This window comes from Lytechinus variegatus, chromosome 15 (genome assembly GCF_018143015.1).
Source record: "Lytechinus variegatus isolate NC3 chromosome 15, Lvar_3.0, whole genome shotgun sequence".
NCBI classification, from domain to species: domain Eukaryota; kingdom Metazoa; phylum Echinodermata; class Echinoidea; order Temnopleuroida; family Toxopneustidae; genus Lytechinus; species Lytechinus variegatus.
In genome coordinates this window covers 12,576,349-12,648,437 of record NC_054754.1, presented here as the reverse complement: position 1 = coordinate 12,648,437, position 72,089 = coordinate 12,576,349, and the positions used below count along the sequence as shown (strand labels likewise).

The 72,089-nt window shown below is 36.0% G+C and overlaps 2 protein-coding genes across 2 annotated transcripts; one reads left to right on the top strand and one right to left on the bottom strand.

The window, feature by feature from the left end:
* Positions 1-23,371: 23,371 nt before the first annotated feature.
* Positions 23,372-26,414, top strand: LOC121429192. The gene has a single exon (XM_041626137.1). It carries the CDS (start codon positions 24,163-24,165, stop codon positions 25,609-25,611), a length of 1,449 nt encoding a protein of 482 aa, XP_041482071.1. The 5' UTR covers positions 23,372-24,162; the 3' UTR covers positions 25,612-26,414.
* A 12,490-nt stretch (positions 26,415-38,904) lies between these two features.
* LOC121429339 (kinesin-associated protein 3) lies at positions 38,905-71,789 on the bottom strand. Its single transcript, XM_041626346.1, has 19 exons — positions 71,618-71,789; positions 66,474-66,605; positions 65,467-65,618; positions 64,425-64,489; positions 63,827-63,968; positions 62,859-63,083; positions 62,328-62,417; positions 61,143-61,321; positions 60,298-60,351; positions 59,734-59,842; positions 59,137-59,237; positions 56,950-57,171; positions 55,697-55,862; positions 55,043-55,168; positions 53,933-54,031; positions 49,984-50,069; positions 42,054-42,246; positions 41,601-41,718; positions 38,905-40,719 (listed from the first exon to the last, which is right to left on the bottom strand). Exons 1-19 carry the CDS (start codon positions 71,647-71,649, stop codon positions 40,527-40,529), a joined length of 2,484 nt encoding a protein of 827 aa, XP_041482280.1. The 5' UTR covers positions 71,650-71,789; the 3' UTR covers positions 38,905-40,526.
* Between the last annotated feature and the right edge of the window lie 300 nt (positions 71,790-72,089).

Genomic DNA, 72,089 nt, shown 5'->3' with positions numbered 1-72,089 from the left:
CATAATGGTAATGAAGTATTACTGAACATCCTGGGCAAGTTTCAGGTCACATGACAAAGGTCATTTAGGTCAATGAACTTTGGGCATGTTGGGGATATTTGTTGAATTACCATCGTAACTTTAAAAGTGTATGGATCTAGAATATAAAACTTTGTGACATATATAAGAGTGACAAGTATCACTGAACATCCTGTGTGAGTTTCAGGTCACATGACCAAGGTCGAAGGTCATGTAAGATCAATGATTTTGGGCCATGCTGTGGGTAATTGTTGAACTGGGGGAGCGTTTCATCAATATTTTCGTCCGACAAGTTGTCAGATCTGACATCTTTCCATGATTTTGATTGGCTGAGAGGCACTATGGTAACTGTCGGATAAAATGGGACTTGTCGGATAAAACGTCCGACAAGTCCTTTCATGAAACGCCCCCCCCCCCCACCTCATATCATAATTTTGAACGTTTATGGATATAATTAATGAAATAATTCGTAGGTCACTTGATCAAGGGTCGATGAACGTAGTATATATGGTGATTTTTTAAATATTTATTATAGTCATTTTCAAAGTTAGCACTGCTGCTACGTAATGCAGGCGAAACTGCCAGAGGCGTTCCACTTGTTTAATATTTACAACGGCCATTCTGCCTCTGTAATCCTTGTATTTTTGTATCTCAATAATCGAAGAGCTTGTCATGCTTTTATTGATTTTTGTGTCGATCTGTCATTGCATGACTAATATATATAATATGCCCCCCCCAAAAAAAAAAAAAAAACTCCGATGAAGACCAAAGTCGCACCTGAAAATATGACGAAAAATATACTTTTTCTTTTCATTTTTGTATGTTGTTCAAGACACCTTTTTTAAGATACTGGCCCGTATTCTGAACTCCGGATTCACTTAAACTCTGGTTTAAAGTTATCAAAGCCAATTGGAGCACAAATCCCCAACAGTACACATTAAATTTACTAACTCATATATAACACCCAAATTGTTCATAGTTGTCTGGGAATGATAAATAAATTATTTTTCTTCATTATGAAAGCAAAAAAAAAAGAAGAAAGAAATATTCAACACAAACATACAATTTTGATTTTTTGGCTCCATATTATTTTAGCGCTATATAAATGCCAATCATAGTATCATTAGCACAGAGATAGACCATGGTCAAAGTTAAACCTGACTTCAGAATACGGGCCACTCAGTATATGTCTCAACACAAGATCCAATTATCACGGTAGGCGTATATCAAAGCTAATTCAAAGTCACACAAAATGATATATGCGTGCATGGAGGTTCTTTCTACCATGTCCATGAATCAATTTTACTTTCTTCCCTTGTTTTTATTTTATTATATCTGTATTTTTCAAGGGACTGTTCTCTGGGGTACAATCTGAGATCATCATCTTCCTAATTACTCCACTACTGCGAGCATTCTTTTTAGGTTCATGTATATTCTATCGAATTGCGCTTCCTTATGTTATGCCTGTCTCCCTTCTAATATAGAACAACACAGCTTCGCAAAGTTTAATCAATGGTCGAACAAAAAGAATATGCCATTATAGGCTTCAAACGAAGATATATATTGGACCAAATATTATCCACCTCTGCCCATAGTAGAATATCAAGCTTCGAAGCCGTTTTACCAGACGGCGGTTATCAAGCTTGGATAACCAACCCTATACTGTATTTGTTTTGCCGTTCAAAGTCAGTTATGGTTATAGTGCATGTATTTTAGGGTCGGTCACACCCGTGAAACCGATCCCAGACCGATCAAATATAATACGTTATTTCCAATGACAATGATCATCGGTCGGCTTGGAGTTGGAGTATGTTTGTGTGTGTGAGGGTGTGTGTGTGTACCTGTCGCAGAACACCACCACCACCACCACCCCTTCAGCCATGTATCTGTACGATACAGACTTGCCCTTTGTTATCGCCTGCAAACAACACGTATATCATATCAGTTTAATATTGTTTACATAGAGCCGATATGGATACATTCGTCATGGTTATATCATATTCATGATCATAAAGTGATTTGTGTTTCATACGGCACTTATACGATGTAAATGGTAATTTGTTTCTGGTTATGAGGAATGGTAGGTCTAGTCTTAATTGGGTCACAATATTTGAATTTTAATTCATGTATGAGAGTAGCTCCTTTCATGGCCTCCCAGACTATCTCCAAATGTAACACATAAGTATGTATACCAGCTTTATTTCCCACCCATTTGTTTTCTCTCTCGTTAGCATTGTCTGTTGCGAAGACTTACAAACGCGGAAGTGATGCTTATAACAACCTTAACGAAAAGATATCCTTGTATACATGTATATATATTTTCTTTCTTTAAAATATATATATGTTTTTCCTTACTTTATATTCTGTATGATTACTGTTTAACTGTCATTAGAACTAAGGAACGATGTGGCAGACAAATATTGCTCAATAACTACAGTATTGTGTGCAGACGAACTGTACATACACGTGTACTGCAGCGAACAGCTGATCGCAAAACTGCCACGCCCATCTCTGTCGACGCGATCTAACTTTGCGTCAAGACCGTGCATTTAAAACGCGATCTTCACTGGTCATCCTGGGATAGAGTTTGTGGAATGGTGGACAAATGGTAGACTACTAAAACTTTGATTTTGCACGGTCTAAATTCATTCACTTGTTCATTTATTCAAAATTTCCTGTATGGGGAAGATTCAGCCTTTGCCTACGATCCCCCTTTGTTTTCACTTTCATACACACACACCCCCACACACTCATGCAATCCTGCCATGCATAAATATACACAGAGTAATTTGTTAATAATTTTCGACGAAATGAAGGCGTTATAGATATGCATCAATAACAACTTGTGGTGACATATCACAAGTTGAAATCGCTACTCATTCGAATTGGTGTAGCTTTAAACTTATGTGTTCTATTCAGCGAATTGTCTCAGTAAAAATGTATGCTGATGAGTATCATTTTGACACTCAAGTTATCATCATAAACCCAACGCAACAAAATCGATAATCCGAAAGCCTGAAAATAAACTACATTTCATCTCGTGACGGGGTTAAAGAATGAACTATATATCGAACTATTACATTATGTTCGAATTCGTCGATCAGCACTCTAAAAAATTATTGGGTAAAAATGCTCCACGAGGGTAATTGTTTATCCAACCAACATTGGTCATTTCTTTTGGGCATTTTTATTTATTCAGTGTGATAAAATTTTGCCCATTCTAAAGTAATTACTGCTTATCTTTTAACCTTACTGGAGAATATGCTTCCCAAACTAGGTAAAATACTGCCCCAAATTTGTTGGAAACATAATTACCCTCGTGGTGGTAAAAAGTTTACCCAATATTATTTTTTACAGTGGGTTCATTTCTTTCAACAAGGAGGCTAGCATTGGTTTAATCCTTGCGATGCTTCAATCTATCATAGGCATTTTTGTAAAGTTCAGCTCAGTTTGCCATTACAATGAAATATAAAGAACAGTCTGCAAATACGGTCTTTAAAAATATTCCCAGGCCCTACGTTTTGCTTGAATAGTGGATTCATTGACCCGAGTCTTTTCCCATATTAAGTTTGGCAAATTTCCCTGCTCATCTGTTGTTCATTTTTTGTTCAATTTTTTTTCAATTATTTGTACGCCGCTTCTTCAATTGTCCAACAACAACCCGCATTGTATTGTATTGGTTCAGTCAGAAGTTGTTGACGAGTAACAAATCACTGACTCGGAATTGATCAGGAAGTTTTGCTTTCATAATCCATGTTTGGTAAAATATTGGGAATTTTATACCATTTTTTAAACGTGTTCCCTCTTCTATACACCAAAATATACAATTTACCATTATGTTCAATTAAGTTATTTCATACAGAACAACTTCTGTCGCTTTTTTGTTCTTTTTTTATAGTAATTTTAACCATTTAAACCAATCTCTTTAATAACTCTGTACACATCATAACTTTATCAATGATGACCTTCAATTAGCATGATTAGTACGATTAGAAGGATTCCTTTGTAATCCTGATTATTGTGTTGAAAATAACCATTGGCGGCGGAAGCCAAAACATTCAGGGGGTGTCCACCTGAAATTTTGGGATGGACACAGGTAAATAATTGGACAAGCGGCCCCCAAAAAGGTTATCAACCTAAATTTTAGGAGTTGCTAACCAAAAAATTTTGACAAGCAAAAAAAAAGGTCATCAACCTATGAGACAACACACGTTATAAACACGTCAGGGGGAGGTCCACGTGAATTTAGGGGGGACGCAGGAAAAAAAAATGAGAAGCAAAAAAAAAAAAGGGTTATACAAAAAATTAATTAGGGGGGACCACCCCCCACCTAAATTTATTTTGAGGAAACGTCCCCCCGCTTCCTTCCGCCGCCTATGAAAATAACTAGTAATCAGATATAGGTTCGGTGCGGTTTCAGCATGGTATTCAATATTTTATGGAGCCTTGTGGCCCAGTGGATTCGTCTTTTGACTTTGAAACAGAGGGTCTTGGCTTCGAATCTCAGCCATGGCGTAATTTCCTTCAGCAAGAAGAAATGTATCCACATCGTGCTTCGCTCAACCCAGGTGAGGTGAATGGGTACCCGGCAGGATTAATTCCTTGAATCCATGAGCGCCGAAAGGCAGCTCGAGCTAAAGCGGGGTAATTTCATTTATTGATTTCTACTACTGTTTCATGAACAAAATTTTTAAAATACATTAAACAGAGTAATTAACAAAGAGAATATTTGAAAAAGGCGTCTCTAATTACAAGCAATACAATGTACTAAATTGTATTTTGACCGGATCTCAATGGAAGAATGAAAGAAAGGGGAATGTATCTTCATTTTTTTGGGGGGGGGGTGCATATTCCAGCTCATCGGGTGACATCGGCCATCGGGTACACCATGAAATGGACATCCATCGCTTCAGAAACTTAAGTTTTAAAAAGGTTCTTTCTTTTTTTTTTACACCTTGACCTGGGTATATATATCTGCCCGGGGAAACAGAAAGTGATTATTATAAATAACTTGTCTTTTCTTTGAGAAAATGATTGGTTACATTAGTTTAATCACTTACTCTACGTGGAAGTTTATGGATTATATCGTTCTGTATATCAAAGTATAAGTTTCAAACTCTTTAGTCGAAATCATAGACCTATATCATGTACAGTATATAACAATAATCCATTAAGATTCATACATAAGTAGCCATACGAGACATCATAACAAGTTATGTTTTCATAGTCTTCTATTTTTCTCATGCAACGTGTGTTCATAACTAAACGAAAAAAAAATATTTTGAAAAGGCTCCGTCAGACCTCGGGAGATTATCGTCCTGTGACAAACAAATAAGTAGATCACTTACACTCAGAGATAGGGAAAAAAAGAACCAGGCCAACGGAATTATTCAAACACTTCCTAATTTGCATCAAACCCCTTATAAGGTAACATTGGCTTGCCTTATGTCTGTGTTTGTATTTTTTTTATCACTCTACTATTTGACCAGAGTTCCGCCCTATATTTGTGACCCTCTTGCGATAGTCTCATTCCAGACGGCATATTCATTTCGAAATCAAAGCATATGAATCGAGTTAATTCATAACATTTGTCTTCTTTTTCTTTCAGAAACCAGTTTGTGATGATAAGTAATTGTTCATCGTCATCACCATCATTGTCAACATCACGTGTGCGCGTGAGAGGGTGGGCGTAGGCCTTTGTGTGTGGGTTTGGGCGGGTGTGTGTGGTATGTGTTTATTCTCAGCTACATTTCAGAACAGTTCGTTCAAATATAAGAAATAATTGGGCCTGTAAAGAAGCTACGTTGCAGTAGGACTAATACTTCCTCGTGTAAACTTTTTCAACCAGCTGATTATGATAATGAAGTTTCAGGTATCGAGGGCAAGAAGGAAGTCCCTATCACATGTTACATCGAGACGGAAAGTTTGAACCCTGAATATCAAGAAAAACAACTCTGTCTATCGATCATTAGTCTAGAATATCAGACCTATCATGAACTGTGTTGGTTGGTTGGTTTATTTCTTTCCTTTAATCATTCGTGAAAGTGGTGGGGGCGCCCACTATATTATGTCGATTACTATGTCGATTATGTCGATTATGGTCCGTTACTTAGCTATGTAAGGGTATGTTTCTTTAAATGATAACACATAGAAGTAAGAATTTGTGGCAACAACACTGGGTAATACGGGGGGGATCAGATATGAATGGGATAGGAGCAGCAGACTACAGACACAAACATTTATTAACCTACACAATATTGAATTGTGTTTTCAATTATGAAATCATTCATGAAATATCTTTGAATTTATGACCGCAACGACTTGTCTGCAAGCCAAGTTTGCCAACTGTAAATTATTGTGGTTTCTTTTTTTAATTGTTGCTTTTTTTGTCATTTACGGCTCGCTCACTTCGCTCTTTTACAATATCTTACGCTCCTGGTTTCAAAAACAAACAGCACTTAAAAAAAACGGACCAATAACTACTCAACTGTCACCTGATTTGTCAGACTTGTTGAACTCATTTTAATGGTAGATTCCTAGCAACCAATTTGTTTACTCGATTTCAATTTCAGAAAGACACTATTTCAAAGATCACCGAAGCTTTTTTAATGCCCCCTTAACCTTTGGGGGTGCTGCGCATGATACACACCACAGACAGCAACCCCTATATATCTTTTTTGCTTGTTATTTTTTTACCAAAATTACCTTCACTTTGGAGCGAAAAACTTGTTTTCCCCTTTCTCCCCAAACCAGCCCCCCCCCCCCCCCCCCTCTTTACCTACTCCCTGTCACGCCCGAATCCCTTTCTTCTTTTTTCCAGATTCTAGACACTTAAAATGCGAGAACGAAAAGTCGTCTACTTAATGCTATGATTTCTTCCTATGCATTTTTCCTTATATGTCTGTTATCGCAAAATTATTTTGTGTACCTTCTGGAATTATTGCATCGCAAACATGAGAAAAGACATGAAGGTAAAGGAAGAAACACTTTATAAGGAGAATAATGTGCTTAGTTGGAATATACAATGTGATTCATCCATTAATTAGGTTTAATGTAATTAGTATGATGAATCCAGGCTGTGTGCAAGACAACCACCGTACTACATGAATGTATAGATCGGAGGAATGGAAATTAATTGTTAGCGTCTGACAGTCATACCCTAAGGCATTCATACACGAAGTAGATCTTAATGAGTAATGCATCGAATGCATGGCGTCGCTTTAGGGGACATGAGATGGAAGGAGAGACAGAGTGAGAAGGGGATTTCAGGAAATTAAAGAGAAAGAGGGGGTTGAAAAAGATTAAGGAGGGTGGCAAGGAAGGGGAAGGGAAAACATCTTTTTCTCAGCCGTTGCCGTCCGCCAATATATACATCAGTCCCCCCTACAAAAAAAAACAAAGACAATAATAATAATAATATTAAATGAATAAATATATTATTAAATAAATGAATATTTTTTAGATAAATAAATTAAATAAAGTGGGCGAAGAATTTGAACACGAATGAAAACGTAATGAAAATGAGACACGAAAATACAATTGAAAAAAAAAACACATAGAACCCCATTTTCCTGGTCATCTTCCATTCAGTCATATCAGTGAAATCTTGAGAATAAATAATGGAACAATATTGATGAAGTTGTAAATATGTTAAAACCAAACGAGTCAAACATGTCAAACCTCTACACTTCGATTTATCCAATATGATATTGGTTCACTTGTTAGATTAATATGAATAAGAAAACATATTGAATTAAAAAAAACACTTTTTTAAATACTGAGTCCTATCATCTGCCTATCTTTTTTAAAATTTACCGACACTTTCATGACTATCGTCAGCTTGATTATGTTAATCATGTTCAGGATCATATTTCCTTATGAAAAAAAATAATAAAATTAGCATATATGGCTTTGTTTTATTTTTCTTTTATTTTCTCATGTTCTTTCTATGAGAAACGGTGTTAACGTGATATGAAAACCAAAAGCTATGCAAGCCGTCAATGTGAAAAACGACATATTGATCAATAACTACCCCAGTTGATATAAGAAAGTCAGAAAGGGGGATCAGTATTTGTTGGAGTCCGTTATGATAATTATACCACTAGTTTATATAAAATTAAATTCTTGTAGAAACTTGGATTTAGAGAAAAATTGTCAAAAGTTCGGAAACGAATGAAAGTCAACAAAGAAATGTTACAAAAGACATGGGCATATTAAACAGCTGAACTGGTAGGTTTAGTTGTGACATGGACCAACTAGGGGGTACGTGCCTAAATATTGAATGAGGTTCTGTAAGGGGAGGGCGTTGCCATGGATCGTTTCATAACCAAAATGATAAAATAGAAGTAGTATTTTCCTTAATCCATCTTGTGGCTTTTGTTTTTATTTGTTTGTTTGTTTGTTTATTTCTTTCTTTCTTTGGTTTTTTTTTTTGGAGGGGGTGTCTGTATTCATAAAGCGGCAATGCCGAATAGCATACCAAAACGAGAAGAATATGATGCCACGTAGGGGATGGGCGTGGCATATGGGGTGACGATTTTGAGTTGTGTCTTCCAACATGTATAATCACTGATATTAACCCTCGTATTAACCCTGCAGTTGCCTTCTCATTGACACCCCCCCCCCCTCATAAGGCATACTCATCACGTGACAGAACAGGAATTGGCGCGCAAAATGAAGACAGCATGAAAACTTGGTGCTGTGTGTGGGAAGGTGTGGCTGAAAGACATTTTTTTTTCAATCTCGTTTTAGCTGCTGTCCATTTCCGTTAACTCTGTGGCAGTCTTCCTTTCCATCCCTCCACCCTGTGCAGCTGCACTATAGTGTTGGCATTAGAACTTGATACCACCGAAAGGGCGTGGTCCTGGGAGTCGTTCGGAGATGTAGTGCCGTTTCCTTTAACTCTGCTGCCGTCTCTTCAGCACACCGAATGTAATTGATGCCACCTCCGGAGTGTGTGACGAGAAGTCGTTAATGTCCTTACTGCGTGTTTCCGCCAACCTCGCCGGTATCTTTCTGTAGAAAACCATGAATGTATATGGTAGATAAGAAGATATGTCTCATCCTTGCCATCTTCGCAAGCCAAGGTCGTATAATTTTAACTTGACGAGCCAAGATCACACGATGTAAGATAAATTCTCCAGCGGATGCTTGGTCAGTTGCCGAAGTTAAAACATGACTTCCTTCGCATGCTGAGTAAATGTTAAAACTGTTATTTTTACAGTTATGATTTAAGCAATATATACCTTTAAAATAATTGGGCAAAAGTATATATCCAGCCTGTGACAAACGCGATAAACAACCCACACAGATAACAGTTTGAAAATTAGCCTAGGTGTACATTATTTGCTCAGTTCAAGTTGGTTTGCAACAACCCAGTTCTTAAATCGTTAACCAATACGATCTTCCCAAAATCTAATTTTACAAAATTTTAAAGGTGAAATGTCATCCACTCACACGGTAAGACTTCGGCTATAGATCTATGTACTTTTGGATAGTCTTCGTGTATATATATATATATATATATATATATATTATATATATATATATATATATATATATATATATATTATAATAAGAAATATATTGTTACTTCTGATGAGAAAATTACGATGACCATTTGTAATTTATTTGAAAACATGAATAGCTGTCTCTTATCATTAATTTAATCCAAACTATTATGTTATGAATGTTGTAGAGAGTGGTGGAAGTTTGTGTTCCTCCTATAAAATGCACGGAGGTCTATATTAAAAGACTATATGACCAAGATCGTGAATTGTAAGTTAGAAACAGGGATCTAGATGATTTAAGTAGTTTAGTATACTGGAGCAGATGCTTGCCAAAGTGGTAGTGGTTGTATAAGAGTGTTGATTATTGCTGGGGAGACGCTGCGGTGACGATATTCCAACTTCAAAAACTCGGCCAAAGTTATAGAGAACACACTGTTGTCATTAAAAAAAATATATAATCTATTGCCAATTTTAAAACATGAGAAGGTTGAACAGTCTAGTCTATCAGATTGCAGGCCTATGGCAAATTTATTCGAGCATGTTCATGATTTAGAGACCGTCTGCCCCCGCCCCTTCTTTGGGTGCTACGCCACTGCTGATACAACATGTACAATTAAGAGAGAGAGATGAGGTCCGCAAGTTTTCATGTTTTAAATCGTGCTATATCGAGATATACCAATCACTTACTTGAGTAATGATAATAATTAATTTATTGTGTTTCGTTTTCATTTATAATACTCATTTACAACCGTAGTATCAGCATGCATCGTTTCGCCAATCCGCCCATTGATTTGTATTTTTTATTTGTTTGATGGAAATTTAAAATGAACTACATAAACTAATGAATCAAATCACATTGTGAATTGTGTGCTCTCTTTTGTCCTTCTTCACCAAATTTGATAAGGTCACGGATTTCCATTTCTTTAGTTTGTATCAAATTCTAGTAAAATGTCTTTCTTGTTTGGTCGTCTTGGAAATACTATTCCTTACACGGTTCCTCTGTGCTGCGCTATACTATACTCACAATCACTATTAATAGAAGTCATATTCATATTCTTCCAGTAGCTATTCCAATGCAGATGGTATTATATGTCACTTTTTCTCTTATTTCATTATCAATAAAGAAATTAGTAAAGAGGAACAAGGAAAGAAAAATCGAACGATTATGAGTTATGACCCTGTACACATATCTTACGACTGAATACTTGTTTCTCTTTCACGTTACAATCTTTTAATATTTAGAAACTTGTGGTTTAATTAAGTTTATGTTTTCCCTTTCGGGTTGTATAAATGATAACAAATGGAATGCTTCAATCAATGTCATGGATAAAGCATGGAGTTGCTCTGTTCTGTAATTCCATGGATGTATATGTTTGATAATTGCATATAATAATTCATGTTTTTTATGACAACATGTAATACTCTATGACAATTGCCTTTGTTCTTCTTACTTATTTTTTTTATTGTAGGTATCATTCTATAGAACTGAAAATTATTTGACAACCACAATATAAGAGGAATGATCACCGGACAATATATACTGAGGATACCTAACTACTACACGGTTTATGATTTCATACTCATGAAGGAAAAAATACTTTGTTATATCTTATTCTCATTTGATATTGTTTGGATGGTAATCATCATACAATCCATCGTATTTCTTTTTTTCTTTTGGAAATTTTATAAACCTGTACCCTAATTTGGATATAAAGCCCATGGACCATGATTTTAAAAGAAAACTGAATAGACGTCAATGGAGAGGTTTGACCAAGTTTGAAACGAAAGTGACAAAAATTTATCAATTTCTCCGTCCATATTTTTTTGTACACACAATGTAAATAGCCATCATTGACCAGTCCTAATCGTCATATCAGGCCAAATTTAAGCCAAGCCCGTAAAAACTAATTTCAAAATATTATGATGAACACAACCTCTACTTTACTTTTTATAATGACGTCCATGCCATCATTTTATCGTATAATTCCCAGTCATGATCGACAAATTTTAATGCATTGATATCTTACAAAAATGAACGAGAAAGGACTAAAGATATATCATAATCCTTCTTCAGATAAATAAATTCAATGGTTGGGTATACCCGTATATTCTGGTCTTGTCCTTGAATTAAAAGGACACATTGGCATGTGACGGACACACACGTGCTACATGATATCATAATACTACCAGTCGAAATAAATTCATTTTTTTTAAATATAATTTCATATCGCTTCGAAAGATTCCATTCGATACACAAACCTTTCACATGTTTCAGATTACAGATATATTTCTTCGTGGGTTAATTTTCTTGCTAGTTTCGACCTTCGAGTGGGCTAGATATCTATTCCTGACATATATTCAAGATATAATTTTTTGATCTGATCTATTCCAAGAATTGATTTACCTTTTTATCGAACTAACGAAAGATCAATTACACGGAAATGAAAAAGTCACAGCAGATGACTTTGATCTCAAAATACAATTTTTTTCTTTTAAATAAGAAGGTAAAGATGTAATAAAATCATGAATAAATTCGCTCTTAATGTACTAAAAGGGGAAAGCCTAGAAATGTATAAGGTCATACTTTATCCCGCTTCTCTATACCGTAAATCACATGATTAGAAAAAAAACAACCTTGGATGGCATATTTGTTGACTGAACTAAATATTACAAATAACACCAAAAAGGAATAGCTTCTTACAAAAAATATCCATTTCGAAAAAGACTTTTACACGTAGCCACTTCCCGAAACTTGCTGCCAACCAATGAACAAGATACGGTTGCATAGCTTACCATTTGCATTACTCTATAAATGATAGTTCAATTAAAAGAGGGATTGGCTCGTTAAATCAAAGTTCACTATGATGTTCACCATTTAACTTTTGTGCAAACACAATTGACGTTAATCATTATCGTAATTGATTTTTGACCATCCCAGCATCAAAAGAGACAGAAGCCGTGTAGCTGTTTCAAACTGTAGAATGCGAGGACAGTGTGCAATTCAAAGGGTCGGCCAAATCAGATTTTTGTTGCAAAATGATTTGTGACATTGAGAAAATAGAAAAAATATCAGGATAGGGTTTTATCAACATTTGTCGCCTGACAAGTCAGATCTGGGCCCCGTTTCATAAAACTGGTTTTAATAAAAAAATCTACAACAGTCAAACGATACTGATATCCTTCAATCCGATTGGCCGATAGTAAATTTGTTATAGAAATTGTGCATTTGTTATAACAAGTCTTTGTGAAAAGGGGACCCTAACGTCATAGATTATATATGATTGGGTGAGAAGCATTGTCTTTCACGAAACACCCCCGGAAAAGTGAGGAATTTGAAAGAATTCGGACAAGAAACAAGAAAAGAATAACAAAATTCAAGATGATATCACTCCTTTCTGAATGCAACGAGACAGTAGGCCTAGCAATTATGTTGCATTATGGAGATGAAGAACGATCAGGTAGCTTGTGCATGAAGTAGAGGCCTTGTTTTGTAGGCCGATTCTGACTTCACTATGCGGAAATGGTTTGCGTTTCAGAACTTCCGGGATTCGATTCGCGGCGCACCCACCCAATCCGCTATTCTGTCTTATGAAGATGGCCTTTTGTGGTCTATATGATTTTACCGTGCTTCCTGCTTCGCATTACAAGCGAGTATGGTGTAAAACTCATATTACAAGGAAGTTACTGGGAGAAGGAAAGGAAAAGAGAGAAATAAGGAAGAAGGAAGACCGAGAACTGCAGATAGTCACAATCCGTATATAGTATGAATTATATTTGATAGGCCTTCACTGTACTTTGAGGTCTTATCACTATGCTTTATTGAAATTTAACATGTTCACAATACAAATACAATACAAGGGTCATCCGTGGGCAACATATATGACTGCTAACTGGATGAATATATGGTAAGGAAATGAATACATACCTAAAAAAAAGTAATGATAGAGTTATTTAATCAGAATTAAATTATACAAAATTACATATACAATTTATCAAAAACGATAAAAATTAAAATTTGATTCAATTTTGAATTGAAATGAAAATGAGACTAAAGAATGATAAATTGTACATACATTTAAGGCTGTAAGTAAATATAACATTCGTGAAATCTATACAATATGGTTTTGTACTCATTAGGCCTAACATAATAATATCAGCACTGAATTAATTGCTTTCATATGTGAAGTCGAAATAAAAATATTCAAAGCAGGACTGGTTCGAGGTCGATAATCATGTTATTCATTTTTTTAAACGGAATTTCCTCGGAAAGACTTCATTTTGTACAAACAATGCCATATTCAATACAGGGAAGTTTTCATCTGCAACTTAACAGGGAAGTATAATTGCGCAATATTTTCATTTGAAAAAAAGAAAATAGATCCATTTTCAAGGTCTCAACTCTCAACTAGCAGCCATTTCAAAGTAATGGAGATATCTTTTATAAAAGCTATCATGATGGTTAACTCTATTTATTTGAAGAAACAACATCCTCGCAATTATGCCCGCATAATTATTTCATCATATTTCATTGCAAACAATCATCAATATGCACAGCAGTGAAAATAAATTTTGCTTCATGAGTCGTTTGTATCCAGGTTCGTATTCACTTCAAATACTCCTTATAAATCAATTACATTTTTTCTAACTACCTGCAGCACTCTAAAAATTCGAATGTTAAATCAACATTTGAAAGGTTGACTTTGTGTAAAGCTGAATCCAACATTTTGAGTGTTGGGTAGAACCATTTAAAGTGGTAAATGCAATATTTAGAAAATGTTGTCACTCCTCCAACCTTTCAAATATTTAGTAAACATTTCTTTTTTAGAGTGTGCAGGTCTATGAATTTATGGGTTTTTTAATTTCTCAAAAAAATAGGCATTTAGTCACTTAATTGGGCTGCCATGGATAATCCAGTGTATAATGCCATGTACAACAATGCTGACTCTTTTGTAATAAACTCCCACACTCTTCCCAATGCAAACATTACACAGACTTTAGCTAACATCTGAACCATTGCAGTATGTTATTATTCATATTTGAATGAAATGTATTATTGTTTTATGGAACTCGTCATTCTTGCTAAAACACAAACGTGTCCATTGAAAACAACCATTCATGCATTCCATCCGAATGACCGAGTGAATTATGCTAGTCTGATAAATCAGACAATGTTTGAAAATATGGGCATAATATCCTCGTGTCCTATCCCAATTAGATTTGATAATGACAGGAAATTGGGTTGTCATAATCTTAACAACACCTTGGAGAGACAATTCAATGCTTCCGTCGAAGGTACGTCCAGTAATGAATATAAATTGGCAAGGTAATTCAGTTAATCCGAAAAAAAGAAAAAAAAAATCAAAATAGATCCAATGTAGCCATGAGGTAGTCAAGCATCCGGCCTCGAAATTAACCAAAGAAACACAACAACAAAATACAGAAACCAATTATAATTTGTCAGTTACGCCTATCTTGTATTTTGTTTTTCTCTGCTCTGAAAATATATACATTAAATATTTCACCCCTCCCCCCCCCCCCCATTTCCTCTGACATAATGGGCACTTTCATATTATTGTTATCACCATCTGACGATTTTCGGTCTGTGGTAGTACCAGAACAGTAGGAAGTTACTTGGGTCATGGACCTAATATCCTGAGTAGTAGGTCCATGCTTGGACTTAGTGATGAAAAATATCTTGAGATTTGATATAAGTATACAATTTACCTCTTCTGATAACAAAGTTTGGGTGATTGAACAAAATATGAATATGGATGATAATGCTTAAATCTACAGAAAAAAAAGATCAAGACTTCTTATTCGAGAGTTCTTCTTCATCAAACAAGAAGAGCTAAGGAAGAAAGAAGAAGCAAGAAAAGGTGTGTAAGAGAAGACGAAGAAAAAGAGGAAAGTAAGGAGACGGCAAAGAAGAGAAAGAAGAGCATAAAAAAGAAAAAGAAAGAAAGGAAGGAAGGAAAGAAAGAAAGAAAGAAAGGAAGGAAGGAAGAAAGAACAACAATTTTGCTCTTTCCCTCATCATGAAAACCTCCAGGGACTGGAATGACAAGACTATTGGTGACTGTCCATTCTACGTCATCGACGCAAGGACAGCGCAAGCTCTGTATTCATAAAAGATAAATACATGTAATGAGAAAAAGTGAGTCATCGTCTGAGGAATGTTAGGAATAGCCCTCGCTCGCCCAGACGACGGTGGTTATTCATCGTTAATCATCATATTCTATCATCCCAATTTCATATATTTTCTTCATACGGCCTTTGGAAACGTGTTCAATTTTTTACAAGCAACTAAGAATGACTGATGGATTCTATTTTTGTATCATTTTTATGTTTCTTTTTTTTCATTGTTTTCTTTTCCTGTACTATTTTCATCAGCTCCCAAGATCAATCAAGCTTCCTTTCGAAAAACAAGAGAATAAAGGAGATAAATTATGGTGTTTATTTTCAGAGGATATAAAGGGTAAAAATACTTTAAAATACAAATATTTATAGCAGGATTACAGCAACGCCTGTTTTATTTAAAGATGCAGATAAAAATACATGTACAGAATTAGAATTTTAAGTAGGATTTTAATCTTAATTCCCAAGATCAGGGGTTTCAATTAGGATATAGATCTAATAATAAGGTGTAGTCCAACCTGCAAAATGCTTAAGAAAATTCAAAATAATGTAGGCCTACCCACACACTCGGTATTCTTTATATTCTTTTCTATTATTTCTACTACTTTGTTATGTTTTATCGGTTTTTCCCTCTCAACTCTATTATTTTGTTCGTGTTTTCACTTAACCAGGCCTTTTTTTCTTCATTTGATTTTTGGGGGGAATTCATTTTACAGGCCTAGTCCTCTTTCATGCACCTTGCTTTTGCGTCATTTCTTCTTCATCTTCTTTTTTTCCATCCTCCACATAGGCTCATTTTCATTTCATTTTCCATAATTTATTTCAATTGTGGTGTAACAAAAAAAAATCCTACCGATCCATGTATCCTATCATTAAACCGATAACTCCCACTTTCCTGCTTCAGTAAAAGACAATCACATATCATGGCACATTGAATTAACGAATTTGCAAAAATCAGGAGATGGTGCATATTAATATTTTTGCTGTTCACCCAATATAACAATGATTAGCCAACATCAACAGCGCCATCTCATATTTCTCTCTCGCAGTTATCATGTACCTTGTAGGTGTCACGCGCGTAAAACATTCCCCTTAGACTTGTGTGTTAAAATGGCACTTTTGAAAAATTCATAAAAAATAAATGTGACATTAGAGGGTGGAATGTTTACTACCATTGGATAGGATATACTTCTGACATTCCATATCTGACCAGGAAAGTGTACCGTAGCCAGCTCATTTTAAAAATAAATCGCCATTTATGAAGATAACTATGAATGGATCAAATTCATCAACTTCCTTTGCCCAAATTGGGAAGATAAATAAGTGACTTGGAACTATTTTTTTGACTGGCGGACTAATTAGAGCTATTTTGCTGTTTCAGTTGATAAATTTGATCCATTCATAGTTTTCTTCATAAACAGCGATTTATTTTTAAAATGAGCTGGCTACGGTACCCTTCCCTGGTCAGATATGGAATGTCAGATATATATCCTATCCAATGGTAGTAAACATTCCACCCTCTAATTTCACATTTATTTTTTATGAATTTTTCAAAAGTGCCATTTTTACACAAGTCTATGGGGTATGTTTTACGCGCGTGACACCTATATAAGTAAAATGGGACATCCCTAGTAGTGGATGGAATACCTGGCCAACTCTTCAGTAGCAAAGAGTTTCTCACTGATATCAATATGTTCATTCATCAAATGGTTAAAAAAATATGATTTAGTGGCTAGCAAGGCTATTATAAGGTTAAGGTAGTAGGACTGTGTATATGGAAGTAGGAATGTATGTAGACTGGTCAATCTGTATATAGAGTCCAGGCCTCTTTGTGTTCTGATTCATCATTGTTTTGTGTTCTTGGTGTACATCATCTACTTAATGTTAGAAAGACCTTTACAAATTACCCATGTTAAATGAAAGGGTAGGATATAGAACTTTGAGAATTTTACTGGAGAGAACTAGAGTAGTAATTTCAAGAAGGTATTTAGAAAGGCACAGATTAAGGTAAGGTATCTAATACTGTGCTTAACTAAGGAGGGAGGGGGGTGGCTGTGTGCTCCACTCTCAGTCTACCCCCCCCCCCCTTTATAAGCCATGGCATCTATGAAATTATCTTTCTTTCTCGCTCTCTCTCTGTCTTTCTCTCTCTTTCTCTCTCCCTCTATCTAGATATGTATCTCTCCCTTCTTACACCTGAGAGGCAATAGCCCTAGGAAGATTTTGATATAATAGGTCAAAGCAAATATACTATAAATAGTATGTTCTCTTTCTTTTATTGTTCCCTCAATCAATCTCATGTATATCTGGCAATTATGTTTGGGGCACTTCTGGTATCCTGAGTGATATCTACACAAAATTTACAAACATCTTTATATTACAATTAATAGGGACCTATTGTCACTGCATTCACTGTTGGGCTACATGCAGGTAGGATATACATCCATAATAGTGAAAATAACACGTATGAGTAACACATTAAAATGGGTCATTGCATAAAAAATAGGCATTTTCAATGCATTTCTTTGTGCTAGTGTGAGTGTAGAGATATAAAAGAATAGAAAGGTAGCTATTCCAAAAAATAAAATTCATAGGTCACATAATATAGGTGCCATGAGCCTAATTACATCAGGAGGGCTAAAGATATTCCTTCGACCCAACCCATTCGATTTTTTTTCAATTTGATATTGCTGATTGACAAAAATGTATAAATATGATACAAAATCTAACACTGATTCTAGAAATGGTAACTACTGAACTTCCTTTGCCCAAATTGGGAAGAGAAATAAGTGACTTGGAACTATTTTTTGACTGGCGGACTAATTAGAGCTATTTTGCTGTTTCAGTTGATGAATTTGATCCATTCATAGTTATCTTCATTTTAGTGGCGATTTATTTTTAAAATGAGCTGGCTACGGTACCCTTCCCTGGTCAGATATGGAATGTCAGATATAGGCTATATCCTATCCAATGGTAGTAAACATTCCACCCTCTAATTTCACATTTATTTTTTATGAATTTTTCGAAAGTGCCATTTTAACACACAAGTCTATGGGGAATGTTTTACGCGCGTGACACCGGAAAGAAGATAAAGGGGTCAGCAATCTTCATTCTTTTATTTTCCTCTTACTTTCGCCTTTCTTATTTCTTTTCTTTTCCTTTCATTTTCTTTTCTTTTCGTTTTTCTTTCCTTCCTTCATCGTCCTAATTCTCCCCCCTTTTTTCCCCGACAGCATTTTGCGAAATGGCTAGGATAAAAATGAGTGAGGGCGCCATGCACCACTCCAACGACACCCTCTCCCTATAACGTCATAGTGAGCACCCCCCAATGTGTCCCTTTCCCCCTAAATAAGATGATCAACATGGGAGAAGGGAGGAACTCATTAATGATAAAGAAAACTGCCCGTGGCACCACCTCATTAATCTAATAGACACACGCTAAACGTACCGATGAAAATGATGATATGCCTAAGAAATAGTCAGTGGCGGATCCAGGGGAGGGGTGCACATCCGACCCCCCCTTGAGAGCCAATGTCATTTTTTTTAATGCGGATATGCCGTTCTTACACAAGTGTGCCCCCTATTAAAAGTCACAGCATTTATTTTTAATGGCAATATGGTGGTGGTGATTTTTTACCTGATTGCTAAGAAAACATGAATGTCTGTAAGCAAGCAACCAGATCAAGGACCGACGGCTTAAGGTCCTCTCCGAAGGACCTGGTACTGAGGATTAATGCCTTACCAAAGGGCACTAGCGCACCAAGTGGGAATCGAACCCGGGTCACCGTAATACGAATCCCCCGCTCTACCGACTGAGCTATCGCGCCTCCTTGTTGTTCAAACATTTATTTCCCCCTTTTTTTGCTTGCCAAATTTTAGGTGGACGCAATGACCTTCAATATTTGGTGAAAACCCTTTTTTTCTGCTTGTCAAATTATGTGTGATTTTTTTTTTTGGGGGGAGGCAGGGTCGTCAAATTTTCCTTAGGGAAATATGTTATCCCCTCCCCTCCCCCCTCGGAACATCCTGGATCCGCCCCTTGGGCTTGAAAGTATCATTGATGTGACAATAACATCTAAGGGCTATTCGAATATTAAACATGCAAAACAGAGAAAAAAATCATCAAATTTGTGAAAATACTCTAAAGTAATTTTCAAATTTTATATATCGTATGAATTGGTGACCTGGATATTATCGCAAATGCCATATTTTTTTCTATTTTTCTCGATATTCCATTCTATGAAAATAATCTGCGATATTAAATTTGTTTATGCTTATTAAGAATTAATGCATAAAGAATACATTTTTATACAAAATAAGAAGGCTAATTTTGCATGATAAACAAATTCATGTTGTATATTGTACAGAAAAAAAATCATTCTGATGAAAATGCCAAAGAAATTGGTTCGTGATATCATCACCTCTCTCAGGTAGATTCAACCTCGTTAATCTTTTTCCTTCTTCTTTGTTTAATACATAGTACAAATTTCGATGACGTGCCATAGAACTGTTTATTCTCCTTCGAACAGTGACTGCGGAACGGTTTTGAAAGTGGGGGGGGGCTGAGCCTAAATTTAGGGGGGGCAGACCAAGTAAAAATTTACAGTCAGATGGTGATTTTGATGTTTTTGTCGGCATGTAGGATTTTATAAGAAGTTAGGTTCGAAGCCCCCCCCCCCCCCGTTTAATTCCGCGGCCCCTGTCGAATGTCTCTGCAGCTTTATTTTCACCATTTTGCTTTTCTTAAATCAGCAATTTTTATCTACTATTTATCAACTTTGATTTAATATACATGTAATGAGAGCAACCCCCCCCCCCTTTTTTTCTTTTTTTTACTTGAGTAGTCATCACTTATGGAAACGAAGGTCACTACTATGTTAATGAGGGCATTAAAGGGAGGGTGCTAAAAGCATTAAATATATTTAAATCAAAACTTTAATATCATAATTCAATAACATGTGTGTTAATTTGCTCTATATTCGTAATTTTTGCATGAAACAGTTTGAAAACAGGTCATGTGTGATATTAACCTGTCAACTTAAGACAAAAGGTAAATTAATTTTATGATTACTGTGGTTGTTATACCACAAGAGATTATCAATAGACCATTAAGTTCATTGCTAGTCATAGAGTAAGGTGGTGAATGCCTAAACGAGAAGGGGTAGACCCTTAACTTTTTCACGTTTATGACCTGTAATCATCTTTTTTAGAACTTATAATCCATCTGTGTTATGGTGTACTGGTACAGAAGATTATACTGGTACAGCTCAAGATATACCGATTATCGCTATCATTCTAACTTTTCAGTTCTAGTTGACCACGGCTATGACGGCCGTACAAAGCGAAGGAGGTCAACTCCCCTTCTAGTACTAATCATGAATGAATGAATGAATGAATGAATGAAGTAAATAACTAAATAAATAAATAGATTAATTGATTAACAATAGATGAATTAATTAATTAATTAATCAATCAATTAACTAACCGATCAATTAATAAACAATAGATAAATTAATAAATAAATATATTTAAAAGATATATAAATATTATCAGCTTGACTATGCAAAATTGCCTTCATTTTTAACTCGGTTGCTTTGCTCATTCATTTGCTTGAATTCTTGGACATTTTGAGTACCCCGGGGACAAATAGACTTTAACAAAATACATGGAGATTATGTAGAAATAAGAAAACGACTAAATGAATGGCTGAATAAATAAATAGTTAAAAGCAAATAATTTTAAACTGTATATTGCCGATGCCCCCATTGCTGTAACTACGATTTTTGTGTTGTTTGGGATGAATGCATTATAACAATGATAATGTTTATTTTGGAGGTAACCCCTTTGAAATCTAGCCCTGCATAGTTGGGGAGGCCGGGGTAAGGGTCGTCAACACAAGTTTCCCTTTTCCAATTTGCTTCCAAATATATTCATATCGTCACAATATCACTACAATAACCAACCTGTGATGTTTATATGCACTGACATTGTTCATTAGAAATATTTCTCTCACAATGGCTCTGACAAAAATAAAACTTGTCTGAGCTAAATTGTATTATCTCGAATGGAGTCTGGCACTGCTAATTAAAGGGGAAATTCGGTCCGGATCTCTTACTCATTATCACAAAGCTATTGAGCATTGCATTCTTGTCTCATGCCCTAAATACATTGGCCTTTGCCTATGTTATTTCCCCCCAAGAGGCTGCAGTGGTGGTGGGGGGGAGGGGGTACTACACCAAACGATGCAGCATCAGTTTTATAGAGGAGTTTTATGTGAGTGAGCATGGCGATGGAATGAAAAGGGGGATTTTATGGTAAGATGCCATTTTCTTGCCTACGCCCTTTTAATTTCAGAGAAAATTGTAATTTTTTGTTTTCATTTTTTCAATAATTCAAGCGCTTACTGTTTTGGAAATGTTTGTTTGTGGGTTCTAAAAATGGGTTCTATAAATATCACTTTGGTTTTATCCTACGTAATAAAAGATCGACCAAAATAATTGTCTACACAGACTTAAAAAAAGTCAGCTGTGTTTAATTTCAGTAGCGTTTACAGTCGTTATGACTAGCACAATAGTGAATTACGTAACCATGGTAACCGGAAAAGAGGGTAAAATCGGACTCGAAACTGAGTTGACGGATCATCAAGAATCTCAGATCTGTTCGTCACCTCTACACGATTAATTTTCATTACTTGCTTTATATTAGTTCGATGTATGTTTTCAACATCATAAAGTGTCAGTTGAAGAATACCGAGGAGTTTCAGAACTATTTTTGAAGGGTTTACGCCACATGCACGTGGGCGTTACCCCTGACCCCCCCCCCAAAAAAAAAAAATCCGCTCGGACCCTAATCAGTGTGTTAGGGGCATATAGCCGCTTGATTGAAGACTCCATATTATCAAAGTAAAACACCTTCACCGTTTATGAAAGTACCCTACCTGTGTTCATTTAAGACGTAATCTTTGGCCAAGCTTTGAAATTATTTCATTAAACTTAGGATCTATACCCGTGCATCGTACCAGAAATCCTTTAATTATCATATCGAGTCCCTCCTATCCGCCCCCTGCCACTTTGCATTATAATTCTTAATTCTTAGGAGATAGGTAAATTGAAAACGGGTTTTCAAATAGGATGACAGTTCTTGTTTTGATTTGTCTTTCTTCCCCCAATACATGCAATAAGTAGGACATGACTAAACAAAATTATGAAAATCAGCATTGTATTGCAAAAGAATAAAATGCATAAATTGCATTTGAATACACTTTCAGTGTTCCGCTATCTCTATTTCACCGACTTTAATGTTACGTTGATTAAAATCGGGATATTAACTATATACTTATCAATCCGATGAATAAAATGGTTAATTGATACATCAGATTCTTGGGGAACGATCTTTGACAGGCATTCCATTCCCTTAGCTCATGAAGACCATGGCACACAAAATGGTGGAATTTATTACATACATGTATATAGATTCGTTAATCATTTCATTCAGTAATAAATTAACATAATGATAAGAAGATGCTTCACGAACATTAAATATTAGCACTGATTATTCCTTTGAGCATGCTGAGATAAGACATCGGTGAAGATTAGATCCGAATGTTTAAACCAACAAATGGTTGGGCTTGGTCATGGGTTTGGCTGAGATAGGTAAATGCGGGGTAAGTGTTGGTAAGTTCGTGCAAATAACTAGTCATAATCTCAATCAGGCGGACCTATTATTGCCCAGTGCTCCCCCCACTGCCTGTTGCAACCCCCTTCCTAACTTTAAACACACTTCGACAAAATTGGCACAACATGCGTTGCACAGAGTGGAGTGAGTTGTGACGCACCGCGTCCTCTCTTCAATAAACCGCTCCAATAAATAATCTTTCCAAAGTTGAGAACCTTGAGTAGCACGAGTCAAGTCGAAGTGGTCATTTAGTGACTCAGCCTTGATGGGAACTTGACCGTCATATTTTACATTAACATGCTGATGACCATAAAGACTGGACATATAGCTAAACCGAGAGGCTTATCATTCTAATTGATTATGGAAGCACTTGTAATAGGCGGAATGTGTCTTGTGGACTGATGATTTTGTATATAAAGCTTTCATCATGGCCATGGAATAACTGACGGAATTAAACTTCATAAATTCTTTATAAAAAAGTTTCAAGATTGACAATGTGCCGTTAAAACTTTTGTTTGTTTTATGTATTTGACAAACTTCTTCGGGTTTGAGGACCACTGAGCGTTGGCCGGATCATAAAGGTGTGTTTTCACATTTTTTAGCTCGTATACCTGAGGATTATTTTTAAAGGAGCTGTTTTTAGATATAACTGAAGACTGTTTACGTCTGGAATGTTTCATTGTTAAAAGATAACTTGAAATTCACTTTTCTTGAGACGAGCATGGACATAGCCCTGGTGAATATGACTAGGTAACACTTTATTGCATGAATGTTTCATTTTACTTGGTCTGTATTTTGAAAGAACGAGTTAAGAAATTTTTTCACGATGGCTTTTGTTAAGAGATTGACCCGATGTCAGCGGATCAATAGGATAATTCTTGGGATCCTCTGTATCCTGATGCTATGTTCTCAGAATGCTTTCCTCGATCTCTTCCTCATCCACCACACCGAAGGCACGGGTTTTGCTCGTGGTTACATCTGGGTCGTTGTCGATGCCCTCGTCGTCATCTTCTGGCTCGTCGGTCTCGTTCTTCCCCATCTTGGGCTTGGCCCAAGCTCGCACCTTCCGCAGCAAACACGAGGGAACATCTTCAGAGAGTTCCTCTACGCTTACATGTCGTGGATGGTTTATGCACCTCTGTTGATAGCCAAGGTCGTCAGGCTTTACAACACGGTGCAACGTCCGAGCGAGAAGCATTGGATCTTCACACCAAACATGCTTCAAATATCCATCTCACTGACTGGTATCACCTTCGTGCTTCTTACATATTGTCACGACAACGACGTCAACAACTTGAAGTATAAACTGCGTCTTCCTATGATTGGTAAGGTTGTTGGGTTCTCTATCCTTGATGGATGTGATATTCTTGGGATGCTTCACGTCCGAGGGGCGAGTGATGATTACCCACCTATCTTGAGGAATGTCATTCTGATCTTTGGCTGTGCTTGGTTTGTGCTTCCGTTGCTTCCTATGATCAGCCTGCGAATCATGGCTTCAGGGAAACAACCACCTCCGAAAGATCCCAAACCCAACAAGAAGCAGCGCAGTGCCGAGGAGAAACCTTCATCAAGTAAACAACCGGATGTCAGGGTCAAGATTCAGAAATCGGACATCCAGCGACCAGAAATAAAGACTGCAAAATCCGTGGACCAACTGAATCATCCACACTTTGAGAGGAAGGTGATACAACTCAGAAACGACATGTTCGTAAGTGAATTGAGCAAAAGCTGTAAGGATAAAGGCCAACGTTGCAAGAGCTATGATAACTTATGCTCGGATACGGCGACGGTGACACCTATTTCTCAGTCGAAGTTGAGCCAGAGCTTGAACTTCAGCTACTGGAATTACAACCAGAACTGCAAGGTTGAGCCTCTGACTTTGGACAAGCAACATCGACAGGGTGAAGACAAAAAAGAAAAGAGTAATAGCTTCGTCCACACCAAGGTCGAAAACCATGTCAACCACCACAACGAGGACAAGATCGACCACGTCGTACATGAAGCAATGAGGCATTCGAAAAGCCTCCTCTTCAATACCATCCTCTTCAGGAACTCGACCTTGGTGGCGCTGATGGATGTTCCCTACCTTGCTATTCGCTTCCACCTATGGCTGGTCCATGGTGTCTCTGCGTCGGTGTTCATCACCAAGAACATCCTTATGATCCTTGGGCTTGTCCTGGAGTGGTGCCATGACCCTCCGGCTGTCATCAAGAAGAGCAAGGCAAAGAAGAAAGCTGTTGATTTAGGTATCATGACAGGAATTGGATTTCCTTGAACCACCTTGGAATTGATGGATCACTTGAACTTTTTAAAGTGCCTTTGCTTAAACATTTCAAAGAAACTGTGCAATAATGATACTCGATGAATCATACAGTGCAATAAAACAACTTGTTAGAATTTTAAGAGTATTTGATGTTGTTTTCAAACTTCGGTTTAGTTTTTTTCTTCTCATGATTCAATTTGAAAAATCTTTTAAGATTCATGTTAACTCAAGTCACATTTTGTGATTGGAATAGTAAGCAGTAGCCGTTTTACGATGTGAGTTACAGGATGATGTGCTCCCTTTTCATTTATATTCTGTGATCATCCGAAGGATATTAATGAGTCTTGACTCTGTTCCATAGTTTGAAAACAGTCGCGAAATTCATGAGAACTATACAGTACACATTTGTATATATATCTGATAATTGAGCATTATTTTGACACATTTTTGCTTTCATCAATGCAGACCAAGCCGTTATGAGTGTTAGAACCATGACAACATAATTCCAAACGTTTTTATATACTTTGTAACGTGACTTTGTAAATATTGCTCATGGTATGATTTCTATTTTTACCGTTCGGATGATGCAATTATATATTTTCCCCAAAAATAGTCATCTGGCCTTGTCATTAATGGAAATGGAAATGAAAGAGAGCGGTCGTATTATTCAAACCCTTTCTCTAATGAAGTTCTGTTTTCCTTGTTTTACTTTGTGGTGTTAAATAATCATTTGACATTGTCCCTTAAATGTCAAGTCCATCTCAGCAAAATGTTGATTTGAATCAATAGAGAAAAATCAGACAAGCATTATGCTAAAACTTCATCAAAATCGGATGTAAAACGAGAAAGTTATGACATTCTACAGTTTTGCTTATTTTTCACAAAATAGTTATGTTCACAATTTGGTCACATACAAGTGAAAGAATCGCTGATGTCACTCATTTACTATTTCTTTTTTTTATTGTTTGAATTATACAATATTTCAAATTTTACAGATTTGACAATAAGGACCAACTTGACCTCAATTACGATTGCTTGTAAGGATAATTATGCAAAATGTTAAACAATGGTAATTCCATATGTTTAGGGAGAAATAAAACTTTGTTTCGCAGGACAATGAGGAGAAAATGAAATTTTCCATGTTTCATATAATAAAATACAAAAGAAAAAGTGAGTGAGCGATGTCATCAGTTCCCTCATTTACATACCGACCGCGATGTGCATATAACTATTTTTTGAAATAAAGCGAAATTTAAAATGTCATAACTTTCTTATTTTACATCCGATTTTAATGAAATTTTCAGTGTTATGCTTGTTGGATTTTTCTCTTTTTATTCATATCAACTTTTGGGGGATAGACTTGTCCTTTAAGTATGTTTAAATCAAACATTTTTTTATCGTGGATTTGTTGTCTTGTTCCGATTCTCTGATCGAGTTACTTGAATATGTCTCTGTAAACCTGCATATTTTTGTAAGATATTGCTGATATTTCATTTCTATATTCACATGCACATTTTTAATGCCACTGTGACCTCAATGATTAGACAGCCGTGACTTGAGCGTTGAACCGAGCACCTTTTAACGGGTGTTGAGAAGAAAAGCAAGTACAATTGACGCACGACATGTAGTTATCGGGATATAGGAACCTAATAATTGCCTAGAGTTGGTGGTGTGAATTATGATGACAAACTTCTTTTTAAAGAATTTCTTTTTTTAATCTGCTTGCTGCTTTAACTGCATTTTGTAACAAAGTGATATATATTTTATATGTAGCGGTCTGTGTTCATTTCACCAGCTATGTCTTCCATATTAGCATAACCACAATAGTAATAAGTTTATTTATTTCATTTTAGCTTTGTTTTATATTAAAAGAAACCCCTCCGATTCACCTACTTTCTTTTAGGAGTAAAAATAGACATGTTATTTTGAAAGATTTCACATTCTTTCCAAATTTAATGTGATGATGGTTTCTTTTGATCCATGAAGCACGATATTCATTATTTTTCACTATATTGGGTGCAATAATCAAGTAGATGAAATGATAAAACTGAAATGGATATGAAATTTCTATTAAGTGACTATGAAGATTATAGTAATATTTTATCAAGTGACATTGAAACATCTTGTTTTGTACATTTTGTATACTAGTAGTATGGATGTTCTTCTTTTCATGGGTGTATATAGTTCAGATTTTTTGGCCAGTTACCTGATAAAGATATACAAAGAACAGTTTGTAAAAAAAATATATAAATATGTGAATAAATATGTTGCCACATATCAGCCAAGGTAATTGGGATTTACTGTCATTTTTTACGGCATTCTGATAAAAATCATCATTTCTTTCCAGTATATTTAGTAAAATAGCGAATAGAAAGGGTGTGTATTGAAAGAGAAATGTTTATAGAAAGGAAGATAGAGAGATGGCGGTTGGGTATTGATAAAGAGAGAATCAGAAAGGTTAGTTTAACCTAAACATGCCGTAATATTTTCTATCCTATTTTTTTTCAAATAAAATCTTTACTTTTATAAATATGTTTTATTTTACCTTATCTTTTCAAATATAGGGAACTAAATTTTACCATGTTCACAATTTTCCGACCACTGATACTAGGTCAAAATTGAGTTCTTGTCCAATTATTGAGTTAAACCTAGCCCATAAGTTTGGAAAAGATTTTGCCCAACTATCTATTTTCAGTATACGTTTAGTTGTTTTGAGTGGTAGTTTTGTTTTACTTCTAGTTTATTTTTATGGAGAAACTGCAATGTAAAATTTCTATGTAAAAGTTCTAAGATTTCGAGGTAAGGCTGAGTTCAAAGAAAGGATCAAATCATGAACCCCACACTTCTCTTCGGAGATCTCCTTTCTGTCCACCCCTCTCTCTCTCCCTCTCTCTCCTCAAAGAAGCCAAGCATGTAGGGTTTCTAACTCAATCAACGCATCCACATATCAAATTTTCCATATTTCGTATATAAAGCCTGTGCAAACCGGCAAAAGGTCTAATCGAATGGGTTTGATGGAGATCGTCAAACGGTAATTGATAAGGATTAAATTGAATAGCCTAATAACGTTCAAAGCGCGAAGTCATGATCTCCTAAAAATGGAAAATATGGAATTAGAATGATTGACTTGAAAATGACTGCCCATGGGCTAAATTTAATCCCAATGGGTGACGGGTTCGTAATGAATTCATTTATGATTTCGTTATTCAATTTGTCCAGCTCAGACGCAACTGCACGCATGCAGGAAGAACAGTATTACAGAATAGCCCCCACAATTTCTTTTCATGTATTTTAGTCTTGCAGTTGGTATATATATATGATTTAATCTACAACACTGTTTTTTCATATCTAGATTCATCCATATGCTGTTTTTAATCCACACAGTATTTATTTATACCATTTCTGAACATCGCAGAGGCCACTCATTGTTATAGATTTATATTTCATATAATGGGCCGGCCTCTAGCTTAGGCCTATGTCCGTTGACCGACTGTATTGTTTATATATTTTGACAAAATTGAATCTGTTTGATAAAAGATACTGATTTTTTTAATTGAATATGCTGAAAAGAGGTCTTAAATTACAATATGGCGAATAATAGGGAATTGCAATTATACTGAAGGTTCAATGTCGGGAAGAAATTCTGAATTTAAATAAAACTTTTTACCGCGACAGCATATGCACGATTTTTTTTTCAAGCGAAGGGTGTCAGAATATAGATAAAATAATGTTAAAGAAATATGCAAAAGAGGGAGCGAGGCAATCAAGTTTAAAAAGAAGGTGTTTTTAAATTTGTTCGTTACACTGCAAAAAGTGTTGGTTAAAAATTACATTTTTTAGATAGACTTTTGAAATATGGAACAGTAATTGGTCGAAATTAATTATCAAAAAGAGTCGGGCAAAAACATCGTGACCAATTGCGGATCGAAATTTTGACGAACAGTAGTTGATCAAAACACCAATTGATGGTCAAAATTCATACCAATAGGTGATCAAAATCAAAAGTTTTATTTATTAATTGGCTGAACTTGACCAGTTTGCCAAGCCATTACAAATTGATCTATATACAAAAAATACCCAGCTTGTTTGCAATGTGCATTTATTTCAATTCGCTTTGCTTTTTTAAACTTTTTAAATGAAATTGAAAAGTGCGCAATGTGGATTGATATTTGTGCAGAGTTTACAATATGAATGGAGGATTGAAAGTTTTGTGAGAAGGTTGAGAGCCTTCATAAAATTTATCTTTTTAAAGATACAATTGAATATATATTTTAATAGCACAATTGTCTCCCATAAGCTTCTCAGAACGTATAACGAAAGACATGTGTGATATCAAACCATCTTTTCATCAGACAATCTTTGATCGTAATTTTCAATCTTCTTTTTAAATAGTTTTGTGAGCAACCAAAAAAGGGATATATGGCGGAAAGAGACGACAATCCATTCAGATCATCTTCTAAGATTACAGGGACAAATTTGAGCAATTGATTGTCTTTACTAACTGGGTTATCATCTTCATCATCAATGAACGTGTTGGGTATTGTTTTGACGAAAGACTTAAGAAGGTTTATCAATCAGATCACAACGACCTGAAGTAATCCCTTGAAAATGACAACTCATGTTTTACTAAAAACTATATGCTATATGTGTACGATTATCTCTCATCGGAGGATTGAATATTTCGACTAGACTAGATCGTATAGTTGTTCAAGTTTGATTCGCTCACAACTCAAATCTTGGATAGAGCCTATATATCCTGTCTTTCATCGATGAAATGAAAGATGATGAAGTTATAGGAATGCCGACCACTAAGATGAAAATAAATTTATCCCGAACGTATGTACATGTATATCATAAATCGCATTTTTCAATTATACAATGTATTATATCTCTAAACCACCATCGACGGAATATCAAAAGTTTATATTTGGCCTCTCTGTATGGCACTTCGTCTCCTCTATATCAAAATCAAAGTTAACTTCCACCCCTCCTTTCCCCCTGTGGAATATTGCAAACTGGTTTCTATATTCGCAATCCGTCTCCCTCTGTATCCGATATGCTTTCATCTGTTACACCTGTTGATCATTATTTTGCTAAACATAGGCAAAGAAAAAGCTGTGCGTTATGTCATAATTTCATATACTGTGTTAACATGCTTAAATATACGTTTACTTTTAGTGGTGACATTGGGTTACGGATAGGGAAGGGGCTTGGGAAGATACCACCCCCTCCCCCCAAAAAAAAAATCGACGACTTTTTTTCTCTCTCTATTGATTTGAACTTATTTATTTTGCTTGCGACTACACTCTAAAAACAGATCAGTCAAAAATGACTAGTTAATAGGGTCAACTGGGTGCAACTGTTATTCTAGTCATATATGACTATTTTCTAGTCATATTTTACTAGAACAAAGTTATTTCTGACTAGAATATATGTCAGAAATGTAACTATATCAGTGATTGCCATATCAGTTGCTCCCAGCTGACTACTGGTCTAGTCAATTTGACTGATTTGTTTTAAGAGTGTACCTAAAAACAATGTATTGCTCTAAAATTTTACTCATCATAAGTCACTGACCTCTGGTTTATTTGGTATAACCGGTTGAAAGTCCTCCCATTTTATGATGGAATTTGGCCACAGTGGGGTAATATATCAGTTTTACTTAAAGGTCAAGTCCACCTCAGAAAATGTTGATTTGAATCAATAGAGAAAAATCAGGCAAGTACAATGCTAAAAATTTCATCAAAATCGGATGTAAAATAAGAAAGTTATGGCGTTTCAAAGTTTTGCTTATTTTTAACAAAATAGTTATATGAACGAGCCAGTTACATCCAAATGAGAGAGTCGATGATGTCACTCACTCACTATTTCTTTTGTTTTTTATTGTTTGAATTATACAATATTTCAATTTTTACGAATTTTGACGATTAGGACCTCCTTGCCTGAAGCACAAAATGTTAAAATGATGAAATTCCACGTGTTCAGGGAAGAAAGAAACTTAATTTCACATGACAATGACGAGAAAATAAAGATATTTCATATTTCATATAATAAAATACAAAAGAAATAGTGAGTGAGTGATGTCATCAGTTCCTCATTTGCATACCGACCGAGATGTGCATATAACTGTTTTGTGAAATGAAGCGAAACTTTAAAATGTCATAACTTTCTTATTTTACATCCGATTTTGATGAAATTTTCAGTGTTATGTTTGTTGAATTTTTCTCTTTTGAATCAAATAAAGTTTTTGTTGGGGTGGACTTGTCCTTTAAACATGAACCGATTTTCCCTTCCACAGGGGATGCAATGAATCTCAATATATTAACCACAGTGTGATGACTTTGAACAACTTGAGGGTGTGGGTGTATAATCATTTTCCTTGACTTAATTGGTAATACCATTAGTGTCTAAATTGTATCCAGTGGTTCTTTTTTTGAGGGGGGGGGGTAGGGGGAAATAAGGAGGAGGTGAAGGAGGCAAAATCTTGGGCCGCACATTATTTTCATGCGTGGAATTGCTGTGATATTATTGTATGAAATTATAATAGTTCGTATTTTTGCGAAAGCGGTGAGTAAATGAATGAAAGATAAACGAACAATGAGTAACAAAAAATAAATAAATGATTAAATCAGTCAATGAACAAGTTGATTCAAACCGTGCACAAACTTATTAACTAATAGTAATATAGAAATAGGGCCTACGGTATATATTATTGTTGTTGTTTTTGATTGACTGAAAATGAATACAATACCATACAATAATGAAATGATACACGTAATCACATAAAAAGATTATGTTTAATTAGATTAATTCATTCTCCTACCAGTAAGATTATACTGTCTTATACAAGGGATGTATACCCACAATGCACCTCAATCAATCGACCCCCTCCCTCCCCTATCCCCCTATAGACTTCCACGTCTCTTTAAATTGCTCTGTGTACTCTAGATAAGGGAAGAGCAAACCAATGATTATAATCTCGGGATATTGTATTTTCCGCCCGGATTTTCCGCCCGTGAACTTCACCCCTCTCCTCTCTATAAATCAAGAGTGAATTAACCGTGCATAGTCAACGGTGTGTTTGAATTTCAACTCTCAATCTCCCCCCCCCCCCAATCTCCCCCATCCTCCCCCCCTCTCTCTCTCTCTCTTTCTATTCTTTTCTGAGATCATTTCTCTTCAATTATAGTTTCATCCTTCCCTTTCTTGTGTTCCCCTTGATATTATGCAGTCGTTTGTTATTAAAAAGCCACTTCATTTCCATTTTGTTAATTTTCTTCCCTTTTTTTGGGGGGGGTCAAATAGGAATTAAAGCAGGAAGATCTAGAAAGACTTGGAATACTGATAACTTTTAAAAGAAAAATAGGCGAAGATAAATTTAACAGAGATGAGATTGTGATGGAGAGAGGAGATGGGCCGACAGGAGGGGGGGGGGGGCAGGGGCGTCGCGAGAGAGGTATGGGTTGACAAAAATGGTGTTTCCGGCTTTCTCCCATAATGTCCAGATATACAGTTGTAACGATAAGGGGTGCATTTTTGTTGCTCGCTCTGTCGAGTTACTTCGTTGGTCGAAGACTGTCTCCCATTACCTTCGTCAAACTCTTCGACCTCCATAAAAATCACCTTCTCTAGGCCTACAATAAACTGCTAAATAAAGGAACGATTTCCATGAAAATATCAAGTCACCGGAAATACAAATTTACGGAAATATTCGCTAGGAAAACAAATAACAAAAAAATCAACAAGACGATCGAGCTGCAAACTGTGAAACGGAAAAGAAAATAGGAAAAAATGGGTAAAACCTTACCCATGCTAAACGGAAGTGCGTAAACTAATAAGACACAAATGAACCATTCCTGCCTCGGCGAGACAAAATGAAATGTCAAAATTTCCCGTCTAGCTGCTCAATCTACAACCGGTCATTTTGATTTTTCTTAGAGTTCCTTAATGTGGGGAATAATGGGGAGTGTTCAATACGGGAGAAATGGGGAAATGTTCATCTTACTCTGACAGTGAATGTTCGAAGTCAAATTAACCTTTGGTAGTTCTACATGTACGTAAAATATCATTATCATTGTCGTCATCACGGTTGTTGTTGTCATCACCACCACCATCATCACCATTATCACCACCATTATCATCATCCTCATCACCCACCACATTATCACCACCATCATCATCATCATCATCACCATCATCATCATCATCATCACCATCATCACCATTATCATCACCATCATCACCATTATCATCATCACCATCATCATCATCACCATTATCATCATAATCATCATCCTCATCACCACCATCATCACCATTATCATCATCCTCTTCACCATCACCATTATCACCACCATCATCATCACCATCACCATCATCACCATTATCATCATCACCATCATCATCATCACCATTATCATCATAATCATCATCATCATCATCACCATCATCACCATTATCATCATCCTCTTCACCATCACCATTATCACCACCATCATCATCACCATCATCACCATTATCATCATCACCATCATCATCACCATTATCATCATAATCACCATCATCACCATTATCATCATCACCATCATCATCATCACCATTATCATCATAATCACCATCATCACCATTATCATCATCATCATCATCACCACCACTACCATCCCTTCCATCACCATCATCATCAGCAGCAGCACAAGTGTCATTATCACCATCGTTATCTTCATCTTCACCACCATGATCATCACAAAAATGTCAATATGACAAATAAACAAAACAATCACTTCATTCAAAACAAGTGCAGTTCCTATGATCTACCAACAAGCTCCAAGCTTATTAAGCATCTAACTCACCATTTTACTCATCTCCGTAAACAAGCTAATTCAGCAAGAAATTTGAAGGCAAGGTTATCATATGCTGTACATTTATTGCAACACACAACATTCCACTTGATATAAATATACAAATATACACAGATATGTACATACTCAATCTCATAAATAGAATATAAAATACTAAGTACATAATGTTAATTTGCAATCAGCTGAAATCATCAGTATCTTTCCCCACAAATCTTTCTAGTACTGGATGTTAACCTGTTCTGAAAAAAAAAAGTTTTAAAAGGCAGAACAAAACTATTCTTACTTGACAGAACAAGAAAGACGCGTATTGGTCCGTAATAAAGAAAAGTAAACATACCATCCACTTTGTTGAGTAAATTTGAATCAACTGAATAATCGCTTACGTCCAGAGTTCCTACAAAACGTAAAAGTTACATTTCTTCAATTCTTTTTTAAAGTAGTAGTTTCATAGGGAGCGTTGTGGCCCAGTGGATAAGTCTTCCGACTTTGAAACAGAGGGTCGTGGGTTCAAATCCCAGCCATGGCGTAATTTCCTTCAGCAAGAAATTCATCGACATTGTGCTGCACTCAACCCAGGTGAGGTGAATGGGTACCTGGCAGGAAATAATTCCTTGAAATGCCACCGCGCTTTAAAAGGCTGCGGGGCTACAGCCAGGGTAATAATATCCAAGTCCTTAGGAAGTGCATAGGGACGTTATGACATATTAATGTGATATGTGCTATACAAGAACTGCATTATTATTATTATCATTATTATTATTATTATTATTATTGTTATTATTATAGGGAGATTGGGATAAGTCTCCAATTCTTGTACAGATTGACAAAGAACAAAGAAATGGGCAGACATGAACATTAAATTCAACATGCAGAATTCTAAGACAGCAGAAGAATCTTCAAGCCACTGTGAGCATAAATACATGTTCATCACTATATTTGGGTAGGATTTGCAATCCAATGCAAGGTAGGGGTTAAATAGTCAAAAAATAAAGACTGGAATGAACGACCATGACCACCAATCTGTACTATGTAAAACATACCTGGTACTTCATGATAATGATTGCATTTTGAGATGAAAGAGCTCTAATTTAAAAGAAGAAAATCAGTATGAGTACCAATGAAATACAAGATCAAGTAGGTGTATCACATTTTCCCCATGACAAGGTGCAGGTATTTTGTCTCCTAATTTCAAATTTTCTTGTCAGATTTACCTTTTATGAAGGCAAGTGTTAGACTATATCAGCTACAGATATTCCATGACTTCTTACTATTTTTTTTTCAAATTAATGAATAGAAATTATGTACCTGCTTACATGCACAGCAATGGTAAAATAATATTGCAGAAATTATACTTTTCAATTATTTTTGTTGATTTATACTTTGATACTCTTTGAAACAGGCAAAGAATAGTTAAGATATTAATCATTTTTTTTGTTGGTCTGGATGATTAGTAAAATAAATGCATCAGATCCTTATCAGACACAAATCTCAGGATTACACGTCATTTGGAGCAAGTTTCATAAAATATGTCATCAATAAAATATGCTGAAATCTGTGACAAAATGCTCTTATAGCCAATCATATTGCAGAATTTCAGCCGAGATTCTTAGTTACAGTAGCAGGAGGGTGTTTCATAAAGCTGTTCGTAAGATAAGAGAGACTTTAAGAACGACTGGTGATCATTTCTTGTAGTAAATGCTATATTCATTGGAGATGGTTAAGCATAATAAAGGATCACCAGTCGTTCTTAAAGTTGCTCTTTATTTAAGAACAGCTTTATGAAACGGGCCCCAGGTGACTTACCACTGATAAGCACTACGAAAGAACCTCAGTGGCCAACTTGGAATTACAATATGGGACAAAAAAGGAGTGGCTAGAATCTGGATTCAGAATTTTAAATCAGTATCCTCAAAGAAACCTGAAGAAGAAACATCAGTCATTCCACATCCAGATATTCTACTTTTGCTTTGAGTGGCGGCAGGGGTAAATACCCATTTCCTACCGCAGGTGGACTGAACTGCACTGCATCAATCTGATAGATCTGTCAAGGGAATAAAGTCGTTATGTGATGACTCTTCACAGAGCAGTGTGCCTTAGAATGTAATATCTCACACTTGGTGGAGAAGGACAAAGTTGAAGAAGTCAATCGATTTGATCCATCGCGGGACAACCAATTAACTTCTTCAACTTCATCTCCCACTATTACTCCCCATTAACACACAGTATAGGTAACTATTATGCCCCATTGAGGCTTGGTGTTGAAACTATTACGACCAATTAACACATTAACAGATAAATGACACCTCTTCCAAGGCTGAAATACGAGGGAGATCATTCTCGCAAAAGGAAATGACACAGAATTGTATCATGTGTCTCATCTTATTGCACCTGACAAATAACATGAATAATTTGTAAACATATAGCTGAAATACTTTTTTTCATCTTAATTGATATGTATTTTGTCCTTTTACTTGCGGGTTCTTGATGATGTGACCTGCAGTGATTAAAGTTTTAAATATGTCAAGGTGAAGTTGCTTGTACAAAATAAAAATAAAAAAAAACATTTGTTCTGAACCTATCATACAAGTATAACCAGTTTTTGAGCCCTTCATTGCAAATGGTCTAACAACATTAGAATGATTTAATATGCAAGAATATTTGTCATTTTTTTGGCAGTAATAATTTAAGATGACCATTGTTAATGGACGAGGAAAAAATTCATATCCTAAATTTTCAGAAATTTTACAACACATATTGAATCAATTGGATACAAAGTACATTGAATACCAAATCAAAGATAATAACCATCATGATATTAGGGAAACCTATAAACAGCACTCTGCATGTGCTTAAAACTTCAATCACATTGCTCTTTGGCCTCAATTCACGAAGGAGGTTTAACATAGAAGGGGGTACAATTTGTACAAAAGTACAAAACCATGGACTACAGATATTTCTTGTATAATCATGCTTCTTTCAAGCATCAATTGAGCACCCTATGCCAAAATCAGGCATTTATCATTGGACCTGTCTCAGTGTACAAGCTGAAGTAAAAGCAATATATGTGAAAAATTCACATACTTGATAGTTTTGCACCCCATCCTAGTTTACACCACTTTTGTGAATTTGAGTCTATAAATTTTGTCAGGAAAAATCTGTACAATCGGATTATCTAAGAACAGTTGGCAGCTGTGCACCATTATAATCCCATCTTTGACCGACGTGCAGCCTGCCCTACAGAGCTCAAAGGGCTCTTTAATAGCCAATGACAGGAAAAGACAATGTCAGTGTTGTCACAGACTTGCAATCAATGACATGTCAATTTTAGGGTCCCAGAGCAATCACAAGTTTTGCAATTATTTGTAGATCTTAAACTGTTTTCTGGTCGGCTACTAAATAACAATAATCATGTTGGATATTTGTATTATATATTCACCAAATGCGTTGCCTTGGACACTCGATATCTTACCGAGAGTCTGAGCAAGGATTAGAAATGAAAAGGCGCTTGCAGGATTCCGAGGTACAACAAGCTGCTCTGGCTTCTGGAAAAATGCCTTTCCTGACATAGCACAGCTAACTTTCAGTGCTTCCTTTTATAATCCATTCACAACTAGGTAGAGAATGGCAATTGATAACTCCTTGAAACTAAATGTATAAATTCATTTTCGGTTATATAATAGTTCAAATTGATCCATCAAATGAATATTTGTGATTATCAATTGCAATTGATTCCAAATAAGTGTCTCATGACACCCACCCCTATAAACGTGAGGTCTGAACTGTCCCCTTAAGTAACAAGCGTGTAACCTGTCAAGTTCACAACTATATGAATCATAGCGATTATACAGGGAAAGAAGCATAAGCATGTATGAAATGAGGGGGAGTGTACATTCCAAGGTAAAATAATTGCTTCCCAACAGCGCCTCAATCAGAGTATATTCTCAATTATATCTGCAGGGATCCAAAGGGGATAGCTAGGGATTTATCTCATTAACCTGTTGGCTACTGGAAAACCGATAGTCCATGTACAAAGCATATAGGAATTACAGAATTCAGGAGTGAAATAATACGGTCTACAGATATCAAGGAATTTTGCAAACCAATTATGCAAGTGTTAATGACAGCGTTCTCATTATACTTTCTAAAACTAGTTTACAGGAAATCGGTTCAGGAAACCAGTTTGGAAGATCGCTTTGCTAGCATTCCCATTGGATCAGCTGTAAGTGATTATCAAAACCACTTAACGTAAGGTGGCCTTGTTGCTATGTGAACACTCTCAGTGGGGGTGACACGTTATGCGCAAAATTCGAAACCGCAGCGTAGACATTCTACACACAATATGAAGATTGATTCCCAAAGAACGATTGTGTCCTCACGCTAAAACCAGTTTAATGAGGCAAAGCAATCTTGAAAACTACATCGCAAGGAGGTTTTCCGAACTGGTTTGGAAGATTGCTTCCAAGACCGCTTCGACCATTCTCATAACATGTTAAACTAGTTTCCACTAAACTAGTTTCCGGTAAACTAGTTTTAGTATGGTAATGAGAACAGGTCTAACTCACTGGTCTTTATACTGAAGTCCAGTTTCAGTTAGACCATGTTCTAATTGTGTGGGCGAAAAATGAGAACCTGAAAATGTCAAAATTTTGTTTACCTTGTATGTTTCCAGTGTTCATTCCCATTGCTTTAATGAAGAAGAAAACCATTTTCAAATTATCATTCCCAGAAAGCTACGAATGATTCAAGTGACCTGAAATGACCTGATAAAACTGAATCTGTACTGTTAGAGCTATGTGTCACAATTTGCTATCTGTAGTTCAATAATATACTTTACACCGGAGTTTAAATTAAACTGGAAATCAGAATACAAGGCGCTGGACATGCACTTCGTTGCCGCTGCCCAGATCCTTGTCAATTTTTGTGATCACCAGAGGTAGATGAATACAGGGTAAATTAAGGTTAATTGCCTACAGAATTTGTGAGGGCATACACCCATTGGCAGCCATTTTGGTACATCCATTAGCAGCCATATTGGTATACCTACTGGCATCCATGTTATCAATGCCAATCATAATTGCTCCTGGAGCAGGAAGTGTGTCAAGTTGCTAAGATAAACAGGTGTTAATCACAAAATTATATGACATTAATGATAATTGCAGCTGTCCATTCCAGTTGGCATACCCATTACCCAGGAGCAGCCATGTTGGTAAGAATATCAGGAAACTTATCAAAACTACCGCTTCATATCAAGAAGGATTTAACAGCGGCCGCCCTGATCTCCTACTGCTTGCTCCATGCAGGAATGAAGACGATAGGATGGTGAACATACTAAGCAGGATAATCCCTAAAACGCTGTGGCTAAACTTGGCTTAGACTTTTATCAAGGTTTCCTGGTGATAATAGGAAATCTGTCCACTTATGGGAATCACAGGTGTCAATTGCCATACCACTTCTTAAAATTGGGGATGTCCATCTAACTTGGTACACCAATACTGCCCAACTTTGGCAAAAGGAAGCAAGTGACACATCAGTCAAATTTGAGATATTGTTGTTTCTGAAACACCCTTTGTATCTTGCACATTCAGGCAAAACTTGGGTAAGAAATTATCGTTCTATGGAAAGATATTGAAGAAAACATGCTGTTAAATTGCATCGATGCCTACGTAAATGACAAACACACATTGCTCATTTCCAACAAGTGATACTTTTGTAACATGCTTCCTTTTTTCCAAGTACGGCAGAATAGGTGGCCATGTTTTCACACCTACAGCAGAAAATTTTGCCAAATTCAACCATGTTGATCACGACAGCTGCTCTTCATAGAGTTTTTCTGGATCATATCTTTTGTGCAGCCATGTTGGTACACTCACATGCAGCTTTATTTCTAAACCTGATGGGAAGAGCTCTTTGGTCGCCAGAGCAGTCGGTCCAATATCAAACATCAAAATCAATCATGACAACATCAGCATACTACCGACAGTGTACCACCTGCAGCCATATTGGCCCATAGAGAGCAAAAGACGTGTCCATTTGTTATGCATCAGTGGTGACGGTAGAAATCGAACATCATCAGTACGGGTATCCAGACCCTTGCTGCACCTGCGAGCCATACTGGTATGTGGGTGTTACAGGCCGTCCATACTGATCTACCGATTCAGCGTAGACATCGATGGGATTGCCATACTCATCTAAAGGTTGGCCATCTTCAGTAAGGTATGCCACCCTTGAACCAGGCCTAAAGGATTCATACTCTGATTGATATCTGCAGAGAGGGAGGGAGAGAGAAAGAGGAATTTGTTATTGCAATCATTTCAAATTGCGTTATTTCCCACTGTGACCTATGACCAATGATTTGACCACAAATTTGACCAGGGAGTGTTTTATCAACCTAAAATCATTTTAAAATCAATCGCAGTTTGATAAAACACTCCCCAAGAGAAATTGAATACTTACAATAATAGTGATGGTATTACATTTCCATGGGTGGGAAGGGGGGGGGCTTCATCAGTTATCTAATTCTAGAATATAAAGACTGATGAAACATGCTGACGAAACTTTCCTTTCAACAAGCAAACATGGGTTGTATGCAACTTACTATTAAATAATCCTCTATTATACATTTGACATTTCATTCTGCTTTTATGTAAATCCATCAAAACGTCTGTAAGCACTTTACACGTGTATCATTACCCTGGTTATCAGCTCCTAGCATGCCCACACACAATTCATGTTCTATACTCCCTGGGGAGCATTCTAAGAAGAGTTTTCAAACTCCATTGCCAGGCACACTACATAGGGTTATACATCCTACCAGGTACCAATTTCCTACCTGGGTGGAGAGTGGAAAAGTGTGAACTAACGCCTTGCCAAGGATGCTATGCCGCTGTGGGACTTGACCACAGGGCCCTCTGATTACAAGGCGAGTGTCAGAACCCTTACACCATGAAGCTTTTGAGAAATGTAAACAAAAATTCAGGGTCGTTTCATAAACACTTCTTATTATATAAAATACACAATATCTATGACAAATTTACTATCAGCCAATCAAACTAACTGATTTCAGTAGCTTTCAACCTCTATTACAAATTTATCATCATAATATGTTTTATGAAACATGCCCCTGAGGATCTTGTCAAAGCTTACCTGTTACCATACATGGCACTAGGAGGTCTACCCATGTACTCTCCATTCTGTACATTGCCATATTCATCTACATACTCCGGAGTTACCACACCATCATACATCTCTCCATCTTCATATCCTGTAAGAAGCGCGGAACAAAAAAAAATTATTGAAACAAGGGATGGTATCTAGAAATATAATGCAAATGTTTGTATCAATCTAGTCTACAAGCAGATTGTCAAATTATAAAATCATCTAACACCATCATGGCAATACCTACTTCATCTAACGACTTAATCTAAATTCCAATTACTGTTTGTCCCACCATGACTTGGTCTACAGCTATCTAGTCCAATAGACCTTACGCACATGACATCATAATCTGATAGCGCCCTCCCTCAGAGGATATAGGAATATGTGCCAGTCACTAGCAACTTTAAATGTCAAAGAACAATGTGATGCATATAGACTCACCTGGTTGTCCATAGAAGAGATCTGGCCTATCCAAGATGTCCGATTCCTGGATGTAAGGGCTGTAACTCTCATCTCCGTACATGAGCCCTTCACCATCGTCTATCTGCTGGGATTCCACCATCTCGAGCCACTGGGAGTTGTGCCATCGGAACTTCTCCAGCTTGATCTTCCGGGCCCACTCTTCGTCGAACTCCTGCAGCGAGGGGAGGATGCAACCATAAACAGGAAATACACAGTTATAGACGAGGAATTAGGAATCCAAATACAGTCATGCAAGGGCACTGGCACACTAAGATTAGATAATGATTGTATAAATGAAATGAATGATTGCACGTAATGATCAATGACATCAGTCATCAAAATAAGATGAACATGTGTGATCTGGTAGAAAAGAGAGAGGGGGGGGTATAGAGGTGATAAGAAAAGGAAGTCAGATATGTGTGGCAATGGAACACATATGCCCCACCTGTGAAAAGTGCTATGCATAATGCAGACCTTCATTTTTTAGGAGTGTGATCGCGCTGGCGCTCCTACTGCGCTCCTAAAAAATGAGAGCTAAAAATCACGCTCCTAAAAAAAAATTGCTAAAATTTCACATTTTACATCTTTGAATCCATGAAATGGCCATCTATTTTCCATAATTCCTTGAAATTATTTTGATTTAGTTGAAAACTATCAGAAAAATGAAGAATAATCACCTCTTTCCCGACTCTGATTTGAATTTGAACTCGGTTATTATTGTAGTCCCATATGTAGATTTTCATGGCAACACCATTGAAGTCTACACAGCTATTGCATATACGATGTTACGAAATATCTACAATTTATCATACATGCATTGTATTGAATTGATTTGAGCTCCTCAAGGAGAGCGATTCTGAGGAGCTCAATTGAGCTCCTCAAAAAAAATAAGGAGAGCAATTTATTGAGCTCCACAAAATTATAAACGTGAAGGACTGATAATGAGCTGTGACTTTTGACCTTAAACTTGCAGGCTTTGAATTCAAACTTAGGTTTGTTGAGGTACATGAAATGTAACCCCCCCCCCACACACACACACACACGGATATTGCAAATCTGTATAATATATTTCACACTCTCACATGGAAACAGTTCGGGGGCAGACAGACGAAAGGACGGACAGGTGCAAAACTTAATTCCCCTCTCGACTTTACATGCAGGGACATAAAAAGGAAAGAGAGTAGGGGGCAGAGAAAATAAATATAAGTGTATTATAAAGAAAGGACTGGCTATAAGAGGAGTGGGGAGAAAAATGAAGGGGGAAAACCCTAAGACATCATTTCCCTGTCGTGACCTTTTGGACTTCTAAGACGTCAAACTGCACGTTAACTATGACACAACATGCTATGAAAGCGAAACCTCACTCAAGACAAAATATCTACATCATCACAACCTTTCATCTCCTTATGCCTTAGGAGAGGAAGGGCCTACCTAGCACTCCCTTTCACGGTAAGAAGGCAGTTCTATTTTCCTTTCTAAAATATGTTGGCTTGTTGGCTGCACAGGACTTCCTCTTTCACTACAGAATGTATGTAGCTTGTTAATACAAAATAGCTGATATTGCAAAAGTAGCAATCTAGGTGCTACTTCACTGATTTAATCATGCAATCTTATCAGATGAATCTGTTCCCCTGGTAATATCATTAATTTTCCAGACTTGAAGTTCAAACTTATAGACCAAAAACTAAAACAGTTTGATTGTTCGTTAACATACATAAAAAAAATAAAGTTTAAGACCCCATCGGAAATAAAGTCTTTTGACTGTCATGGCTTATCCTGTCAAGGTATTCTTTTCAAATATTACTGATTTGTATTTCTCATGTTGCAATATTCTAATATTCTTGATGAATAAAACCAATACTTTGTTTTTTTTTCTGTAAGCCCCCCCCCTTCCACTGTTATACTCCAGTAATATATCAAGGTAATTTTGTTTTGTTCATTTCCCCTGATGTATATCACATATTTGATGCAAAACTACTTCACATGAAATATATTCAAATTGTGGCCAGGCACCCTAAACCCAACAAGTCACCAGTGAAGGTCCACAGCAAATACCGGAAGCAAACAAATAATAATTCTGTCTTCAAAAAGTAAAAAGTAAAAAATAGATTACCTGAAAGAGTTACTCTTTTTCTTCATACTGTCAAAATTTTAAGTTTTTAAAGTTGAATAGAAAACAAGATAAAAAAGTTTTTCTTGACACAAGTTTTTGCAGACTGCTTGAATGTTTCACTGAAATTGCACAGTGAGCACATCTCATGCTGAGTGAACCCTAAACTTGAAACATTGTTTTCTCTTTATTTTCTCTGCAGCCCTCACTTCCATTTTTTCTGCATTTAATCAAGTAAATGTGTGGGTGTTGATCAATTTTGACAAGTTATGCATCATATAAAAGCTTAGGCTCTTTGAAATGCAATAACAATCCCGAATTCATTTTTAGTGACTTGTTGAGTTTGGAGTGGCTGATCACAGTCTTGTCATGTTACGTTTCATCATCTCGAAAATTAAATCTACATCTAACATTAACTTGACCTGCCAGGAAGTGTTAACTTCCAGAACAATTTTCAAGATATTCATTGTATCACCATTCTTACATCAACACAGAGCTGCTTCAGACATTTATCACAATGATTTCATTATCGACAAGACATTGAGAGCTTTGCAGTGTCATCTTAGCTCTGCCATGTTCCTTTTCTGATCCAAACAAGGAAGCAGCTTTATTGTGAAAGGGAACCACACAGGATGAAATTTTCAGTAAATTTGATCACAGTCTCTGTACCAGGGTGGTATGGGCTATATTGAGAGTCTGGTGTTCAGATGAAATTTCCTCCCTGTCATTTTTTATTCAAGTGGCTGTCTCCCATCTGAGAGATGCAGACTGAGCAGGTTCATGAATGTGATTTGACCCCTCCTTTGCAAGTGCTATCTAGTCGCGTAAAATATTGAAAGAAATCAATTTCCCTTATATCATATAAATTTCTTCAAAGACAAGTTAAATAGCTCTACAATTGGTCAAGGATTCCAAATATAAAGCACAGTTCAACTTTAGGGTCAAATATGAAGCACCTCAGGATTTTTCAAACTAAACAATGGAGCTAAAAAAAGCGAATCCCACCAGAAAATGAACATATTTAAAGTATCCAAGTTCTGCCATGTTCATTTGTGAAGTCAGATGAAAAAATGTTACATTCAACAAAGTTTGTTTCTCTGGGCTCATCGAACATAGTAGTGCTCTTGTCTACATTCAACACTTGCATGACAGAGTCTGGAGTGCATTTTGTGGTGTGGTTCATTAACATTTGAGCACAACTGTATAGAATTTTAAGCATGCCACCATCAAAATCCTGCAACCATAGCAAATCTTTGAGAAATAACTTATTCATAAGGGGTTTTTTAATAATTCTGTCGGCACAAATTGCCTCGAATTTCATATGGCTTGAAGTATGTCTTTGTGATATCGAGTTAAACACTGCTTTCAAAGTCTGATTCAAATTTGCTTTAGCTAAAGGAACACAATCACTGCTTACAGGCCGAGAACACATCCTTCATAAGGGAGCATGCAGAAGCTAACACCTAATGAGGGTTTACTATAAGTATGAACACTGAAAACAATAGTCTGTCAAAGTAAGCTGTGGCCTGGATTCTGGAATCATGGTGCATGCCAGGCATAGACCCCATTTTCAGACCTAAATTTCAGTTCTCTAGCATCTACATTTTACAAAAGTTCCGTTCATAAGCCACCCCAACCAGCTCCCAAGACCCGTTACGAAACACCTCCGTTCCCAAGCCGTGCCAAAATTGTCCACCACGAGCCGTGAAAATCTACTGTACCCGGATCGGAGAGCAAGCTACACGCACGGCTCCATCAAGCCAAAAGTCTTCAGCTACAATACAGAGCCAGCTATAGAGCGCGCACGATCGCAGTCGTTACGTCACAATGTGCCGTTCCCATGATCTAATCTTCCCCACCCTGTTTGATTTGATTTAGTTCCTGTTTTTCACACGGCCAGGTACATTTTTAGTTCCCAAGACCCCGTATTTCACCCTTGTAGTCAGTTCCTTAGACCCCCATTTCAGTGTTTTGCGAGGCACACCCCCATCAAAAGATAATTTGAGTGCCCCCCCCCAGGGGCATAGACTGTTATGTTGAACATCAAAGCTTGAAGAGCTGAAAACCTTAAAAGCAAAGGGCCAGAATGCCATTGGCTTTTATTTAATCTTATTTCCTACCGTGACATGCAGGTTCTTCGCCATTTCTTTCTTTGTTTTCAATCCCACAAGAAAAAGCACTACAGTATTCTTAAATGGGTTCCTACATGTAGATCTAACGAAAAACACATGACATGAAGATGGAGGCATATATCATTTAGATCTTTCAGGGGGATTGGGAAACATGTGACAAGCAGATTCTCCCACTTCCACACTCTAAATATATTTTAAGATCGGTCGTTTCCTAGTTTAATATATCAGACTTTGTTTCATGTCGGAAGGTCTTCAAGGAACACTGTATATTGGAAATAAGGAATTTTTTATACGAAAATATAAGCATGATTCAGCATTTGAATACCAAAAGTATGAAAAGGAGATATGTATACATGTACATCAATTGGGTCATGAGCAAAGAGCTGCATAAATCAGAAAGGGTTTACACAATCACTGTTTTCAAAAACCTGGATCATAAACTACTAATTTAAAGGGAAATCCCCAAATTTACCCATGTCTACTGTAATAGTAGGCCTACTTTTTTCAATGTCCCTAACTCAGATCTTTTATATAAAATGACTACTGTACTATTTTTTCCTATGAATACTGCATTTCTTCACAAAAGAAATAGAAGGGATCATTGATCTCAAATAATTTTCAAAATACTTATGCTATTTGCTTTCAAGCCGACACTACAAAAATCAAATCATAAATCAATAAAAATCTCTATCCAGTACCACATGCAAATGTCTGTACGGTTAAAAAAAAGGTTATCACTTCCAAATGAAGGCATTTACTGGGTGCGTCTTTTGTTTTGGAAATTTTACAGGGTCTACCCCTACCCCTTACCCCCTTCCCCCCCCCCCCTGTTTCTTGCCTTAAGTACCTTCATATATATTTCTACATATACATGTAGGTCATATGGCACCTGGGAAAAATCTTGGCTCGTCGAAGTGAAAAATGGGAAACAGATCTCGCAAAATTGGATTACACAGTAATAGTAAAGAACCAAGAAAATGTGGAACGTAAAAGAATAGTATGCTCAACATATCACATTTATCATTCACAAAGCATGAAAACTATGGGACTGTACTGAACTTATTTGAGAGCTTTTCTCTTATGAGCAAAAATGCTAATCAATACAAGCACAAGCATTGTTTTTAATTTCCCTTGCTTGTTTCTCATATGAGCTTGATCGAAGGGATGGACCGTGCTTTGAGCCCAGACTCATTACTCATTTTACCACTGTGCCTATGTTCAAATTAACATGAAAAGTACATTGGCATACCACATGTTGATCAAGTAATGCAACAAAACATTGTACGCATGCCAACAGAAACCAGATCATTTTGAAAGTAGGTGGGTGGTGACAAGTAATATGAAAATAATTGCCAATCCTGGCATTCAAGTAATAGCATCACTGAGGGGAGTCTGAGGGCATAGAACAATGATACTATGATATCTTCTTTAGCAGCAATCCGGGGAGGGGATTAGGGCTGGGGTTACTAGAGAAAAAATTAAACTGGGGCTCTGGGCAAATTTGCTCCCGACTGCTCAAAAGCGCCATGAACAAAAATTCTAAATTAAGCCCTGGAAAATTCACAACAATTTAAGCTAATCCGCTGTTCCAGATTAAGGCAGAAGGTTGTGATAAGTTGCCCCAGAAAAAAAGAAGAGTTTTTGCTGGGGAGGGGTAAGTAAAGTTCCCATTTCCTGCAAAACCAGTAAGCTGCACACAATGTATAATGTTAAGAAATATGTTAAATGCATATATAAGATTGTTAACATATCATAGATGGTTTGTCAGAAAATTTCTAATATTGTTTATCTAACAGGACACACACGTATGGTAAGAAAATATAAACTACAACGACAAACCAGTGACTCAAAATCAGTAATATTTTTCAAGTGGCTATGAAATAATATTAGTTATTGGTAGATAAAAGATTTTTTTTTAATACGTAAGATTCAAAATTCATACTTCATGGCAATTGTTTACAAAACCAGAAAGGATGTATTACAAGTATGTGTCTTTAGAAGTTTATCAGTTCCTCAGTGCAAGAAACTGACATGAAACTGCTATTTCATAATTCTTATTTGAAATGCTATTAATGAAATGGCAATAACTGCAAATACAAGCAAGCCATGCAGAAGTAGCTCATACACGAATCTCTTCAATGATAACAAAGACTATATTCAAAGTTAACTTCTTAAGAAAGTCATATACATGTAAAAGATATAGGCAGATGAAAACATTTGCAATATATTTTTTAATCACATATACATTTATATAATTACTACATTAAATGCTTTAACTTAAACTTTCTTTTCTTTTTTCTATGATTAATGTTTTTTGTTTGAACATTTTTTTTTGGGGGGGTTATCTATTAGAGTTTCATAACATTTATTAAATGTTAGTTTCAATTTCCACTCTGAATATCCTGTAACTAAAGGTAAAAATGATGCTTCAATTTTCTGGACTGTCAGACCGCATTGGCATATGTCCAGGGTCATTTGGCAGAGCACCATACAACAAAAATTCAAGACATCACATTCAGGGCCGGCAAGAATAGACATTATGGTGCAAACAACTTCAAATTTTTTATCATGAGTTAAAAATGGTGATTTTTAACATGCACTAGATTTCTCTGATTGTCGGATAGCAATCAAACATACACATTGAGCACATGATCAAATGATATTTATAAATGTGGCCACAGTCCAACTGCTACCAAGCCAAATTACTATTACATTTAATTTCAAAATTAGGCTTTGCCTATTTCCTCTAATATTCATTTGGTCTCCTCATCAGCTCTACTACTCAAGCTGTTCTCACTCAACATTCCTTCTGGTTTACAGTCCTTTTCAGGACTATTTTCAAGAAAGGATACTCTACTCTCAAATCTCCACTTTCTCGCCTATCCATTTCTTCTCTTCTTCTATCCACTGTTTCTGTAACACTCCACTTGGTGTACCGTAAACCACATCAGCAATTGAAATAGACTTTGTTCATAAAACTGCCAAAAGGTGGTTTTAGACCCCTTTGAAGTTCGTCAATTCAGGTATTCTCTGATCGGAAAATTTACCCCGATCAGAAAATTACCAGGTATTTTGATAATATGAAAGCAAACTACACTTAATTTCCCCGAAAGAAAATACCTGCTAAATAGTAGGTACTTGGCAAAATTATGAGAACTTTCGCTGGGATTTTTTGCAAGGTCGCAGGTATTTTGGCCATGTGAAAGCAATTTACGGGAACTTTTAGCCCAGCTCGTCGTTGGGCGCGGGCGCCGTGGGTGGCTGCTGGGCTAGTGATTTTGAATCTCGTGCCTTGCCTGCTTATTAAACCATACTGCATATGCTTGTAATTTCAGGAACTTATCCCGAAGGATGTGTTTTGGGGCGGTGTGAATGCAGGAATAATTAATGGGTATTTTTTAGCCTAAAAAAGTTCTCGTAATTTAACAGGGATTCTTATGATCGAGGCGGTTTTAAACCACCTAAAGAGCCCTTTCATGAAAAGCCCCCAAGATCTACAAAGTGCAATCAGAAGTAAATAATGCTTTATCACTCTATAATACAAGAATAAATCTTAAATCTGGGACCTGTAACATAGACAGACATGATCGATATTTACGTCAATAATACAATCGATTGTATCTTTAGTGAAATACAGGTCCCTAAGGTCAATAAACTGAGAACTCACCGATATGATATCCAGAGTGTTATCACAGACTTTCCTGATCTCAGCATTCTTATCATGCATCAGATCAATCAGGTAGGCTGGGGCCTCTGAGAAGATGGAAGCAAGATACAAGTTAAGGAAACTTGAAATTATGATCTTGAAAAAGGTTGAAACATTCAAACACTGTTCACATATGGAAAGTAAACTAGCGATCTAATCTTTTGTCTCAGTATAATAATTTTTTTCCTCTCTATCTATATCAGTGAGAACAAGCTCTCTGCTCTCCCATGCAAAAGATCGCTCAGATATTCCGTAGACTCCAAGAAGATGAAGGCAAGTTTCAAATTAAGGAAACTGAAATATAATCTTGATGGGTTGAAACATTCAAGCCCTGCTCATATGTGAAAAGTAAACCACTGAGCGAATCTCATCTGTCTCACGATAATTCATTTCTAATATTTTTTTTCTATATCTAGATCTAGCAGGTATGTCATGGCATCGAACAAAATCGATGCAAGATACAAGTTAAAGAAAGTGAAATATGATCTTAAAACATTCAAACACTATTCACATATGGAAAGTAAACTAGCAATCTTGTCATTTGTCTCTGTATACATATAATTGATTCTACAACTTTTTGGCCCCTCTATCTAAACAGAGAGAACAATCTCTTTGCTCTCCCATGCAAAAGATTGATCAGATATGCCGTGGTCTCCAAGAAGATAAAGGCAAGTTTTAAATTGAGCTCGCTTTACATTTTAAAAAATGGAGATTTGAGCTTTGAAGAAGTTCACTTGTAAAACATGTTGAATTTGTACCGGTTAATATTTTGCCACGGCTCATTACCTGATATATTGGTTGTACGTATGTGTTCAGACTCTAATTGTTTTAGTTTGTTCTGGATTATGTTACTTGTCACTTTTTTTCTTTTTTCTTTATCAATGTTGTTGTTTTATTTTTGTTTGTTTGATTGCGATCATGTCTAATTATGTAAATATTGTGATTTCTTGTAATTGATTTTTATATGAAAACAATAAAAACATAATAAAAAAAAAGTTTTAAATTGAGGAAACTGAAATATGATCTCAAAATGGGTTGAAACATTCAAGCCCTGCTCACATGTGAAAAGTAAACCACTGATCAAATCTCATCTGTCTCAGGATAATTCATTTTTTTTATTTTTTTCCCTGTCTATCCATGATAGAGATAACAAACTTTCCATTTTGCAAAGAGGAGGTTCAAAGCTGCTGAGGTATCAATCTTGGATTAGGATAAGGGTAAGTGCAAAGGGAAAATGTTTCTTTTATCTTTTATCCAGTTGATTTCAGGGGAGACTGAAGTTTTGCATAAAATGATTAGTCAAAGATTTATCACTGACAATTGTTATAAGCTCCTGAAAGATTACATTTGACTTGCTGAAAGTGATTTTCAGTGAATATTGCATACAGGATGTTTCATGAAATGCTTCCAACCTTTTACTTTAGTGTAAAAATAAATGAATTATTTCAAGGTGTTTCACAAAGACATGGTACCATTGCAAACTACTTACAATAGATTGCAATTATGTCAAAAAGATAAGCTTACAATCCCTTGGGAGATTAGTTGTTAATGCAAACAGGATCAGAAATGATCTGCCATTGTTACAAGTGATTACATTCATTCCAAGGCCAAGTGAAATCAAACAACCTCTCAGGAAAGCAAAGTATGAAAGTGGTGCACACAACACATCCCCATAAGTTCACTCTCATAAGACACAGGTTTAATGTTTCACACACTGCTATAAAAGTTATTTTAAGACAATCTCCTGGATCATGAATTCCCATGTCATAAATTTTATCATTGAAAACAGATGCAAACAGCCAATCGCAGGGGCGTCGATCCATTTTTTCAGATTGGGGGGGCAAAATCATTAACGTTCCACAGGCGCTGGATCGTACAAGACACACACACATACACACACACACACACACACATATATATATGAATAATATATATGTACACACACGCACACCCACACACACACACACACACACATATATACATATATATGACTTATGAGACACAGTCACATACCTCACCAATAAATTAATGCGAGCGCGAAGCGCGAGCTGATTTTATTTTTACTATACTGGCAGGAAAAGCGTGCCTGTTTAGAACTGTTTGTAGTAACTCATGATGAGGATACATCACTACACAGATAGTACGAGTGCCGAGAGTGAGCTAAAAAAAAAATTATATTCTGACCTGAAAGCTTGATATTCTAAGCATTTTTGGTACCAATGATTAAAATTGGTAACTAAAAGAAGAATAGATGCGAGCACGCAGCGCAAGCTGAAAATTTTCATTTTTCGATCTGAAAAAAATGACAGTTTACTGGACGTTTTTGATAAAGAACAAGATATATATCCAAGAAAAGATGATTGAAAATCGAAGCAGGAGGTCTTTAGAGGCTTTAAAGTGAAAACAGGACATTTGCATTCACCTATTTTATCATGAAGAGTATAGGTTTTTTTTACATGAATGATGCGAGCGCGAAGCGCGAGCTGAAAATTTTTATATTTCAATCAAAAAAGCGGGAATTTTGAACACGATTTTAAATAAAGAACGAGTTGTTTATCTCATTCTCGCTTGCTGAACATTACAATCTTGGTTTTTTTTTGCCATATCCGGAATTATTGGGGGGGCAAAATGATATGTTTGCCCCCCCAATATTTTCATTGGTGGGGCGATCGCCCCCCCTGCCCCCCCAGGATTGACGCCTCTGGCCAATCGAATGCATGGGATTTCAGTAGCTTAGAGTTATGACATATTTTTTATAACAAGTTTAATGAAATGAGACTGATAGATAGGGGAGTGGGGGAGACAGTGAGATTGAGTGCCTGGGAGCATTTCATGATTCAAATAGCTGGAGATTTTCATTGACTTTTTGTTATAAGCTACTAAAATCCTTGCATCTGATTGGCTAAGAGCATATTAGTAAGTGAAAATCTTTAAAAACATTTTTTCATGAAATTCTCCCGATAGTGAGGTTCCTGAGCCAGGGGCTACTTCTGATACCAAGCCTTTGATATTCGTCAAATTACAGATCTGAATTCTGATTGGGATAGCTTGAATCGAAAGCAAGGTTCTTGAACTTACACTGATACAGATCAAATCAACGCTTTACTGACTGAATGTGGCAATTGATAGACTCTCACACTGGCATACAGACGCCAGACTGTTCTAAGAGGCACAGAGTTAACCCCTAATGTAACTTAATTGTAAGACAAATTGATTATTGATTGAAAATGCATCCAAACTAAATGAAATTCTAAGCACAATTGAGAGTGACAGTAGTTTGTTTTTCTTAGTATAGCACAGCGCCTGAATCACGCTGCTGCTTTTACTATTACTCAGTTCTTTATCCTACATCATCATCATCATCATCTTCATCATCACCACCATCACCACCATCATCATCATTATCACCACCATCACCACCATCATCATCATCACTATCATCTTCATCATCACCACCATCATCATCATTATAATCATTATCATCACCACCATCATCATAATCCCCAAAGTTAACATCATTGTAATCATCATCATCACCATCATCATCATCATCATCATTATAATCATCACTATCATCACTATCATCTTCATCATCACCATCATCATCATTACCACCACCATCATCATCATTATCATCATCATCATCACCACCACCATCATCATCATCATAATCCCCAAAGTAAACATAATTGTAATCATTATCATCACCATCATCATCATTATAATCATCACTATCATCTTCATCATCACCATCAACACCATCATCCTCATCATCACCACCATCATCATCATCATCATCACCATCATCATCGTCATAATCCCCAAAGTTAACATCATTGTTACTCCCAGATGATAAAAATATATGTATATAGTTTATTTCTCATTTGCTGAAACTAACAAATAAGGATACGTGTAAGTTTAATGATGACTTCTCTCGTAGCTTCATGGAATACCATCTGATAGAAGACATACACTATCTGACAAACAATCTCATCATCCTCTTGCTTTGCTGCAAAAATAAAAGAACAGAAATCTAATTGATAACTTCAATAAAATCATACATAAATGATAAAACTCCATACATTTTCGGATCAAAGAAATGCTGTTAGGTATTAACCACAACCAACCATTGTTCTCATGGAATATTACACAAAATGAAAGTATTTCTGTGTACCTCAAATAATTCTCTTCAACTAAGAAGACAAAATCAAACTTCCCCCTGTCATATATTCTATTTCAAGTTAATTACAAAAAGCAAGATTTCTCTCAAATGATTTTAACATAATTTATGTTAAATGGTAATGTCATGGATGAAAAAGAGCTTCCAATATGAAGCTTTCCATTTTCTACCAAGGTAAAATAAAATGCTATCAAAATTTCTATCCTATACCATTGAAAATATCAACAGAAAAAACAGCAGGAGCATCTTCAAAAGAAAAATTCTTACCATGATAGTCATAGCCAAGACAGAATACAGTATATGATACATGTTAAAATCAACTAGGTCTACTAAAAGATTGTCTCATTTATCACATCATTTAACATTTCAATGGTTTAATCTACTTTGTCTACTATATATCTAATCATTATTTGATCCAACCATCACTTGTCCTAACTGCCAATTAGTGCAATGCCCAGACGGTCTTCTCTCCATGATTTTGCACTTTGTCAGTTAAAAATATGGTTCATATTAGAGTAAATCATAAAGACAAATGGTAACTAGACTAAATGGTTATTGGATGAACTGGGAGGTGTTTCACAAAGATTCAAGAGTGACTTATAGTCACTCTTAAATTCCCAGTAGAGTGCGGGAGAAAAGGCAACACCACATTGGTCAAAACATACAATGAATGCGCACTACTGTGTATTAATCAAAGATCACGCGTTACATATCATGTGCGCATCATCATTTAAACATGACATTAAGTCACACTTACCTCTTTGTGAAAACCCCCACTCCAACACTTCCAACCACCCCCCCCTCCAGTGTAAACGAACTAGGAGAAGATGAATGACTTACCATTAAGAAGTTCAATCAGAGATTGAATGATGCCAGACTTGGCTAACATGGCCGCACAGGAGTCATCCGTTGCCACAGTACCCACCAACATCACCACCTCAAGTACAAGATCATCTTCAGCTGCTCCTGGTGGTCAGAAAACAGAATGAATATAAAGATGAGATGGAGTAAATGAAAACAAATTTTTGTACAAATCGGACTAAAGGATTCTCCCAAAATATACCACAATTTTCAATCAACCTCAGCATTGCAATAGAAAATAACTTGACAAATGTAATGTTTTTCAAGAAAAAAATGCTTGTACTTAATTTAATTTCCCAAATTATCTGGGATGTTTTGGGGTTTCTTTTAAGTAATATTGATATCCCATGGGTTTTCCGTTGTTTTCAAACTTCTACAATTTTCATCTGAATTTATAAGATTATGACAATGCAATTATTCTTGAATCCATATTCATCTAAAATCAAAGGTTACAAATACTAATCAAAGCTGATAAAAAGAGCATTAAGTCAGTAAAACTAAAAAAATAAGTTGTTACAACATTTATCAACAAAATATTGCTAATATTATGAATATCTTACAAAACGATGAAAAGAAAGAAATAAATTGAGTAATATCTCTATATTAACAAAAAAAATAAATAATGAGTAATACCTGGTTCTAATTTTTCTTTGATCCAGGGGACAAGACCAAATTCATTGATGATCATCTCATAGTCTAGGTCTGGGATAGTAAGATTAGCCATGATACCCAGAGCTTCAACAACTAGCTCCTCATCATTAGACTCCTTGATGATACGGGCAACATCAGAGATGTATTCCTAGGATAACGGTTGCAAAAGAAAAAGCAATCAGGACATGAACAAGGAACACTAGACAATGCTATAATCATCAGCATGGTCCTCGCAGCTTATACAATTACATTCAATCATGTCTTTCTTCTAGTTCAACACTCTGATAATGTAGCAAACAAATATATACATAAATGTCTGTTTTCTGAAGTTGGGTTTAATTTAAACTCTGGGCTAAAATTTGATTAACAACTGATTGCCAATTGTGACATAAATCTCTAACAGTAGAGGCTCATAGTATCAGTTCATTTGACTCTCAAATTATCCTCAACTGTCTGGGAAGAATAAATAAGATAATTTTCTTGACCATTAAAGAATTAGGAAAACATAAGAAATATACCATGTGAACAGATTTTGACAAGGTGGCATCCCACAATTTTAGCACAGAATTAGACCACGGTCTAAGTTAAACCTGAGTACAGAATACGGGCTAATGAGACCAGGTCCATGGTTTCATACCAAATGGAAAGCAGATCAAAATACTTACATGGGATACGAAACAAAACGTTTAGAAAATGTATTATTGCACACCAATATATAAGTGCCTACTCTACCTAGGATAATATAAATTGTTATATAGTGAGTGATTGTATTATCGATCGGCCTTGTATTACCGAACGTGCGCATCATACTTATCAGAAAATACTTTCACACGCTCTAAATTTTGCAACATCCTTCCAAAGAGAACTTGAATAGAAAAATAATGAAAAATGGTCAAAACCACATTTTCAAAGTCTTAATATTCTTAAAATAACAAAATATGGTCAAAATAGCTCATCAGTGATTTTGTCGTTTTCTCAACTTTTCCCATAGAAAACACACGTTCATAATACGATACCTTTTTCAAGTGACCAAAATATTTCACATGCATAGAGGGGTCCGATTGGAAGCTAATATCATAAAAAGGAAAAACGATTTCGGCGAAATTTTTTACATATTTACATTTTGTAGGTAATTGTGTATTTATGGTGAAAGATTGGTGGATTTTATGAGAATGTGTTTGATATGATTGACTTCAAGAAAAGTTTTCGGTAATACGATCCACTACCACACTTACAATAAATTGTGTTTTTGATGGTCCATCATGCTGCGATATATTTCTGATCATCTTGAGTAGCAATGGATCTCTAAACTTTAGAGCTCTTCTCATTAGTAACCTGAGACCATTCCCCTCACAGATGAGCTGTGCGTTGTGTTTGTTACAGGCCAGGTTGATCCCGAGGGCTACCAGCTCAATCTCAAGTCTGTCGGTGGGTGATTCTAGCATCATCTTCATTATCTATACATCAGCAAGACAAAAAGAATACATACGTAATTTCCTGACAGAGATGAAATAAGAAGAAAAATAATAATAAACATTCATAAAGCGCTTAATATGGATTGTTTCTAAGCACTGGATACATAGACAAAATAAGTACAAGAACACGTCAGCAAAATACAAAAACAAGTGGAATGCCTCTAGCCGTCTCACCTGCATCACGCGGTTCAATATAGCAGCAGTGCTGACTTTGCATACTACTCTAACTCGCACAAGATGTTCAGTGATACATGGTTACTCTTATGTCCTCTTTTTATGAACTAGACCAATAAACTTACAGAGATATGATGGTTATTCAACAAAAAACCCCAACATGGCCAAAGTTCCTTGACCTTACATGACCTTTGACCTTGATCATGTGACCTTAAACTCGAACAGGATGTTCAGTGATACTTGATTACTCTTATGTACAAGTTTCATGAATCAGATCCATAAACTTTCAAAGTTATGATGGTAATTCAACAGATACACCCAATTCGGCTAAAGTTCATTGACCTTTGACCTTGGACATGTGACCTGAAACATGCACAGGATGTTCAGTGATACTTGATTACTCTAATGTCCAAGTTTAATGAACTAGACCAATAAACTTTCAAAGTTATGATGGTAATTCAACAGATACCCCCGATTCGGCCAAAGTTCATTGACCCTAAATGACCTTAATCATGAGACCTGAAACTTGCACAAAATGTTCAGTGATGCTTGATTACTATTATGTCCAAGTTTCATGAATCAGATCCATAAACTTTCAAAGTTATGATGGGAATTCAACAGATATCCCCAATTCGGCCAAAGTTCATTGACCCTAAATGACCTTTGACCTTGATCATGTGACCTGAAACTTGCACAAAATGTTCAGTGATGCTTGATTACTATTATGTCCAAGTTTCATGAATCAGATCCATAAACTTTCAAAGTTATGATGGGAATTCAACAGATATCCCTGATTCGGCCAAAGTTCATTGACCCTAAATGACCTTTGACCTTGGTCATGTGACGTGAAACTCATGCAGGATGTTCAGTGATACTTGATCAACCTTATGTCTAAGTTTCATGAACTAGGTCCATATATTTTCTAAGTTATGATGACATTTCAAAAACTTAACCTCAGGTTAAGATTTCGATGTTGATTCCTCCAACATGGTCTAAGTTCATTGACCCTAAATGACCTTTGACCTTGGTCATGTGACATGAAACTCTAATAGGACGTTCAGTAATACTTGATTAACCTTATGGCCAAGTTTTATTAACTAGGTCTATATACTTTCTAAGTTATGATGTCATTTCAAAAACTTAACCTCAGGTTAAGATTTGATGTTGACGCCGCCGCCGCCGTCGGAAAAGCGGCGCCTATAGTCTCACTTTGCTTCGCAGGTGAGACAAAAATATATAATAAAACTTTTAAAACTTAGGACTACCAAAAATTAAAGGAAAATGCATAGAGGACAAATTAACAAAATGGATTGCAAACACTGTTGGTAGTGTATCAGACATCTAGATAAAAGGAAACATGCATTTATTTTCCAATAAATATATATTCCAATTGGGATGAAGCCAAACTTCAAGAACTCTCATGAACTACTTTTTTGCAAATTATTAACTAACATATGAGGTGTTTGAAGAAGGTACAAAGTATCAACATCTGCACATTCAGGTGCATCATGAAGTCTAAATCAAATTCAATCAACCTGGAATGTATTAAATCTTTTAAGATCTCTACATGTTTGTTACAATCTCAAAATCTTATAATTCCATGGTCTTCTTGGAACTACCAAACACAAAGAATGAAAAATAATTATTTAAATATTGGTATAACTAAATGCATTTAGTCATGATAATTAATATATTATCAATTAATTACATGCTTCTTGTAATGTGAATACCCCAAAGAGATGCGATCAGAGAAGATTTAATATTTTTTCTTACCATAGGTATACAATCTGTATATGTGAACATTGACTTGGCCTTGTCATCTTGACTTACATGGTACAGCACACATAATACCACTAATTTATGATTGTCATTGGCTAGGAGAAAACAAACGAAAAAGGGAATCAATATTACAAGAAAAAACATGTAAATTGTGACAGAATTATTCACTTAATACACAAATAGTGCACAAAGCTGTGAAGAAAATGAAGGGTTATGATTAAAAGACTGAATTCCACATGATTATACTGACTGTCAATATCATAACAGTTTTAAAGTAAAATAATAAAAGATGCATGTTTTTGTTTTTCCTTCTCTCTTTATAAAAAGAACTAGATAAAAGTCAGAAATTTAGGAGAAAGAAATTTGTGATCTTGTTTTAAACTACTACAATGGTAATTGAATATTCACCCTAAACATTTTCCGTCAAATTAAGTCATGTTTGGTCATTACAACTATCTTGATGTAAAGGAAATACACAGAAATAGACAAAGGGCAACAGGACATGGCAACCTTGTTTTGCAGGCCACCAACTAAAGACTCTTGATTCAAATCACACACTATGTCACATGACTAAGTCACATGATTGCTCACCTAGAAGTTCCACAAACTTTGGTAGCATTCCCAGTTTGATCATCTTCCCTCTTAAATCAGTATCAAATGAAAGGTTGAGTAGTAATCTCAATGTGATGTTCAGGAGATCCTGCAAACAATAAGATACATAATCATGTGAAATACACAATGAAGGCTACAATTCAATACATCTAGAGCTGTAATGCATTCAATCTAATATAAATTTATTTTATAAATTCATGCAAGCCAATCAATTGAATTTCAAGTGACTAAAGTGAATCACTAACAGGAGTAAGATAATTAAGAAGAGATGGAAAGACTTTGGCTGTGACCATACCAGAATTAATAAAGCGTAACACCTCAGAGTCTAATATGTCTGCAAACATTTGGGAGCCATGTAAGACAGAGACTAACAATAAATTGGTCTAGTCACAGATTCATAAAAAATATATAACAGAAATGCATGTTAGCAGTCTAAATATATGCTATTTTTCTCTCTTGTTTAACAAAAGAAGGGTGGAACAAACTGAAATAATGAAAATAATTCCTTAATCAATGCAATGAATTCATCAATGGTTTTCTCACCTCATGGTCACATGGTACCAGCTTTGCTAACTTCTCAATGATTTGTTGTTCAGCCTGTATTATAAATTCAAAATAAACACACAGAAATAGCAAATTATCATACATTAGTCAATAACATCTTATATTCATCTAAGTAAGCAACATAAACTTTTAGCTGGTCGTCCAAGCATGCCTGGCATAACATGTCATTATTACTTTTCTCCATTCTAATATACTATGCACCAGGCTAGCTGGCAGTAGGTTCTATTTAAACAAAATTTTGGCATGATGCGGCCAGGAATTGAACCCATGACCCGTTCATGAGCTGGACACTCTACCACTGAGCCAAGAGAAAGATCAGTAACATAATTCATTACATTTACTGTACATGGTTCATTAAATCCTGCTAGCATTTATGTATGGAATTCAAATCGATCACCGTTTTTCAAATGTCAAGGATTGGCTGTCATACTAGGCATAAACTCTGACTCATATAAAGACACGAGGGTGTTTATGTTGTATTCTTCTTCTCTCCAAAGCTTGGTAGGTGTTTCAAAAAGCTGTTTGTACGTTAAGAGCGACTTTAAGAACGACTGGTGAACCTTTCTTACACGCTAAATAATCACCAATGAACATTTAATGGCGAATATAATTTACCACAAGAAAGGATCCCCAGTCGTTCTTAAAGTCACTCTTAACTTACGAACAGCTTTATGAAACACCCACCTGAACACAAACCATTCCTACTTGTTTTCATCCTCATCATATACATGTACTTTCCTTTAATATACACGTACATGCCTGGCTTCAAACCCAGTTAACGGTGTTCTATATAATGGATTAATGATGAAATGAAAATAAATTACCATTTCATTCTTGTTCTCCACATAAATGCTAAGTTTCTTGAGGAAAGAGACAACTAGGATGAGAAGCTCAGCATTATCCCTCTCCAATGTCTTGATGAGGAGACGGATGATGTTCTTATTCTTCATCTTCATCTCCACCTTCGGGTCCTCTGACAGGTTGAGTAACAGGTAGAAAGATACTGCATAAAGGAAAGGAGAGGGGAGTATTAAAAGTTATGAGAAATGTCATGGATTGCATTAAGAAGGAAGATGAAAAGCAATGGATGCAAGATAATTTTGCCTAAATGAAAAGGGACTAGAGGATAAGATCTCAGAAAGCTAAGTGATTGAACAAAGGACTAGAGGATTACATCATCTCAAAAAGTTAGGCGATTAATAACATTAATAATTGAGAGCATAATTAAACACATAAATGTAGAATTTAAGCATATTTTAGCAGTAACTTATCCAAGACAACCCACAAGATGGTTGCAAGAAAAGAAAGGCAAATTGCTTGTACAGGGGATGCACAGGATGATGGCAGAAGTCAGGGAGAGGTAAATTTTTCATTGATCGAATTTGTTAATTAACCTCAACTATTGTCTGAATACAAAGAATCTTTCTTTCCAAGAATCAGTCATGTATGGACAGAGTAGTCTCATCGGGGTCCCTATAACAAGGAATTACGATTGATCCAAACAATTGCAACTATGGACGGCCAGTAACGTCAAAATGCAATATGCATGTTTGTTCAAAATGTTTTCTAACTTCGATGTATATTCATGCATTCATTATTTTCTTGAAAACTCACTGTGTTTCTCTTTATTTACAAAGGACATTGTGCCAATCTCCTATAGAAAAAAATATGACACTGATGGATTTCCATAGTTACGATTGATCCAATCAATTGTAACTCTTTGTAAGACGGGGCCCAGGTCGCATCTCTAAAGTTGGCCCCATCTCTAGAAGCGCCTTTTGCATGCACAACCTTCCCGACTACAGAAAGCAACATGTGGGGAATACCCCTGCTAACTACAACTTCAGGGGGTTCTAATGGTGTTTCATGGGTTGTCATTAGATCTAAAATAATATATTTTAACTTTAAGATTCTCAAATCATATTAATTTTTCACCATTTTTCTTATTTTCCTCAACTGAGAAGTAATAATCAGCAGAGATAAAAAAAAAAAAAAAACACCAGACTGACCTCTTAAGAGTTGTTCTTGTTTCTTCAAGAGCCCATGATATTTCTTGGTGCTCTTTTCATAGTCTCTCTTGCTGGCTGGGTTTTCATCAGGTGCATGTGAAGTCAAGGAATAAAGGTGTATATTTAATCAAATCGAGACCAAAAAAATAAATAAAATAAGCTCTGTATTTAGAAACAGGAATAAAAACTAGTGTAAAAGAAAATATATTCATAAGAACCTTAAATTCTAAATTAGTTCTATAGAATAAAAAAAAGTACAAAGAGAAAATGTGTCTATAAATGCCTTGCATTCTTTCTAAGACTTCAGTATAATCAAATATGGTTATGAAAAACATAAACACTTAACACTCACTCAAAATTTATATTTAGTGGCGCTGTAAAGGCTGCAGTCAGACTGATGAGACCGACTCCAAACCGGCCTATGGTATGTCATTAGAAATAATGTTAATAGATTTGGTCGGTCTGGAGTAAGTTTCCCTGGTATGACTATGGAAATAAGGGATTATTCTACAATCATTTCTTAAAGGATATCAGCCTTCTTCTTCTTGACGAGTTCCTCGTTCCAAGAAACATGCTTCTTGAGCTCGTGCTCGACCACACCCATGACAAGGGCGCCAATCTTGAAGTGAGCCACGATGCTGTGGAACTGACTGAAGCTGGAGAAGCAGAAGAAGATGTAGATGATGTTGGTGGCGAGCTCCACGCTGTGCTTCCATTCTTCACGCAGGACCCTGGCAAGTGCACCAAGCACAGTTTCTGAGAAAAGGAGATAGATAGACATGACAATTTTTAACAACTCTTAAGCATCAGGCGGCATTTAATGAAGCAAATAATTAAAGGGATGTTCCGGGCTGAAAATGTTTATATATTAATAAATAGAGTAAAAATTACAGAGCAAAATGCTGCAAATTTCATTGAAATCAGATATCAAATACTAAAGTCATTGAATTCTAAGGTTTATCAATATTTTGTGAAAAAAGTTATATGCACATCGTCATGAATATTCATTAGGTGGGCTGATGATGTCACATCCCCACTTTCCTTTTTCTTATGTTATTACAAGAAATCATAATTGTTTAATTTTTCATACATGTGTAAATAATGTGTCTAAAATAACTAATGCACTTAATCAGTTGTCAATCCTAATGTTTTAGTTCTTGTTAAGAAAATTTTTTAATAAACTTAATTTCATATTATAAAATTCAAAAGAACACGTGGGGATATGACATCATCAGCCAACCTAATGAATATTCATGAAGACATGCCAAGAACTGTTTCAGCAGTATAATGCAAATCTTTAAAATTCAATAACTTCGTTATTTCTCATCCGATTTTGATCAAATTTTCAGCACTTTGCTCTGTGAATTTACTCTATTTATTGAGATATAAATATCACCAGCCTGGACCATCCCTTTGATGATTAACACTGGCTATTTATTGAAATTTACTGCAATGACCAGAGTAACAACAAAGTGCTTTATAGAGATGGAATACCGTACCATTTGACTGGAGTTCTTCTAAGTTGTCTGGGTTTCTTGCCAGCTGTAGAAGAAGAGCTGTTCCTCTGACCTTCTCAGGATTGTCTTCGTAGAGCAGCTCAATGTAATCCTCTATGTCGTTGATGTTGGCAACCTCATTCAACTTAAGAAAAAAAAGAAGACATTATGTTTAGATTCCATTTATACTATTTCTTACAAGCAAAGGTCTATGCAGTGGTTAGAGAGATCATGGCCCGAATTCACAAAGGCGGTTTTGAAAACCATCGGTTGAATCCATGGTTTAAGCAGATTTTCTGTATAAATTACGCTTATTTCCCTCGTATATCCCTCGTATATAAAAAATGTCTTGTGCTGATGCGCGCCTTTGTCACAGTGCACCTAATTGATGCCTGCTGCCATGGTTAAGTACGCCATTTTACTCATGAGTCCACTGTTTGAAGAGTGGACTCATTAATTTAAAAGAGTGGACTCATGAATAAAATAGCATGGATAACCACGGCAACAGGGATCAATTTGGCGCACTGAGACAAAAGGGAGCATCAGCATTGGACATCTTTGTGAATTCAGGCCCATATATTGTTGAGTAGTATATACCTACCTCTGTGCCTTCATATGGTGGGGGATCCTTCAATTTACCTGTGAGTTCTCCCTTCTTAGCACCAGCTGTATGATGATAAAGAAAACGGTACATTCGATTTAAAATCGAGAAGTCGCAGCAAATAATCATTTCAGGGGAAAATCTTTAATATCAAGTTCTAATAACAACATATCTTGTAGATGTTAACATAGTGGCCAGTATTCTGAAGTCAGGTTTAATTTTAAAAGTTGTTTAATTATGAATAGCCAATAGTGGCATATATCTCTAACAGTAGAATTTCAATGTATCAGCTCATTTTTCTTTCAAATCATCCTTAAATGTTGCAGAAGGATAAATGAAATAGCTTTCTTCACCATTCTTGAGTAAGGAAAGAGCACAATAAACATAACAAATATACAATGTAAGGAAAATGCTGACATTTTTGGCTTTCAATAATTTTAGCACAGAGTTAGACTATGGTCTAAGTTAAACCAAGCTTCAGAATATGGGCCCTTATATTTTAGAACTAGTATGTGAAACCTTACCATGTGAAATCATGAAATCTACATAGCTGAATAGAAAGAACATCGCAGATAGCCAACACAGGTAAACACATTTGGGACCATGACTATTTATAAGAAAAAGTCTGCATATGTAATGCACTGTTTGGTACCCTCGGGCACCAAATAAATATCTTTATTTAATAAATGCAATTTTTTGAGGCTGTATCATTGCTTCCCAAAAGGTGTGAAATTATTCTTTCCTGCTTTACTATGGGGAAACATTGATAACACTGTTAATAGTGCAGTACGACAACAATGTACACATGCAGAATATGTATGCTTGCTCAGACTCGCTGTTTACATGTACATTACTAGTACCAGCAATGTTCCTGATAGTTCAGCGTTACTAGGTTGTACTTCGGCTGAACAGAAGATGGCATTTCAAAACATGGTACTCCAGTGTACAACAGTACCATGGGGCCCTACAAGGTGCAACTGAAAAACTCACAGAGGGAACTTTAATCCAGCACCCTTGACAACAAAAAATACAAACAAACTACCTTTTTGTGTTGTTTCCTTCCTATTCTGAAGGTAATATAGGAGTTGTTCTACTTCTGGCAGTTTGGATGGGTGGATGAGCTTGCATTTCTCAACAACTTCCCTTGCAAGGGCAGCTATATCTGTGGTGGAATTTAAACTTCTCAGTCGAATTCTGTATGAGAACAAATGGCAAATATACAATGAAGTTTTGACATTCATTACCTTTCTAATCAGTTTTAAAAACGCAATTTCAATGTACACATCAAAATTTTCAAAAGGTATTTAAAACACACATTAAAAATCTTTAAATGAAACAAGGTTGGGTTGAAATACCCCTTTCTGCTTCTCCTACATTACATGAAGGAGTTCTTCTCCTTGACAAGTGACACAATAATAAAGAGAGAAGTATATCTTGAAATTTATAAGCAATGAAATTCAACATACAATAATGGTACTATAGGGCTATAGGCCTACCACAATTTTTGGCATTTTTTTAAATCATATTAATTTATTTACAATAATTCATGATTTTATCTCATGAGAGAAAATTGAAATTTTCCAAAATATTTTGGTTTCTATTCTCATTTTAAATTTAAACACCCATATCAGCAAAGGGGTGTACAGACAATTGCAGGTATAATTTTGACTCTGTACAACACTTTAGAAGTTGTATGTATGGAGCACATTACATTTTAATGAAATAATATATATGGAAAGCTAAATGTAACTTTCAATAAACATCACCACCTAAATTGTAAAGAATCAATAGAGATATATGTAGACATATTTATTTAGTTAGTTTTTAATGCATAATACCTTTCCTGCTGCGATTTCCATGGGAAATTATGTAAATTTGAAATGCAGTCATACTTTCCTGTCAAAAATCAGGAAAATATTGGGAAATCCTGTTTCAGGCACTATCTGCACTTCAAGTTCACATGCCAGTAGTTTCTAATTTATGAACTTCTTAAATCATTCATGAAACCCCCAGGCAGAGCAAGTAATGGTTCACACAAAAAATACTCACATCTTTTGGCATTCTTTTCTTTCCCCAAGCATGGGGTCCCCCATCTCACCCAAGATGGTTGCTTCCAGCTCATAATTGACAACAAGGGCCTTTTCAGTCGGGTGAACATCGATACTACCTCCTTTCACCTTCCTGCAGTTACAATCAAAATAAAACAATAAGAATGCAATAAAGTGGCACATCGTGAAATCAAAACCAACACAATGACTATCCCATTAATATTTTCTACTCTCAGTCTAACTGGCAGTTATTTTGCTTCAAGTCTTCTTCTATAAGCTTACAAATGACATTACGTCAGATAGGCAATGAAGCACTGGCAACACAAGGTACACTTCTGTTTTTCATTACAATAAGATTGCAGCTAACATAGCAAAAAGTTTTGCCAAACATTCCTAATAAAGGGCCAAAATTTCAAAGAGCAATACTTCAAGTTTTCACTTGGACAGGGACATAAAACAGAAAAGGAAATTGCTCTAACATGGCAAGAAATTCATCTGTAAATCTATAATCATTCTGCTCAAATTTGATAAGATGCCTGCCCTCTTCTCTTGTAAAAAACCAAAAACAATATCATTATGAGATGAAACTTTTGTAGAATTTTGAAGAATTTCATGTTAACAATAATAAGTCAATTTAAGGTGCACAGACATGTATGTGAGGGCCCCTTCATATCAGTTCAATGATATCTCCTCCAGCAACAATTGCTCTGCTGTAGATTCCACACACTAATGGAATGACCAACTTCAACTCTGGATTTAACACTATACCTTATCTTAAACCTAACATGAAACCCTGTTGCAACCCTATATCTTAGATGAAATAACGCCCGGAGCAACTGTCATATCACCTTTCATACATGGCGCGGTGCCCTTTATGTTAGTATAGTGCCCCTTTCCTTGTCTGCACAATTCAAAGCAGACAGGCCTACATGTATGCAACAACCACAATATCAAAATTTGCAATGGATGAATTCATAAAAAATCTGAAAGAAAGAAAATGGTGAAAATTGTATATTTCAGTCAGACATTACATGCAAAAACCCAACACTTGTCTTAGTCTCCCACTCTCCCTCATCAAAACTCACAAAGAATAAGTATTAGACTGTCGTGTTTAGCTTGGCCTTTGGGTATTTTTTTTCAATTTAAAAAAAAAAGGTTGGACTGTGATCTATGTCAGTGTGCGTTTGAGTTTGAAGTCTTTGTTTCTTTCCTCACTTAGTCTAAGAATCTACTGGTAGAATGTCTTTGCAAGTCCCAACATAATAAAAATTACTTCCCTATATCTGCTGAAAAAGTACTTAGCAAAATAGATCATGTTTATGTGCCCCCAAAAATACATAGAAGAAATGGTACCTCACTGTACACTAATTACTATAGGCTAGTGGCCAAAAATAGGAATATATACCAGGGCTCGACACTAGCGGCGGTCCGACGGTCCCAGACCGGTAAAAATCGCTGTCGGTCCAGTACATTTTCAGAAATAGGAAGATTTACTGGTCCAACTTGACCAGTAAAAAATATCATTGTCGGGCCAGTAATTTTTCCAAAAATAGCAAGATTTTAAGGGTCCTACATGACCAGTAATAAAAACCATTGTTGGGCCTATAACTTTCCCAGAAATGGTCAAATTCACTGCAAACCATTTCCCCCGATAAATTCTGTCATTCACACACAGAATACACACAGAATGAATCGCACATAAGTGTTACTACAAATACATGTAGCCAGCCACACACAACCCACATGGTAAATTCTCTACTGGCTGCGCGAACGAAGCTTGGCTATTAAAACTCTGGAAGAAATCTCTCAGAACTGTCAAAATTCACGGTTCATACTCATGAAAGGCTCTTGTAATGTCCATATTTCCTAAAAATTGGAGTAACTCTGTCATTTGTAAGCAGTAAAAGGAGAAATTTTCACTTCTGTTTGGTTCAAACAGATCGGGTTTCGGGTGATATCGTCTGAATACATATTAGCCCCACATACATGTATGCTTTTATGTGTGTTGATACACTTGGTTTCTGACTTTCTTTCGTAGCTATTTTAATTGAGCCAAAAAGAAGCTGATAAATTATTTATGATAGTTTTAGCTTTCTTCCTCTGTTTTCGTCCTATCTTTCTTTCCTTCTTTCTTTTCAATCTTTCTTTGTTTCTTCCCTCTCTTTCATTTTGTTTGTTACTGTCTTTCTTTTTTATTTTCCCTCTTTTTCTTTAATTCGTTCTTTCTTCTTTCTATCCTTTTTTGAAAAATATTTTTCTAGATTTATTTTTTTCTCTTTCTTTCTTTCTTTCTTTCTTTTTCTTTCTTTCTTTTCTTTCTTCCTTCCTTTCTTTCTTTTTTTGGATATTTTTCTTTCTTTAATTCTTGAGTCCATCCATCCTATATTCATCTCTTCTCTTCTTCCTTTCTTTCCTTCTTTTTACTCTTTTCTTTCCTTTATTCTTCGTTACTTTCTTTGTTTCTTTCTTTCTTTCTTTTTATTAAGACTGCCTGCTTCCAGGCTCTCCTTTATTCTTTCATTCCTTCCTTTTTGTGTCTCTCAGTCTTTTTTTCTTCCTTTCATCTATTCTTTTACATTTTCTTTTTTTTTATATTTCTTGCTTTCCTTCCTTCCCTTCCTTCCTTCATTTCTTTCCTTTATTTCTTCCTTAATTCCTTTCTTCTTTCAATCCTTCCTTCCTCTCTTTCTTATTTCATTCTTTCCATCTCTCCTTTACCCTTTCTTTGTTATTGCTTCTTCTTTCTTTCCTTTACTACTTTCTGGATTTGTTCTTTCTTTCTGTATTACATGCTTTCCTTCCTTCTCTTCCTTCCTTTATTTCTTTCCTTCCATCCATCATTTATTTACCCTTTCCTTTTTTTTATTTCTTCTTTCAGCCCTCTCTTTCATTCCTTCTTTCCTTCTATCTGTCTTGTTCTTTCCTTTATCCCTTTGTTAAATCTATCCTTTTACCTTCCCTTTTTATTAAGACTGCCTGCTTCCAGGCTCTCCTTTATTCTTTCATTCCTTCCTTTTTGTGTCTCTCAGTCTTTTTTTCTTCCTTTCATCTATTCTTTTACATTTTCTTTTTTTTTATATTTCTTGCTTTCCTTCCTTCCCTTCCTTCCTTCATTTCTTTCCTTTATTTCTTCCTTAATTCCTTTCTTCTTTCAATCCTTCCTTCCTCTCTTTCTTATTTCATTCTTTCCATCTCTCCTTTACCCTTTCTTTGTTATTGCTTCTTCTTTCTTTCCTTTACTACTTTCTGGATTTGTTCTTTCTTTCTGTATTACATGCTTTCCTTCCTTCTCTTCCTTCCTTTATTTCTTTCCTTCTATCTATCATTTTACCTTTCCTTTATTTCTTCCTTAATCCTTTCTTCTTTCAATCCTTCCTTCCTCTCTTTTTTCATTCTTTCCGTCTCTCCTTTACCCTTTCTTTGTTATTGCTTCTTCTTTCTTTCCTTTACTACTTTCTGGATTTGTTCTTTCTTTCTGTATTACTTTCTTCATTTCTTTCCTTCATTTCTTTTTTCTTTTCTTTCTTATTTTTGTCCTCCTTTATTCCTTCCTTTCCTTCTTTAGTTCTTTCTGTTTTTCCTTCCTTCACATCCATCCTTTCTTTACCTTTTCTTTCTTCCTTCCTTTCTTTTATTCTTTCTTTTTCTTTGTTCCTTCCTCCATTTCTTTCTTTCTTTCTTTCCTTCTTTCTGTCTTGCTTTCTTTTTGTCCTTCATTCCTTCATTTTATTGGGGGGGGGGGTAACGAAAGGCTAGAAAAATAAACTTTTTTAATGTTTTCTTTATTTTTTGGGACCAGTAGATTTTAAGTTCAGACCAGTAAAAATTTGAAAAACTGGGTATCTACTGGTCCGACATAAATAGGCTGGACCAGTATAGTAGAAAAAATGGGTTAGTGTGGAGCCCTGTATATACAGCCCTAGCCGTGGAACTGTGTTCAGCTTCCCGGAAGAGTCGTGGAAACATAACACATTGATAGACCATCAACTCGGCTGCCAGAAAATGTGAAGATACTTGTCTTGTCTTGTAATTCCGTTAATGCCCACAATCATTATATTGATTATTATGGCATATGAACGTCAAGATTGACTTGACTTACCGGTACCGGCAGGTGCAATACACCGGGTGAACCCCCTACTCTTTGACGAATAGTGTATTGGTTTTAACGTGCATAGGTAATGACTCTCCTTTACACGGGAACAACATTTGCGTCCTTTCCGAAGTTTCCGATGGACGGAGTGTTTTCCAACTGCATTCACACAGGGTCTGCACTGAATACAGTGGTGAGGCACGATAACACACAACGCTATAGCATTAGATTTTTTTGTTAGATGCATTTCGGCATCAGCGGGACTCGAACCCCTCACGTTGAGATCTACGATCTTATCCAAAACATGCGCTCTAACCGACTGAGCTACGCTGCCTTCAAAACTGCTAAACTGCCTACAATACTGCTAAACCACTCACACGCATTGCGAGGTTAGTATTAGTATACTAACATCGCACCATGTACCGCATTTGGAAGTGGATTTCTAACTAGTGGGTCTCGCGTGCTGGGATCCCACTTCAAGTGTGTCCACAACACACGACTTCTATTCTATGGCTTGATTTAATGAACCCTGGCCTTGGCTTTTTTGGCTTGGGTGCTGCTAAACATAACTAAATGAACCACTCAAAATATGCACTTGACTTGGGGCCAACTCATCACACATATCTGTGCACATGACGATCTAAGTTAGTGCCTATGGGCATAGCTAAAGACAAAGTAAACTTAGTCTGACTTTAACTTTGTAAACTAAAAAATATTTTTTGCTGAGAATTTTTGACACACATCAATCATGATCATAGCCATACTAGCTCTTCAAAACTTATAATAAACAATATCGAATGAAGCTTTTACATGCCAAAGCAATTCATGTTAAATCTTCATTCCAATTTTGGAATTGGTGCACAGACATTCATCATCGACATCATCATGTTCATCAACGCAACGCCAACGCAACGGCAACGGGAAGACAAGACCTTACGGGGAGAAGGGTCATACCGCCCCAGCAGTTCAGGCGTAATGAGATGCCAGTAACCGCACACCATCTTAAAGTTCTGCAGGGTTTTACTTAAGTTATATTTGGTAAGAAACTAACGAACCTCTTCAAATATCTTGCATCCTCAGCCTGCATATTCCCCTTTTCTCTCCTAGCGTTCAGTCAAAACACGTTTCTAGTGGTCTAATAACATATGCTCCACGAAAACACACATTTTCTCTCGACCAGCAAGATTTTTTTAGATTTATCAGAGAATGCACGCGTTGAATTGTGGGATATCGATACCGTATGGTATTTAGTCTAGATTTTCAGACAATAAACCAATAGCTAGCTATAAATTATTGTTTATCGGTCAATTGGGGGAGACCGGGGTATTATATTTGGTTTGTTATTTCGTTTCATGTAGCTACATCACATTTGAACATATTCTACCAATAAATAGAAGATGGTAAGCAACTATCACTAATGTTTTTTTTTCTGTATTCTTGCTTTTTATAAAATTAACCCTTTTCTTTTTCATTATTGTGGGTTGTTATGTTTGATGATTTCCCTTCTATTTACATTTTTTTCTCCTT

What these genes read in the sequence shown, in the direction of transcription:
- LOC121429192 (XM_041626137.1), top strand. Translation starts at nt 24,163, where the DNA reads ATGGCTTTTGTTAAGAGATTGACCCGATGTCAGCGGATCAATAGGATA.
- LOC121429339 (XM_041626346.1), bottom strand. Translation starts at nt 71,649, where the DNA reads ATGCAGGCTGAGGATGCAAGATATTTGAAGAG. An exon ending in GAAGGAAACAACACAAAAAG is followed by an intron (nt 64,490 to 65,466) that starts GTAGTTTGTTTG and finishes ATCATCATACAG; the next exon opens with CTGGTGCTAAGAAGGGAGAA. An exon ending in AGAAGAACTCCAGTCAAATG is followed by an intron (nt 63,084 to 63,826) that starts GTACGGTATTCC and finishes TCCTTTTCTCAG; the next exon opens with AAACTGTGCTTGGTGCACTT.